This window comes from Thalassophryne amazonica, chromosome 12 (genome assembly GCF_902500255.1).
Source record: "Thalassophryne amazonica chromosome 12, fThaAma1.1, whole genome shotgun sequence".
In the NCBI taxonomy this organism is placed as follows: domain Eukaryota; kingdom Metazoa; phylum Chordata; class Actinopteri; order Batrachoidiformes; family Batrachoididae; genus Thalassophryne; species Thalassophryne amazonica.
This window is the reverse complement of record NC_047114.1, coordinates 9,670,652-9,742,740: the sequence shown is the minus strand read 5'-3', so window position 1 is coordinate 9,742,740 and position 72,089 is coordinate 9,670,652. Positions and strand designations below refer to the sequence as shown.

The following is a 72,089-nucleotide window of genomic DNA, read 5'->3' as shown; positions in this document are numbered from 1 at the left end:
TCCCTTGTCAACCACCGCTGCTTGTCTGTCTGGCATTTGGAGTCGCACACGACCTTTGCCCTGTCATTCTCAGCAACCTTTCTTGGCGTCTCCCATTGGGACTTCTAATCCGTATGCAGCACAGATGTTTCTGAACATGATTCACAACACGTGGTTGGGCCTCTCAGTAATGCATCTTGCTACTATGTGCTGGACTGTCTCTGGGGCACATTTGCACAACCTGCAACTTGGCTCCTGTCAGCTATGGTAGACTCCTGCCTCTATGGATTTCATGCTTAGGACTTGTTGTGCTGCCATGATCAGAGCCTCTGTGCTGTCCTTTAGGCTGGCATTTTCTAGCCACTGGTAGGTCTTCTTGATGTCAGCCACTTCCTCTGTCTGTATCAAATCAATTTTATTTATATAGCGCCAAATCACAAACAGTTACCCCAAGGCGCTTTATATTGTAAGGCAAAAGCCATACAATAAGATAGTCTGTAGATAGTACATCCCATGGAGGGTCTTGGTCTTCCATGATATCTCCTCCTCCTGTTCTTCATCACCATCTGTCTTCAGCTGCCTGAGGCATTCTTGTAGCAGATGATCTCAGGGGGCCATCTTTCTGATGTATTCATGGAAGATCCTTCTCTCATCCTAGATTGTGGCTCTGGCACTCTAATCTTCGCCCTCCCTCCTTGCATTGCTCATAGAGCCTCAGGGTACTGGAAACCTCTGTGCATTGTGAGGAGTTTTCATGTCTTGATGTCAGTGGCATCTATCTCCTCCTGTGGCCAACTTATTATCCCAGCTAGGTATCCAAGGACTGGTAGGGCTTATGTATTGATGGCTTGGATCTTATTCCTACCATTGAACTGGCTTCTCAGCACCTGTCTTATCTTCTGGAGGTATTTGGCTATGGCTGACCTTTTTGCATCTTCATTATGGTTACCATTGGCTTGTGGGACTCCCAGGCACTTGGTAGCTGTCCTGCATACAGGTATTGTCAATTCCACCCCCTCAGTCCAGATCACTTTCCCTCTCTTTGCCACATTTATCCAGTCCGAATGACATCCGATATCCTCACTATAGATCCTGGTGAGGTGGATCAGTGAGTCAATGTGTTCCGCACTCTTGGCATGCAGCTTCCATGTACTGGAGATGGCTGATGGTTGCTCCATTCCTGAATCGGCTGTAGCCCAGTGACGTGCGGTGAGGTTGATGGCTGGTGACGCACTGACTTCATTACAATAAGATTTACAGACATATGAACCCCACAGAGTAGCTTATTCACCTTTTGATTGGTAGCAGTTAACGAGTTCTCTTTAAAATCTCATCTCAGCATTCTTTACATATACAAACTGCAGTACATGGACTTACCTTTACTTGTAAATAACGTCCATGTACTGCTCCTTCTGAACAAAAGCATCGATGACTTGTTTGTAGATGTTTCCTTATCTTCCTTCAGTTTCCAAAGTCTGTCTCAGTAGAGATCACTGCCAGGGAGGAAAGTTGTCCATCATTCCTGTTTCGACTGCATGTTTTCAGCCTTTTCTGGCTCTGAATGTGAGTGGTCGACCACTCGTGTTTGAGGAGACTTCTTTATAAATTCATTAGGCCACAATATCCCATCTGAGTCCAGACATTGTCACAAGTTGAGAAAATGAGGCAGAAACAGGCTGGACATCCACACAGCCAGACTTTATGTGTGTCCCACTCCGTTTGAAAAGAGTGGGTCTTCTGTCCCGCAGTCTGAAAAACCTTTTAGCTCCAGTGTTGGTCTTCCTTTAAGTCAGGGGTTTTCAGAGTGTGGGAGAGTGAGCCCCCGTCAGAGAACAAATGAATAGCTGCCCCCCAGCAACACAAACAATTTCAACATCTTCATGTGTTTAAGGAACTATCTGCGCATTTACACATTTTATAGCCTTTGTAAACGTTTTTAAAAACCTATTCTTTCACACATTTTACACCCTTTTCAAAAATTTAGATTTCTGTTCTTCAATTTCTGTGTTTTGTGATTTTAAATTTAAACATTTGTGTTTTTAAACGTCTTTGGCATAACTAACATTTTAACATAAATAATAAGGGATGGGTATTGCTAAGATTTTATTGTTATCGATTCCGCTTATTGAGCGGATTCCCTTATCAATACCTCCCGTGAATTTTCTGTGTACTAAAAGTAGGTTTTACAGGTTTTCTATGTCAGCAACATTTTATTGAGTCTTAAAGTAAATAAATATGAAATTGGTCACTGGATCCTTGATCTCTGGACAAATAAAAAACAAAATCTGTAGTTTTTCCTCAAAAGCATTTCCTTTCAGACATTAATGGCACAACTAACTCCATACCTTTGAGCTGAGCTCTTACAGCTGGGTGGAGTTCACTGATCTGAGGTTTTTGCTCACCTCATGCTCCTGGAGCGAGAGAGGTGAGGTGCTGGAACCAAGGGGACGGCAGTGGGTGAAGGTGTGTGGTGGTAGTCTTGAACTAGGCAAAGAATCCCTTGTATCTTTATGTGTCTTTATGTTCCTTTTGTAGGAGTCCTTAGCTTGTTTGATAGAAGAACACAACCTTTTTTGCTGTTAATTATGTATTTTTTTAATGTTACTGTCTTAATGTATTTATAAATTGTTTGTTCTTGTTATCATATACACACTATTATTTATATGTCATGGACATGAACGAGTGAAGCGCTTCAGCATCTCACCGTGTCATTTAGGTCCTTCAGACTTTTGAGTAAATGCTTCAAGGGAGCATTAGCGTCGCTAAAACCCGTTCAGCTTCTGGGGGGGGGGGATTTCAAAACATCAAATCTAGACTTGCATCTCAGATGTACTTTCTGGCAAATTGTAGCTTTAAGAAAATTTCCTCTACACCACTTCATCAGGAAGCTGTATTTTATATTTTTAATTAATTTGATTTCAGTTTAAGGAAGATAGCTTTAGATTTATCTATCTACAGTTGTGTCACTGATGTGTCAGACAGCAAAATTAAGAGGTTATTTAAAAATAAATCCTTAGAGCAAAATTAAGAGGTTACACAGGTTTGATACAGAACAGGGGAGGATTAAATTACCTGACTTTTTCAGCCTGAGCGTCTTCATGTTATATCTCATGAATCAACAGCTGCCTGCTCGAATCACTGGAGAAACATATATATATATATATATATATATATATATATATATATATATATGGCAATTAAAGGAGAAATGCTGATTTTTATAACCTGGATCTCATTTCTGGCATAAAATATGGTTGTTTACTCGTGACAAAACTTTCATGTCATTAGGTGTCCCTGAATCAAAATTGTTCTACTAAGGTGGATAACGTTTTGTGGTACACAGCGCACACTACTGTACTGGAAAAATGCAGCTCTTTTCAACCAGACATGGTGCTGTGGCATGTCAATCATCTGTGTCCAGTCAGATGACAGGGGAGTCCAGTGCAACCCTGGCCTCCGCTCTAGTTCCACCCATGCCAGGAAGTGTTCAACATTTGACATTTCCTGTTTCAATGTGAACTTGCCACTGTATTTCCGTGAGATTCCATGAGATCTTGTCTGTCAATCTAGGAAGTGTTTGAGATTTCCTGTTTCACTATGGACTCAGTTTGGCACTTCCTGTTTAGAACTCCCTGTACCATGAGTGAGCTTCATGTCACTTAGCTGGTATTATTATTATATATTTTTTAACTTCTATTTTGCCATTTGATTTTTAAATGGACTACAATGGATATAAGTGTTTTCACTTTCTTGTGTCAATGTATTTTTAACGTATTTACAATTATATTATGTACTTACATTGAACTTACTAAAAATCACACATGCATGTACTCACTTTTAATATAAAAATGATTTACCACCGCTTGTTGGGATGGTGTGTGAGTCCAGAATGTAATTACCAGTGTTAGCTAATATCCATAGTTTCTCCAGTCCTATTAGGCCTGTCAATGTTCTGTTTTGGCAGTGTTCATCCTTGACCCAAAATACATAAACATACTAAACAGCAAATGTCAGTTGTCCTCAGTTTGTCCGTCATTGAAGTTATACACCCATGCATGCATTGAGAGGTTCTTGCCTTTTCTGCATTCTGCCATAAACAGGAGCTTCTGATTTTAGACAGACGGGGCAGAAGACATCAAATGCAATGCACATTTCACTCATGGTACCAGCAACATGACACTTAACTGAATAAACCAACTGAACTACATAAACACCTAAATCAATGACTAACATTGTTAAACTACCATGAACCACAATAACATAAAACCTCAAAACCCAGAACTCCCATGGTGCATTGCAGCACAACAGCCATTGTTTACTGGTTTACTAAAATTGTCCTAGCAATTTTTTTGTTTTCACAGCATTCATCCTTGACCAAAAATACATAAGCATACCAAACAGCAAATATCAGCTTTCCCCGGTTTCTCCATGATCAAAGCCAAACACACACAGGGGCCACTTGGCTATTACAGTATAGATGTAAGTATGCATGGGTGTGTGTATAATATCTGCAATAATAAAAGTATTTGTTATTGCACCCCATTTTTATCGGCGGTGCTGGCATTTCTGTGCCGTGCTCCTGTGCTGCCTTTCGGCCGAAAGTGCACTCATTACCGCGGGAGACAAAGTGGCCAACTGGTGAAGCTGAAGCACTGTTTGGCTTGCTATTTGACTTCTGGATGAGCTGTGCACTGTTAAGGTTTGATTGCAGAGTTCAACTGCAACCAAAAAATGCAGGCAGCATGGACACAAAGGTCAACCAAGGTGATTTATTGTGACATAGTTCCAAAAAGGTGCAAAAGGTGTTTAAGAGCCCCAAAATATTCCATACATACAGTGCAGCAAAAATACAACAAAGGCTGCAAAGTGAAAAATCAAAAACCAGAGCCAGAAATGCAAAAAGTCAAAAACTGGAGATAACACCAGAAACAGTACTTACACATAAGGATATACAGGAACCTTGGAAGGAGCTTACACAGGAGACATACAATGAACCAGCAACGACTGACAAACAAGGAAGTGCTTAAATAACCAAACTGATTAAGGAACAGGTGTGTTGAATCAGGGGGAGGAGGAGGAGCAAGTGCACAGGAGGAGTTGACTGAACAAAATGGAGGATGGTGAGTGATGGGTCAAAGGTCATGTGATAACTAATTAAAGGTGATCAGAACTAAACAGAATCTGCAGGTGAGTAGAACATAAAATACAGAAAAGCTAAACCGGGAGCAAAGGTGCACATAAAGTAACTACAGAAAGTGTGAAAATAAAATGATTCACAAAATCATACCAAAAAGCAAAGGTGCACTTAAGGTAACTGCAGAAAACTGAGAAAATAAGAAAACAAGCACTTTAACAAAATCACAGTGAAAACTAAGCAACAACCAGAATGAAGTACATAACTAAACTAGAGAGGAACTCAAACCAGTGAGGGAGTGTAACAGAAAACTAAGACAGGACATGAGAACAGCACACAAAACCATTGCAAATAAACACTTAAAATGCACTAACAGGGGCAAATCCCAGCAGTGCACAGAATTCTTGTGGGATTTGTCCTGCCCTGGCACCTTGTGGATCTGATTAAAGGCTCTGAGGACTGTTGGCCCGGCCGCCCACGTCTTTGCCGGATTGATGTGCACCAGCGGCGCTCTCGGAACTTGGGCTTGCTTTGCCGTGTTCCAAACAGTCAGACTGTCATCCCCACTGAGGTCCTTACCCTGAACATCAGATCACTGTCCTCGAAATCTTTGTTGATTAATGATTTAATCATGGATCATAATTTAGATATGATTGCCTTATGTGAAACTTGGCTCAAACCCACAACTCTCCTTCCTCTGAATGAGGCCTGCCCACCAGCATACACATTTCGTCACGTGTCCCATGGTGTGAAGCAAGGCGGGGGTATTGCTTTTATTTACAAATCTGGGTTTTCTTTATTAGCTGTTGGGGGTCACAAATATAATTCGTTTGAGCATCTGACTCTCCGTTATGCCCGTGATGCTAAGTACTATCAGGGTCATAAAACTGGAGCTCAGCTATGTTATTTTGTCACTGTTTATAGGCCCCCTGGCCCATATTCTGACTTCTTAGATGAATTTGGTGCGTTCATCTCTAGTTTGTCAACTAGTGCAGATAACATTTTGATTATTGGTGACTTTAACATTCATATACATAAGACTTCTGATCCCCTTAGCAAATCATTTATGCAAATTGTGGATGCTGTAGGATTCCAGCAATGCATTCAGGACACACATTAGTGTGGTTCTTACACGTGGGTTTGCTGTCACAAATATCGACATCTTGCCTCTCGCATCTATAGTCTCAGACCATTCACTTATCAGGTTTACATTTACGCTGCCGCGTTTAGTGGAACAACAACCTTGTCTACTACTGTGGGTCGTATTAAACCCTCAACTATGACTGAACTTGAGGCCAGACTACCAGCTTTAGCTTCTGGAGAATGCTAAATCAGTAGACAGCCTTGCGGATCATAGCGCTTAAAACTACAATTGATAAGATTGCGCCTCCTCTTTTGGGGCCACATTCTCCCAAGGCACAGTTACCTTGGTTCAGTGATTATTTCCGTGACCTCAGGCAGAAGGCAAGAGGTTTGGAACGGAAAGGGCGTTGTTCCAAATTAGAGGTGTTCCGCCTTGTGTGGCGGGATGCTATTTTAGATTATAGGCATGCACTACTGGCCACTGAATTCTCAAGATACTTATCAATTATTAATGTCTTTGACTCTGTCTTTGATCCCGTCTTTCATATATATATGTGTGATTTCACTTAATATTACTTTTCTAGTTAATCACTGAACTGCTCACACGGTGAAATGACATTTTGCTTGCATGAGAAGTGTGAGAGCGTAAGCCTTGTTTTTGCTAAGCACAGATGTACATTTTAATTAACAAGTCGGCCTTGAACAGAGAATGATGCAGCCTGTACACTAGCCCAAGATTGGCGCTGTTTTCTTTCATATTATGAGAAGACTTATATCTGTCTGAGAACAGACCGTGAGACTGGAGATGGAGAGCCATAACAATTTTCATATCGATGTGAGAATAGGCTGTGAGATGCCACTATGTTTTGTATATTGTCTTCTGCAAGATGTCTGTATGCAACTTTGTTTCAGTAAATTCAGGAGGCGAGTGGGCAGGCACTTCAGAGCTGTCTGACGAGCAGTGATGAGCGTCATGCCCACTGGATCTCCCTGATCAGGAAAGAAATTCAGCGTTTCTCGCGTGGTCATTCTCTGTAATAATTTGAGCTGTCTCTTTTACCAGGTTTAACCCTGACAGCCACAAAGTGGACCTATTGCTCTGATTTGATCAGTAAAAACAAACATAACTCAAAGTTCTTGTTTGACACGGTAGCATTTCTTATTCACGGGCAGCCACCTGTTAGTCGTTCTCCCTTTTCAGTGCAGAATTTCTTGGATTATTTCAAGAAGAAAATAGAAGATATTAGGCTGAGCATATCTCAGCAGGCCTCAGCCCAGCCATTAAAACCTGCTATGGAGGTTGGCGCTACCATTGAGGTATTCCCTAGATTTACAGAATTTAATAGTATTTCATTAGGCATGCTGACGAAACTTGTAGCATCTGCAAAAAGCACAACCTGTTTATTTGATCCCATACCAACAAAACTGTTTAAGGACCTGTGGTCCACTCTTGGGCCGACTGTGCTTGAAATGATCAATCTGTCATTAACCTCTGGATCTGTTCTGAAATGTTATAAATCTGCAGTGATTAAACCATTGCTTGAGAAATCTAATCTTGACCCTAGTGTATTGAAAAATTACAGGCCGATATCAAATCTATCATTTTGTTCCAAAATTTTAGAAAAGGTGGTTTCACGGCAGCTTGTAGACCACCTCACTGAGAATGATCTTTTTGAGCCGCTGCAGTCTGCTTTTAGGAAATATCACTCCACAGAGACAGCGCTCACTAAAGTAGTGAATGATCTTCTGCAAGCAATGGACTCAGACACCACTATGGTTTTGGTGTTGTTAGATCTCAGTGCTGTGTTTGATACCGTGGATCATCATATTTTGCTCGATAGGTTGGAGAATCTTTTTGGGATTACTGGAAGTGCCCTTGCGTGGTTGACGTTATATCTGTCCAGTCATTCTCAATGTGTCTTGTATAATGGCACTACCTCTGACCTTGGTGATATGAGATTTGGGGTTCCTCAGGGATCCGTTTTAGGCCCCTTGCTTTTCTCCCTGTATGTAGCACCCCTTGGGTGTATACTGCAGAGTTTTGGGATTGCCTTTCATTGTTATGCTGATGATACTCAGTTGCACATGTCGATAACTGTGGAAAATCTCACTCTCATAAAATCCCTAGAGGACTGTCTTCTATCAGTGAGAAGTTGGATGTCTAGTAACTTCCTACTTTTAAACTTTAATAAGACTGAAATGATGGTTCTTGGTCCAGCGAGACATTGGCATCAGTTTGACCAGCTGGTGCTCGACTTGGGTTCGTGTGTCATACATCATACGGACAAAATGAGGAACCCTGGGGTAATTTTTGATCCCACGTTGTCATTTGACCTCCACATCAGGGGTTACTACGACTGCTTTTTTCCATCTGCAAAATATAGCGAGGATCCGCCCCATCCTGTCTATGGCTGATGTTGAGACCCTGATTCATGCTTTTGTTTCGTCTAGACTAGATTACTGTAATGTTCTATTTTCAGGGTTACCGCAGTCCAACATCAGGGGTCTTCACCTGGTTCAAAACGCTGCTGCTAGACTTCTGACATGTAGCAGAAGGTCTGAACATATTACACCCATTTTGGCATCCTTGCACTGGCTCCCTGTCTCTGTGAGAGCAGATTTTAAGGTTTTGTTATTGACTTATAAGGTTGTTCATGGACTGGCGCCATCTTATCTGGCTGATCTGGTTGAACTTTACGTGGCGGCCTGGGCTTTGCGGTCGCAGGATGCGGGACTTCTCTGTGTTCCCAGGGTGAAGAAGAAGTCAGCAGGTCAAAGAGCCTTTTCGCGTCATGCACCCACCCTGTGGAACAGTTCCTGCGACTGTGAGGCAGTCAGAGTCCGTGGACATTTTTAAGTCAAGACTGAAAACCTATTTTTATTCTCTTTCTTGTGAATAGTTTTGTTTTTTTTTTTTAATCTGTTTTATTCTTTTACTTCTGTTTTTAATCATGTATTTGAAATTTGTTTTTATTAATTTTTAATTATTTATTTAAATTTTATGTAGAATTGTTTCATGTAAGGCGCCTTGAGACGGCTTTGCTGTGATTTAGCACATTATAAGCTAATTCAATTGAAACTGAATTAAATTGAAATTAAATTTTCATATTTTATCAGAATTTTCAAAGGACATCATAAAATGTTTATGTGCAGATTTGAGCTGGGCACTGGCCTCTTCATGGGATGGGGTGGAGCTGGTTTACTGATCCTGGGTGGAGGTTTACTCTGCTGTGCCTGCAAAAGAGTGTCACCTAAAGGCAAGAAAAGGTAAGTGCATGTGAAGCTAATACTTACTTTTTTGTTCTCAGTCTAACTTTTTTTTTCATCTATGTTATTCATTTGGCAGTGGTTACTATGGAAACCCACCACAGAAGATCTACACCTCAACAGCCAAGTCAGACCCGGGTTCAGGCAGAGCCTACGTCTAAACACCAACACGCCTGTTTTGATCCCGCTGGAGGACATGATTTTTACTGTCTCTGATCCATGAACATTCACTAAATATGTCAAACGTCTAATGTAACAAACACGCGTCAGTGTCACCATGTCACACAGCTTAAAGCGTGTGCCACATACATGTATCCACCAGGGGGCAGGTTAGAGCCGAGCAACACCTGGCAAAAACAATAACAGCGTTATGTTGTTGATCTCAGTTTTGATTTTTGGACATATTTGTCTTTAGTGTTTTTCAAGAGTTTGTGCCATTTTTGTTTTGTTATTCTCACGTCAATCATCCAGTCCCTCTCTTTAGCCCCGCCCATTTGCACAAGGGTCTAATCCTATTTGTGGGCTGAGTCAGTGGTGAACGCTCAGCGAACGCTGCGTTACGGAAGCGCATTGTTTTCACTGGATTAAAAAAGCACATTAGATGCCTTATCTCTTTTCACTCGTTTTTTCACTCATTTCTTGTAATTACAAGATAAAATGAAAAAAAAGAAAAAGTTCTTGTCACATGTAATTTCTTGCTAATCAGTGGGCAATAATGGTGATACCACAGTGAATCTGCTATCCTTCTTGGTTTGAGACACTGGGAAATGCTGATGTTTCTTAAACATGAGGGTGGTATTAATATTAGTATGTCAGCACTGCGCAGTCTGGATGTCGCTCTCTTTCTGCAGGAGCATTTGAACCAATACAGGATGCTTCATGGATACAAATTCAAGTATTTGAAAATGTATCCAGGCTGGTTTAATAGTGTCTCAGAGAGCTGCTAAAAATCCTACATCCTCAGGGAGTACAGCTGAGGAACCAAAACAGTGGTCAATGTGGCACCTTCCCTGATCTCATAATTACAAGATCTTTTCTTATAATTATGAGGTGTCTAATTTTTTTTAAACCAGTGAATGCAATGGACTTTTGTACTTTGTTATGTTCAACATTAATTATAAAAATTCGAATAGTAACTGAACCATGAACTGTTAACAGTTAACACATCCTCATGGCATGATGAAGACACACACACACACAGTATCCTCTTTTTTGGAGTTAAAATCTTGTAATTATTTTTTTTGGGGGGGGGGGGTGTTGGTGTGGTGTTTGGGGGAGGTGCTAAAAAGGCAAGAAATAAACAATGTGAGAATTTTTTTTATTATTTGAATAAAGTTTGTATTGACATAAAAAGGCTTTTACGTAAAAATTCTTAATGCTTACATAATGTTCTCAAACACAACTCGCACAACGAGAAATGTCGCAGTCTGTTTACAATCAATAAATTTTAGTGCGCCAGATTGATAGAAAAAAGAAAGTTTGTCTTACTTGTGTGATATCACACACACACACACACACCTGTCTGCTACCTGCAGAACACTGCCACCTGCTGGACATGCCTGGGCTTGTTGCAGGCAATAATATCATAATTGTATGCACATGATGAAAATTAGGAGCAGGTGTGGTCGATGTTACATGTAGGTTAAATTAACGTGTTATTTTCATTTGCAAAGCCTGGGTCTTGTGACCACCACAGCATAGGTTTGGTGCCTATGTCTGGTGGCCACAAAAGCCTAGGTCTGGTGGCTACCAGAGCATAAGATTGGTGTCTACAGAGCCTGGGCTTGGTGGTTATGGAGCCTAGGTCTGGTGGCCACTGTTGCTTATCTCAAATATTAAAATCTATCTCTCTCTCTCTCTCTCTCTCTCTCTCTCTCTCTCTCTCTCTCTCTCTCTCTGCTGAGTGATCACGTTTCTTCATTCTTGCATGTGCAGCCTCGGTAATCTGCACAGGCAGCAGTAATCCAACTGCACCGTTTAGCTGCTGACAGGCAGAACAACGGATCACCTCGACCTGGATTAAGGCGCTGCACAACCTTCAGCCTGCAGCTGCACAGAATGCTGGAGGTCGAAGGTCTGCGTGCACGCTGCCTACTCCAGCAAAAACGGACTTGAGGTCCACAAATCCTGAAGTGATGATAACACGCTCGGATGCACGCAGGATCTTAAAAAAGATAAATCTTTTCTTTTTATTAACAATTTGAATTTAAAACTACCAAATTTGCCTGTTGCTTAAGGGTCAAAGGTAAAGTTTGCATTGCAGGGACAAACCTACGTAGATTTTGTCTGTTGGGTTGGTGTGTGTGTGTGTGTGTGTGTGTGTGTGTGTGTGTGTGTGTGTGTGTGTGTGTGTGTGTTTCTCTCTCTCTCTCTCTCTCTCTAATCCGGCCCGGTTGTGCTGACTTGGGGAAACCAGTTTTAATCCTCTCAGACATCTGTCTGGTTATCGTGTCTGGACCGTAGGCGTGGTGGTCAAAATGGTTTAGCGCTAAGGGCTGGTCAAAGTTCATATCCGAGGTCATCTGATTGGCTGAAGAGGCGGATGGGAGGTAGTGATGGACAGCAGGTGTTTACTTATAGAGCTCCTTCAGCTGCCGCCCAGCTCTTCCTCCTCCTCTTCATCACCATCATCGTCACGTCTGCAGCTCAGGTCAGTGACACAAACACAAATAACTGAAATCATTTATTTAAATGCTGCAAATCAGTGAGCAATAAAAGCAACCTGATGTTAGGATGCAGAAAACTTAATAATAAAAAAAATCCTCCATTTTTTTTAAATGTGTTAAAAATGTGTCTGGATGACTGTATTATGTCACATCAAATCAAACATTAGAAAATGATTTATTTAGCTTTATTTTTGTGTATTTTAGTTTTTAAGTCAAATTATAATTACTAAAGGCAGTCACGAAGAGTTAACATTATCCTAAAAACAAAAAACACCAAACGGCTAATTATCACAGTTTAGTTCAGTATAATTACCTGTATTAATTTGGTTAATGAAAAAATGTAGCTAAGTTTGAAATTTCTAAAAGTATAGCTTTTATATTGCACTGAATTATTTTAAAAAGGACGTGATCGGCTGGATTATAGCTGATGAATTTACTGTCTGCCTTAAAACTAGGATGACACTCACAGGAGGGTCGTTAAAAAGCTTTGTGACATAATAAGGAAGGTTGTGGACAGCTGATGTCACAAACGGTTAAGAGGAAACATTTTGAGGCAGGTTCACTCACAAGCACGAGGGTCATTTCTCCATGAATCCATCTCTGTTTTCTGAGAGATTTAGTTCCTCTGTGGTTCTCAAGAACAGTGCGATCAATTCCTGAACCAACAGAATAAAATCATTGTCTGAGGACTGTGAGCGTGCGAAGGGTCAAAAGCAGCAATGAAATATTAATTATGGCGAGACTCCCCAGAGGTTAAATGGCTATGTTGCTTTCCGTAGCTGGCAAGCAATTCGCCCTATTGAGGGTTCAAATCCCACTAAATCTCGCAAGATCTCAGGGAGGTGGCTTTCACTGTGAGATGTATATTATTTAGGGAATAACCCTGTTGTGTCTGATGATTTGCAGACATTCATGCTGGTTATACGGTCGCAAATTGAGCTTTAAAACACATCGCCAGTGCGACATATGCACGGTTTATTTTTCTGTAGGTAATTCGGTTGGCGAGGCTTACCATGAGGCAGCATTGCTCCAACAGCGATCGGGGCGTGGAGTAATCCATCAAATGTGAAATGGTAATTTTGTATCAGAATCCACATCAATACTTTCATATGGTAGCTTAAATTCACCCATTTCGGTGGTGGCGGCGGCGGTACGCGATTTACCTCACTAATAGCTGAGCTCACTATTAGCTATTAGCTAATAGCTAATAGTGCTAACAGTTCGAACAGCTAGCAGCGCGCGGCCAGTATTCTGTCAAATTGTGCATGTTGTCGCATAAATCGACAGTTCTGCGTCCTGACAACACTGTGCATGCGTGCGCAGTTGCAGGAATGATATTCGACAGGAATGACATCTCGTCAGAACACCGGTCAAGGCGCGGAGTAATACATCCAAATTTGAAACAGTCAAATATTTTGCCACCATTCCCCCGATATTACACGGTCTGACATCTCACATGATTAACCAATCAGATTTGTGTAAAAATGTAATTTGATTAGAATATATATATTATATGATATGTATTTTATTATATTATTATAATGGTTTCACAGCTAAGGAGAGTTAAACGGCTACTGATTCACTTTGTATGAATAATTATGCTGTCGCTGTGACATCAGTTGTGACTGGAAAACAGATGACTGGATACAAACAGAATGAGTTCATGTTTTCACTGACAGACACGTGAGCAAGATTTAGGTGGATTAGAAGCTCAGCAGCACTGAGTCTGTTCAAATCGATTGGTTGTTTTAAATCAACAAAAGCAGGAAGGTCGATGCAAGTCCATACGCCATCACGTGGTCTCATTTCAAAAACTAGAAGCACTCAGAGAGTGCAAACCTCTGCCAAGGCCATGGGGTCACTGACGCCATAACATCTACACGCCGTGGAATCATTGAACCTAAAAAAGTCTAACAATGATGTTTGCTCAGTAGTAAAAAAAAGTTTCATCTGCTGTGACTGGATAGCATGTATCCTTAGCGCTTGGCATCACAGTTTATTGCAACTTGCACCTTTCCCAGAAGCTACTGTCATCTGAGCACTGATATTGATATTGCATGTGCTTATAGACAAAAACAAATAAGAGACAAAATTCAATTTATTATTCAACTAAACTGCAAATATATGAATTTTTTAACATTTATGAAACACTTCTCTAAACAAGGCCATAGGGTCACTGACCCTAAAGAGATTCCCTCCTTGGCACAGTGATCTATTCAACAATTCAGTGTCACAAACAAAACTATGATACATACACTTTTCTTTCCTTTATATTTGACATCCTTGAACATGAAAACATACCACTAGAACTTGGAATCACTTTTATGTCTTTATTAGTTCAAAAGTTATTGTATAAAAACGATTTTTCGGTAATGGCAGTTTTCTTCTGGAGCTACACTCAACAAAAATATAAACGCAACACTTTTGGTTTTGCTCCCATTTTGTATGAGATGAACTCAAAGATCTAAAACTTTTTCCACATACACAATATCACCATTTCCCTCAAATATTGTTCACAAACCAGTCTAAGTCTGTGATAGTGAGCACTTCTCCTTTGCTGAGATAATCCATCCCACCTCACAGGTGTACCATATCAAGATGCTGATTAGACACCATGATTAGTGCACAGGTGTGCCTTAGACTGCCCACAATAAAAGCCACTCTGAAAGGTGCAGTTTTATCACACAGCACAATGCCACAGATGTCGCAAGATTTGAGGGAGCGTGTAATTGGCATGCTGACAGCAGGAATGTCAACCAGAGCTGTTGTTCGTGTATTGAATGTTCATTTCTTTACCATAAGCCGTCTCCAAAGGCATTTCAGAGAATTTGGCAGTACATCCAACCAGCCTCACAACCACAGACCACGTGTAACCACACCAGCCCAGGACCTCCACATCCAGCATGTTCACCTCCAAGATCGTCTGAGACCAGCCACTGGGACAGCTGCTGAAACAATCGGTTTGCAGAACCAAAGAATTTCTGCACAATGTGTCAGAAACCGTCTCAGGGAAGCTCATCTGCATGCTCGTGGTCCTCATCGGGGTCTCGACCTGACTCCAGTTCGTCGTCGTAACCGACTTGAGTGGGGAAATGCTCACATTCGCTGGCGTTTGGCACGTTGGAGAGATGTTCTCTTCACAGATGATGCGAAGGAGATGTGTTGCACTGCATGAGGCATATGGTGGTCACACCAGATACTGACTGGTATCCCCCCCCCCAATAAAACAAAACTGCACCTTTCAGAGTGGCCTTTATTGTGGGCAGTCTAAGGCACACCTGTGCACTAATCATGGTGTCTAATCAGCATCTTGATATGGCACACCTGTGAGGTGGGATGGATTATCTCAGCAAAGGAGAAGTGCTCACTATCACAGATTTCGACTGGTTTGTGAACAATATTTGAGGGAAATGGTGATATTGTGTATGTGGAAAAAGTTTTAGATCTTTGAGTTCATCTCATACAAAATGGGAGCAAAACCAAAAGTGTTGCGTTTATATTTTTGTTGAGTATAGCTCCATAACATTTGAAGCTACATCAAATCTGATGACACCTTACTGAATCAGTACAGATTCAGCTACAATTTGGTGTTAGTTGTGCATCTCTAGCTTCATTTGTCACCTCACACTGACACATTTTCTATTTTCCCTATATTTTTTGCATATTCTGGATCACCAGATCCAGAATCCAGATCCGATCATCACCAAACTTTGTTGTTTGATAGAACATTTGACTATGTTACACCCTAATTTTTTTCAAGCCTTTCTGCCTTGTTTTTGTGGAGTTAGAAACTAGAATGTCAAAATTCCCCCTATCCCGCAATGGTGAAGAATCCTTTAAAAAAATTCCTGGATCTGGATCGTGATCCGGATCACCACTAAAATTTAATCACTTTTTTCTCTTGTCATTTCCAAAGAACTCCACAAAATTTCATCAAAATCCGTTGAAAACTTTTTGAGTTATCCTGCTGACAAACAGACAGACAAACAAACAAACGCGACCGAAAACATAACCTCCTTGCCGGAGGTAATAATTAAAAACATAAAACTAATGCAGGGAAGGTCAATATAAGTCCACACATCTTCAAGTGATGCCATTAAAAATAAATGAAGGATACAAACTATACTGATTTAATGCAGAACAAATAATTTCCAGGCAAGGTAAAATTTTTACAACATTAAAATCATTAAATTTTCTGAAGTCCTGCTTTAAAACAAAACAAAGTAAACAAGAAAATTCAAAACAAACATGTTCTTTTACATGATGGTCTGTATTTTTCTGACACTGTTTATTTTGCAAATTAATGATAGAGACTGTTTGTTTTGTTCTGTTTTCTAACAGGAACTGCTGAGTCAGCGCGTTCTCTCTGCACCAACATGAGCTCAAAAAATGTTGTTTACAAGAAGATGTGCAAGGACAAGTCGGTGAGCGCGGACACGTTAGCTTCATGCTGCGATTTTCTGTCCACAGCCTCCTGATGATTCATAAAACATCTCAGTGTGTCACAAACATTGAAAGATAAATGTCTCATGAATCAACGGCACTGATTCATAATGCTAACTCTACTGCTAACCGCTACCAGCTGGACCCCACAGTTATTTGCTGCTGAAGCTTGAGTTTTGCAGTTTGTCCCTCCAACTGCATTTAATTTGGTAAAGCTCCCTCTGCGGTCTGATCCGGTGGAGGTCAACTCAAAGTCGTGACAGCACAGCTTACAGGTGACGTTGTCGCTGTTTGTTTCACTGGCTCTTTACAGTTAAAAAACTGAACTGTCTGGAGTTGAAAACCAGGATTTATCTTCCCAAACTCTTGCTGACCAAGAAAAGGAATTTGGGAACTTAGGCAGTGTTTGTCAAATAAGGAGTTCCTTTTAATCGCCTAATTTATCTGCAAACTCAGGATGGGTTTTTCTGATTTCATCTCTAGGAGCAGATTTTAGTTTTCTATCAGTCTGAGCAGGATAAGGAGTTGGACTGTGTAGACTTGGGTTTGATTCCTGGTCACAGTACCTGTCTGAGTCCTTGGACAAGACAACTTCAGCTATATTGTCCCAGGCCACCAGTGGTGTCAAAAGTACACACATTTGTTACTTAAGTAGAAGTACAGATACGTATGTCTTTGGATGTGGGAGAAAACCGGCGCGCCCGGAGGAAACCCATGCAAACACGGGGAGAACATGCAAACTCCCAGTGGTGTCAAAAGTACACACATTTGTTACTTAAGTAGAAGTATAGATACTGCAGTTTAAAAACACTCTGGTAAAAGTTGAAGTATCAACTTGACCTCTTTACTCAAGTAAAAGTGAAAAAGTATGTGCCCCAAAACCTACTTAAAGTATAAAAGTATAAAGTAACCTTTAAAAAAAAAAAAGGTAGATGCCACTATATGAATTGAAAGCTTAATTTAAAAACTGATTCATTCTACATGTGGCCCAAGACCCAAAACCCAAAATTACCCCCCAACACCACCTGCACGAAAATGTTTCAATTCTAGAAGCTGTGAAATGCAATCTGGGACTATTCCAGACAATAAACTGCAGTGAGTGCAGCATCCATTTAGTGAGAAAAAAAAAAACTACTTTCCTTATTCAAATTCATTCCAGTAGTATTCTGCTCTTACTAGGATGCAGCAGTTTTCTAGTTTGGCAGATAGTTCTGGAGGAAATCACTGAAGAAATTAACACATTGAAAATATGGTTTGACCGAAACAAACTGTCATTAAACTTAAATAAAACAGGGATGAAATGGAGGTGTAAGAGTCACTAGTGTTCACAGGAAACACTTATTTATTTCTGTATTTATTTATGTATGTTCATTGTTAGTTGCTTTTATATTTTATTTTCTGTTGTGTTTCTATTCAGGTTCTTTTTGTCTCTTTCTCTGAAATTGTATATAATAATCATTAGATTATTAACATATAAACAAAAATAAATTTAAGAAATATTACAATTTGAAAACAAATGCACCCGAACGTGAAGACAGCTGGAACTGCTTCATGCTAACTTTTAACATTGAAAATGCCATAGACATGCTAACGCGTTAGCGTCGCTCCCGTTTTTAAGTTATAAAATACATCTATCAACTGTTTCAGAAGACCATAACAGGTCGGTTTAACATAGAAAAGGTAAATAATACTCACAGAAGTATGCTCTTTAGGGTTTTAGCGTGGGAAAATTAAGTGAAAGAAAGAAAGAATAAATGAAACAATAGGTCGAAGCATTGCTTCAATCTGCGAACCACTGCTTTGACTGGTTCAAAATCCATTCCTTTATCTTCATTGATCCATTTTTCTGATATAGCAAATATGTTAAATATTTTTTTAAATTGACTTCAATATTCTTTAATGTTGTTAAAGTTTGCATACAGACTTCTGCTGTTGAAATGGATTATTGATAATTTGTTATCCGTTTTAATGATCCGATTAAACTGTTCATCTGTATAATAGCAACAACTGTCATTTATATTTGAGAAGAAATTATTGTCCGGGTCTATATTATGCTCCAAGTCCAGTACATTGTGGTCTGTGTATTTAAATGTTCTCAGTTCTAGTTTTCCATGATCAGCAATCCTGTGAGTTATATCCTTCTTGTCTCCAGATGTAGATGATGTAGTAGATGAATAGGTTCCTCTGGTCTGTGTCATGGTGTTGTGATGTGTTTGTGTCCTCATACCTTATTGGTTGTATTTGTCCAGTTCCTTGATGTTCCTGATTACCATAACCTTCTCTTGTTCTGGTGTTCCGTTCAATTTGATGAATGTTTTGCAGTTGGATGTCCATGTCTGTTGAATTTTTCCCTGCATTTTTAAGAAACAAGCTTTCCTGACGATGTCTGCGTTTCTTTTGGTCAGATGTTCATTGATGAATACGTTTGTTCCTTTGAGTTTCCGTCCCTGTTTTAACAATGCCATTTTATGTTTTCTGTTGACAAACCTCATTATAACTGCTCACTTGTCTCCATCCTCTCTCCTGGGCAGGGGGTGGCACGCTTCAATGTTATTACAGTCCATTTGAATACCTTTAGATTGCAGGAAGTCAGCCACCTGTTGTTCCACTGAGCTGGCCTCCTGCTCACTGGCCTCCCCTCCGCTTTCTTCTGACACCGCCCGTGTGTAGGATCAAGGTTTAATATGAATTCCTGTAATAATAACATCGTTCATCCTTGTGTACTGTTCCAACTCCGCAACACGGTTCTCCAGGTGCACCAGACGCCGGTCTTTCTTGGCATTCTGGATCCGGAGAGCCTTCACTTCTTCCACCAGCTCCATAATGGATTTCTGCTGCATTTTAACAACAGAGATTTCCTCAGACAAACAGTCCAGGGACTTCTTGATATCGTCTCCCTCCTCCGCCGTCAGTCCCTTCTTCGGACCCATGGTCAGATAAATCCGCGCTGGCACCTCGGGCTCACCTGAAGCCAGCTCAGTGGAACAACAGGTGGCTGACTTCCTGCAATCTAAAGGTATTCAGATGGACTGTAATAACATTGAAGCGTGCCACCCCCTGCCCAGGAGAGAGGATGGAGACAAGTGAGCAGTTATAATGAGGTTTGTCAACAGAAAACATAAAATGGCATTGTTAAAACAGGGACGGAAACTCAAAGGAACAAACGTATTCATCAATGAACATCTGACCAAAAGAAACGCAGACATCGTCAGGAAAGCTTGTTTCTTAAAAATGCAGGGAAAAATTCAACAGACATGGACATCCAACTGCAAAACATTCATCAAATTGAACGGAACACCAGAACAAGAGAAGGTTATGGTAATCAGGAACATCAAGGAACTGGACAAATACAACCAATAAGGTATGAGGACACAAACACATCACAACACCATGACACAGACCAGAGGAACCTATTCATCTACTACATCATCTACATCTGGAGACAAGAAGGATATAACTCACAGGATTGCTGATCATGGAAAACTAGAACTGAGAACATTTAAATACACAGACCACAATGTACTGGACTTGGAGCATAATATAGACCCGGACAATAATTTCTTCTCAAATATAAATGACAGTTGTTGCTATTATACAGATGAACAGTTTAATCGGATCATTAAAACGGATAACAAATTATCAATAATCCATTTCAACAGCAGAAGTCTGTATGCAAACTTTAACAACATTAAAGAATATTGAAGTCAATTTAAAAAAATATTTAACATATTTGCTATATCAGAAACATGGATCAATGAAGATAAAGGAATGGATTTTGAACCAGTCAAAGCAGTGGTTCGCAGATTGAAGCAATGCTTCGACCTATTGTTTCATTTATTCTTTCTTTCTTTCACTTAATTTCCCCCCGCTAAAACCCTAAAGAGCATACTTCTGTGAGTATTATTTACCTTTTCTATGTTAAACCGACCTGTTATGGTCTTCTGAAACAGTTGATAGATGTATTTTATAACTTAAAAACGGGAGCGACGCTAACGCTTTAGCATGTCTATGGCATTTTCAATGTTAAAAGTTAGCATGAAGCAGTTCTAGCTGTCTTCACGTTCGGGTGCATTTGTTTTCAAATTGTAATATTTCTTAAATTTATTTTTGTTTATATGTTAATAATCTAATGATTATTATATACAATTTCAGAGAAAGAGACAAAAAGAACCTGAATAGAAACACAACAGAAAATAAAATATAAAAGCAACTAACAATGAACATACATAAATAAATACAGAAATAAATAAGTGTTTCCTGTGAACACTAGTGACTCTTACACCTCCATTTCATCCCTGTTTTATTTAAGTTTAATGACAGTTTGTTTCGGTCAAACCATATTTTCAATTTGTTAATTTCTTCAGTGATTTCCTCCAGAACTATCTGCCAAACTAGAAAACTGCTGCATCCTAGTAAGAGCAGAATACTACTGGAATGAATTTGAATAAGGAAAGTAGTTTTTTTTTTCTCACTAAATGGATGCTGCACTCACTGCAGTTTATTGTCTGGAATAGTCCCAGATTGCATTTCACAGCTTCTAGAATTGAAACATTTTCGTGCAGGTGGTGTTGGGGGGTAATTTTGGGTTTTGGGTCTTGGGCCACATGTAGAATGAATCAGTTTTTAAATTAAGCTTTCAATTCATATAGTGGCATCTACCTTTTTTTTTTTAAAGGTTACTTTATACTTTTATACTTTAAGTAGGTTTTGGAGCACATACTTTTTCACTTTTACTTGAGTAAAGAGGTCAAGTTGATACTTCAACTTTTACCAGAGTGTTTTAAACTGCAGTATCTGTACTTCTACTTAAGTAACAAATGTGTGTACTTTTGACACCACTGGGAGTTTGCATGTTCTCCCCGTGTTTGCATGGGTTTCCTCCGGGTGCGCCGGTTTTCTCCCACATCCAAAGACATACAGGTTAGGTGGATCTTTAAATTGTCCGTGTCTGTGTTTGTTTGTCTGTTTGTGGCCCTGCGACAGACTGGCATTCTGTCCTGGGTGTACCCCGCCTTGCAGGGTACTCCAGCCCCCCACGACCCTTAAATGGACTAAGTGGTAGAAGGTGAATAAATGACCCAATGGACTGGTGTCACTTCCAGATCGAGCTGTAGATTCTCATCTATTGCTAATCGTGTTAGTGGCTCCACATCAATGTTCTGATTTTCATAGAGAAAGAGTTGTTTTTTGTGGGGATTTTGGAGCTCATTAAAAACAAAATAAAAGTGTATTCTTCTAGTATTGCCTGCCATCGTAGTGCCACAGTTAACCTCCTCACATGAACAAAGGAATGTTTTTAGAGGAACTGCTGGTATTATTCCATGGTGGTGCTGTTTTCTTGCAGAGATAAATCTTTGATATTCGACCTCCTCACATTTGGCAGAGTTTTGATGGGCTGTGGCTCACTGGAATGATCAATCTGCAGCATAAATCTCAGGCTTTTTTGGTTTGATCTTTGACGGTGTCTTTGTAGCAGCGCTTTTTATTATTTTGTTGCTGTTGTTTTTTTTGTTTTTTTTAATCTCCTTTGGTTTTTCTTGCCACATGCAAGTTCCACATACACAAAGTGTCTGGGCATATGGTGGTCATCCATGCAGATGACATGTCCAACACAGCACAGTTGGACCTTGTTGTCGGGTTCGATGCTGGTGGAGTCAGCAGAACTTCAAGGGTGGTGATGTAATTGTGTCCTGTCTGAGCAGTCTGTGACCAAGAGTCCCCACTGCTGCTTTTCTGATTCAAACATCTAAAAACACATACAGTATAACAGTGTTTCATCAGCATAAGTATATACGTTCTACTGATGACATCACCCTCCAAACACCACGGCGACTCAGAAATGTTCCTGTGAGACATCATAGGTAGATTTTTTTTGTGTATCATGTGACCAGAACCAGAACCCATATAAGATTTTCTTACAAATATCATTTAAAATTTGCAAATGATGTATTTCTGGGTTGGACTCATTACCCTGTGGTTCGGACATGTAGGGTATTGTAATCGGTGTGTGTGTGTGTGTGTGTGTGTGTGTGTGTGTGTGTGTGTGTTTGTGTAAATAGCACAACTTAAAAAAACAATGGCTGGACAGATATTCACAAAACGTGGCGGGAATATTACTTTTCAGGGGATCGGATAAAGATCAAGGTTGAGGTCAACAAAAACATGGTGCAAAAAAACCCTAACAAACATATTTCTGCTCTATCTCCCCAAACAATAGTTGTAAATGTAAATGTTGTAAAGTTTGTATTGATCAGCAGAATATTTGTGATTGATAAACTATTGGACATGGATCTATCCCAACATGCAGGGTTTGCATCAACCTCCTGATGCTTTTCATTTTGACGTTCTAGTTTTGTTTTTCCTCTCTTTAGGTTGCAGTCTACATGGGGAAAAGAGACTTTGTTGACCGTGTTGACTCTGTAGATCCAGTGGGTGAGTTTGTCCACAGTAACCCACCAACAGATAAATGTCACTAGGAAACAAAACAACAACAATTTTCCAGCCTGTCCATGTGAAGTGGCAGGTTGTTTGGTCTCTTCTCTGAGTTCCAGAAGTTGAAAGACAGACAGGCACAATGGTTTTCTGACCTAGTCAGTGGACACATAACGTTCGGCCTTTGAACCCATCATAGTCCATCAGCCAGTCATCAATCTTGACCTAATCTGTACCACCTAAAGGAAGAAACGACACTTACAATCCAGCCTCAGTGTATCATGGCCTACACAAAAATGTATGATAGCCACCCAGGTAGGGGTCAATGAAGAATTACACAGAAAAATGCTCCAATCATGTTGAAAACTATATCACATTACTTGTCTGATCATACCGATTCCAAAAAGGTATAGTTTGGAGTATCTATGACGGAATGTTCCGGAGTTATGGGGTAAAAATAGCAAAAATGGTGACAAAGATCAGTGTCAGTTTGTACAGGGGTCAAAAGTTAAAGTTGCGTCAATTTCAGTAAAAAATGTTGCAAATTATTGGTTGAAATAAAATAATTAATAAATTGAATAGTTTTGACTGTTGAATGTTTGGTCTCCAAAGTAAAGGTCAAACAAGGTCAACATCCATTGGATTCTATGACATGTGAAATCAAATCAAATCAGTTTTATTTATATAGCGCCAAATCACAACAACAGTTGCCCCAAGGCGCTTTATATTGTAAGGCAAAAGCCATACAATAATCACAGAAAAACCCCAACGGTCAAACCGACCCCCTATGAGCAAGCACTTGGCGACAGTGGGAAGGAAAAACTCCCTTTTAACAGGAAGAAACCTCCAGCAGAACCAGCCTCAGGGAGGGGCAGTCTTCTGCTGGGACTGGTTGGGGCTGAGGGAGAGAACCAGGAAAAAGACATGCTGTGGAGGGGAGCAGAGATCGATCACTAATGATTAAATGCAGAGTGGTGCATACAGAGCAAAAAGAGAAAGAAATACTCAGTGCATCATGGGAACCCCCCAGCAGTCTAAGTCTATAGCAGCATAACTAAGGGATGGTTCAGGGTCACCTGATCCAGCCCTAACTATAAGCTTTAGCAAAAAGGAAAGTTTTAAGCCTAATCTTAAAAGTAGAGAGGGTGTCTGTCTCCCTGATCTGAATTGGGAGCTGGTTCCACAGGAGAGGAGCCTGAAAGCTGAAGGCTCTGCCTCCCATTCTACTCTTACAAACCCTAGGAACTACAAGTAAGCCTGCAGTCTGAGAGCGAAGCGCTCTATTGGGGTGATATGGTACTATGAGGTCCCTAAGATAAGATGGGACCTGATTATTCAAAACCTTATAAGTAAGAAGAAGAATTTTAAATTCTATTCTAGAATTAACAGGAAGCCAATGAAGAGAGGCCAATATGTGAAATATGCTCTCTCCTTCTAGTCCCTGTCAGTACTCTAGCTGCAGCATTTTGAATTAACTGAAGGCTTTCAGGGAACTTTTAGGACAACCTGATAATAATGAATTACAATAGTCCAGCCTAGAGGAAATAAATACATGAATTAGTTTTTCAGCATCACTCTGAGACAAGACCTTTCTAATTTTAGAGATATTGCGCAAATGTAAAAAAGCAGTCCTACATATTTGTTTAATATGCGCATTGAATGACATATCCTGATCAAAAATGACTCCAAGATTTCTCACAGTATTACTAGAGGTCAGGGTAATGCCATCCAGAGTAAGGATCTGGTTAGACACCATGTTTCTAAGATTTGTGGGGCCAAGTACAATAACTTCAGTTTTATCTGAATTTAAAAGCAGGAAATTAGAGGTCATCCATGTCTTTATGTCTGTAAGACAATCCTGCAGTTTAACTAATTGGTGTGACATGTGACATATGTTACCCTGTAATATGGAAACTAAGCATGACAGATGGTGCAAACTATTCCTTATTAGAACCCTATTAACCCAAATAATAATTTGCATCATTTTTTATTGAAATTGGAGCAACTTAAAATTTTGACCCCTGTACAAACTGAACTTGACCTTTGTCACCATTTTTGCTGTTTTTACCCCATAACTCAAGAACATTCCATCATAGATAGTCCAATCTACCTTTTTAGAATCGTTATGATCAGACAAGCAATGTGATATAGTTTTCAACATGATTGATGATTTTTAAACTTTGACCTCTGTGTAATTCTTCATTGACCCCTACCTGGCTACAGCTACCACCCTGGGATGGGTATCATACATTTTTGTGTAGCCCATGGTACACTGAGGCTGGATTCTAAGTGTCGTTTCATCCCCTTAAGTGGTACCGAAAACCTGCTTGGCCCATGGACTATCACTAATCTTTTTGAAAAGATTAAACCAAACTAATTGCTGACATTTCTGAAAAGCTTTAATGTTATTGCTGTTGGAAGCTCATAGTAACTAATCTTCAGAGCTGAAAGTCTCCTCGTGGATCCGACACATAAAAGATTTAGAATTTTATCATTTTTAATTTTAACTTCATCAACACTTCATGTGTCAGTCCTGTTTGTGTTTGAGAGCATTTGTAAATAGGGTAATGGTAATGTTAAGAGAATTACAATGACAGTAAAATGTGTCCGTATTGTAGCTCAGTTACAAAATTGCTTTATTGTAATTCCATTAATGCAGAATTGCCCAAACCTAATTTGTTCATCCTGTTTACTAAAATGTTTATTGACCCAAAAAGATCAAGTTCTTTTATAAGCATGTTGAGCTTTGACATTTGTTCACCACTAGATGGCGTAGTCCTGGTTGATCATGAGGCTCTGCAGGGACGGAAAGGTCAGTATCGAGTTCTGTGCCGGATGTTTTGGCTGCAGCACTGATTTATGCTGGAAACACATTTTATACAAATAACTATTGTGACTATTAACACAGCTTTGCGATTTGTTGCTTATGATATCAACAAGTTCAAACTCAAGCTAACGTCCTTTTTAAGTCTATATATTGGTTTGTGTTTGTTACCCAGACAAAGTTGGACCAGTCTGTAATCTTCTGACATATTTAAGGATAAAATCTATGAAAATGACATTTAACAAAATTTAGCCAATTGTTGCACTGATGTCTTTTCTGCCCTCTAGTGTTTGTCACCCTCTCCTGCACCTTTCGATATGGCAGAGATGACATGGATGTGATGGGAATTGCATTCCGTAGGGAACTGTACCTGTCGACCCGCCAGGTGTTCCCGCCTCTGCAAGACAGAGAGAGGGGAGTCCACACCAGAACCCAGGCCAAACTGCTGCGCAAGCTGGGAGACAATGCCTACCCGTTCTTCTTCGAGGTGAGACACCATCATCTGGTACAACATAAACAATGAATCCTTACTAGGAAAAATCTTCTACCTGAACTTTATCATGAACAAGTTGAAATTGCAATTTTCTGTGACCATATCAGGCCATAGAACCGCAGGTAACCTCAGTGATTTCTACACCAGCTGCTGCATATCACATGATGGACCATTTGTATTTCATTGATATTTAAAGGTGCCAGCTAATGCTTGAGCCTATTCTATTCTGTTCTCCTGTCCATATCTCCCTTTACCTTCACGTTATAGAAACTGGAGATAAGCTCTGGTCCTATTGGCCACTTTAATGATTTAGTTACAGCACTTATCTTAAAGTTGTGTTGACACTGAAACTCAAGTTAAACCCACCAAGATGCACACACAAAGTATTGGCAGGAAATATAGTCCATAACATGAGTCGGTCATACATTTGCCACAATATCTCCAAGGTTCATGGCTCGTGAATTGTCCCACTAGTGGGAACAATCACCATAGCAATGTAACCTGATTGTTTTACAACAATAGTTTTGGTCAATAGCACCTCAGTCATCAGAAAACCCTCATGTCTGTCTCTGTCCATTGTGATGAACCTGTTCTCCACCTCCATCTGGTGCACCTGGGTAGTCTTTTGGCTTAAGACAGTCCAGACCTTAAGTCATCTTTTCATCTTCAATTCTGCTGTCCAGATTTTCACCATTGCAACCAAAGGCATCCCAGCAGTGTGGTTTGTGAGGAAGTGAACAATAATCTGAACATTTAATATTAAATACACTGGACAGTTTAAAACATTATTAAGCAAGGTTACAAGGGCCAGACCTGCACCACATGTAGGCAAGTCAGACCACATCTCTCTGCAACTCATCCCTGCATATACCTCCTGCGGAAATTCACCCCCCACCACCTTTAAGATGGTGAAAACACAGCCAGATGGTGCTTCTCAGCAGCTCCAGGATGACTTCAACAGGACCGACTAGGACATCTTTGAGGATGAGGACCTGGATGCGTTTACAGGACACTGTACTGAGTTTCCATTAAGAACTGTGCAGATACGGTCACATTGGGGAACACATCTGAGTCTACCCTAATCAGAAAACCCTGGATGACCAGGGAGGTGAAGCAGCTGCTGAAGGAGGAGAAACATCTCCTTCAAAGCTGGTGACAGGGCTCTCTACAACATAGCCTGCACCAACCTGAAGCGAGGAATCAGGAAGGAGAAGGAGGATTTCAGGAGGAGGATCACCGACCACTTGGACAGCAACAACAGCAGGCAGGCATGGATAGTGGTCCAGCACCTCACCCAATACAAACTTAGATCTGAGCTGCTGAAGGTGACGCCACATTGGTAGAAGAGTTAAATCTGTTCTTTGCTGTGAGACTGTGCCACCAGGAGCAGCCACATTGTTGCCAGTGTCCGGAAGCAACTTCACAGTGGGGGAGCATGAGTTGAGGTGCATGCTTAGGGGCGTCAACCCACGCAAAGCAACAAGCCCCGATGACAACTCCAGACTGGTGCTGAAAGACCTGTGCAGACCAGCTTGCTGGGATTTTCACCAAATAATCTCAACATAGTCTGCTGTCCCATCATGCCTCAAGACCTCCACCAAAGTCCCCCCACCCAAGAAATCCCTCATAACCAGCCTCAATGACTACCGGCCTGTTGGACTCACACCGGTGGTGATGAAGTGTTTTGAAAAACTGGTTAGAAGTCATATCGTGTCATTTATAACCCTGACTTTAGGCCCAAACCAATTTGCTTACAAGGCCAACAGGTCAACAGAGGATGGCGTGACCGCCGCCCTCCACACAAATCTGACCCACCTGGAGCAACAGGGTAACTACGCCCGTCTTCTCTTCGTAGATTATAGCTCAGCATTCAACACCATCCTCCCTCATGGCTTCGTGAGGAAACTGCTGAACCTCGGTCTACCTCATTCCACAATGGTCTTGGAATTAAAGACGTTCTGTCAGATTGCGCACAGAGAGTCAGGACTGGCCTTCACATATCCACAGCTCTTCACATTCAGCACTGGTTCCCCTCAGGCTGCATGCTGAGCCTACCGCTCTTCCACCCTCTACACCTCTGACTGCACCCCAATCTACACCAGCAACACCTTCATTAAGTATGCTGATGACACCACAGGGGTCGGCTGTATCACTGGAGGAGATGAGCTCGCCTACCAGTACGAGGTGAAACAGCTGACAGTGTGGTGTAGAGAAAATAACCTGTTCCTGAACACATCCAAAACCAAGGAGCTAATCATAGATTTCAGCAGAAACAAAACAGACTTTCAGCCCATTATCACCAGGGGACCTGTGTGGAAAGGTGCAGGACTTTCTTTCCTGGGAGTCCACATAGAGGAGAAACTGACCTGGGACAGGAACAACCTACCATATCTCATGGCATATCATGAATCTATTGGTTCGTGATATTCTCACAAAAAGCACCACATTTCCATAATGGGAGCACAAATTTATTTTAATACATTCCGTGACAGCTGAGCCAGTGCCATCCTGAAGGACTCATCCCACCCTGGACACTCTCTGTTTGAGCTACTGTCATCAGGCAGACAGTACAGGGCAGTTTCTATCTGCTGTTAGAGCTTTGAATGTCACTGGAACCAAACAGCCAGGTCACAGGCCACACTTGAAATGAGTCCAGTATTTGCTTTTGTGCAATATCCACTGCCACTGAAATAGTTTTGCACATACTTTTTTTAATATGTAATCTCTTTTTTGCTACTACATTCTTATTGTTTTTTTCTTTTTTAAATTTGCGCTCTGGACATAACTTTTTCGTTCTGTTAAATTTTATGTTTATTTTATTTTCAAGTCATGCATGTGGTTTAATCAGGTTTATATTCACAGTCTAGAGGTGGGCAGATCGATCCTAATATCGATAATATCGATACCAACGCTGGTATTGATACTGAACGATCCTCGTGTAAAAAGATCCATACTCAAGCTTTTTTCTCTCCCACACGCACTGACTGCTGCGCACGCCGATTCATCAAAGTCTACTCTCTGTCTGTAAGAGTAGCGCTGTGCTGTGTCACACAACATGGAGCAGCGCACCCTTGTATTGTGGTTTGTCAGCCCTCTACCTCAGGAGATTTCGTTTTAAGTTGTGTTGAGTGATATTTTTTTAAACAAAAATGTTGATTGTGATAATAAAGTATTTTGTTGTCATGTACAATGTTGGTGAAATTCTATCCTAGGTCTTTTGGATCCTTTGGATCTATGAAACTTAAATATGAAAAAGTATCGGCATTGATATCGATATCGGCGATACTGGGCCTCTATTTACTTGATATCGGATCAATACTAAAATTCCCGGTATCACCCACCTCTAATTCACACTGAAAGACTTGCACCTTACCTTTCGTTGTACTTGTTACAATGACAATAAATAATCTGTAATGTGTAACTTTCTCAAATACTTTCTCCCTCCAGCATTCAAACTGTGGAATCAAAAATCAAACCCATTATGACCTGAAACCAAACATCATCCAGCTCATCTGGAGCCACTCATTCAGAGTTCTGCTCAAACCTTTTGAGTTGATCCTCGTAGGTAAACGGACACTTTCACTGATGACTGCTTTGTTTTGTTTTAGTTTCCTGACAACCTGCCTTGCTCAGTGGCATTTCAACCATCACCCATTGATGTTGGCAAGGTAAAAGCCCAATGGAGAAGTTAAACTATCCTCGTGGACTGACAAAGGACCACGTCACAGACTGGTGACAGTTGTTCTTTTCTTCTGTAGAAATGTGCTGTGGAGTTTGAGGTCAAAGCGTTCTGCGCCGAGAGTCAGGACGCCAAAGTACGCAAACGGTGAGCAGATGTACTCTCCCTTCAAAGGTGCTGCTGCTGCTTCTTATTCTTCTTCTACTTTTTATTCTTCTGTTTCTTCTTACCGTCGTAGAATCCAATGCACGCTGATCTTTTTGACCTTTACTTTGGAGACAAAACATTCAACACAATCAAAACTTTTCCATTTATTAATCCTATCCTGTTTGCCCTCTTCACCCATGATGCATCAAACACCACCATAAAGTTTGCAGACAACACAGCAGTCATAGGTTTGAGCTCCAACAACGATGATTCGACAAACAGCGATGAGGTGCAGAACCTGACAGTGTGATGTTCTAACCAACAATGTCATCCTGAACAGCAAAAAGACAAAGAAGACCACAGAGGTGGAGTGTTTACTTTTAATTTTCATGGGGGAAAACATTACTGGAGATCTCTTCTGGTCCTCATACGTCTACCATCACTGGGAAGGCACAACAGCAACTCTTCTTCCTGAGGAAGCTGAGGAGAGCTGGTTCGCCAAATAGCATTCTGGTAGACTTTAGGTGCACTGTTTGTGTTAGTGCAGGAATCCTTCAAATGGTGATACAAGTGCCAGATTTGGCACAAATTACTCATTTGAAAAAATGTACTGGCTACTTGAATTTTCAATAGGTGACCAGGTAGGAATCAATTGAAAAATTACACACATCAAAATTTAAAAATGCACCAGTCATATTGAAAACTGTGCCACATTATTTGTCTGAACATAAAGATTCCAAAAAGCTATAGTTTAGAATGTTATGAAGTTATGGGGTAAAAACAGAAAAAAACAATGACAAAGATCAATTTCAGTTTGTACAAGGGTCAAAAGATAAAGTTAGTTCAGTTTTGGAAAAAAGTGATGCAAATTATCAGTTGAGTTAATGGGATTTTAAAAAGGAATAGTTTGCACCATGTGTCATGCTTAGTTATCACGTTACAGGGTAACATATGTCACATGTCATAGAATTGGACGTCAACATTGTTTGACCTTTACTTTGGAACCCAAACCCTCAGCACAGTTAAAACTATTCCATCTAGTAATCCTATTAGCTCAGCCAATAATTTGCACCAGTTTTTACCAAAATTGGAGCAACTTTAACTTTCGATCCCTGTACAAACTGACATTGACCTTTGTCACCATTCTTGCTGTTTTTACCCCATAACTCCAAAACAGTCAGTCACAGATAGTCCAAACTATACCTTTTTAGAATCTTTATGCTCAGACAAATAATGTGTAAAAAATAAAAAATATTTTTTCCTTACCACTGTCACCCTTGCTTGCTCTAGGGGTTAGTAAGGTAACCTGATTTATGTGAAGCGCCTTGAGGCAGCTTTGTTCTGATTTGGCGCTATCCATCCATCCATTTTCTTACGCTGCCCCCGGTCAGGTCGCGGGGGCAGCAGCTCAAGCAAAGCTGCCCAGACTTCCCGATCCACACACACCTCCCCCAGCTCCTCCGGGGAACACCGAGGCGTTCCCAAGCCATGCTGAGAGACGTAGTCCCTCCAGCGTGTCCTGGGTCTTCCCAGGGGCCTCCTCCCGATGGGATGTGCCCGGAACACCTCTCCAGTGAGGCGTCCAGGGGGCATCCGGAAAAGATGTCCGAGCCACCTCAGCTGGCTCCTTTCAACGTGGAGGAGCAGCGGCTCGACTCTGAGCTCCTCCCGAGTGAACAAGCTCCTCACCCTATCTCAAGGGAGCACCCAGCCACCCTGCGGAGGAAACTCATCTCGGCCGCTTGTACTCGTGATCTTGTTCTTTCGGTCATGAGCCAAATCTCGTGACCATAGGTGAGGGTCGGAATGTAGATGGATTGGTAGGTTTGGCGCTATATAAATAAAATAAATAAATTAAAAAAAGCGGCGTCATTTTCAATATGATTGGAGCATTTTTAAATTTTGAGCCCTGTGTAATTCCTCAACTGGCCCATACCTGGCAGCCTGCTGAGTCTGTTTTTTTTTCAAAAGAGTAATGTCTAAGGAGTATTTGGTGCTTGCATCACCATTTGAAGGATTGTTTCAGTTATCTGCTGCACTATGTGGAGAGCATAATCACAGGCTACATCACAGTGTGGTTTGCCAGCTGCACCAAGAGGAACCAGAAGACTCAACAAACATCCGTCAAAACGACATGATTGGGATTGTTGGGATTCAACATTCTGCACCCGGGGATGTTTTCCAGGCCTGCTGTCGGGGAAGGGCCTTTAAAATCACCACAATCCACCTTTGTGTGACTGTGCACAGGAAATTTTACTGAGTAAAATTTACTCTGCTGGGATAACATTTAATCTCAGTCCAAATAGAGTGAATTATACTCTATCACAGAGCTAAATCACCTCAAAACAGTGTAAAATCAACTCTTATTGGAGTAAAACCACTTAAGTCCTCCATCTGGATTTGATGTGTTTTTTTTATGCACGGCGCTGATCCATCAGCGTGTGATGGATCACCAAGTGCTCACTTTGAAACGGTTGATATTTTCAAATATTGTGCACAGTCAGTGGCTGCATATGAGGGGTTCTTTCTGCCTACCGGTGTGGGCCCCGCCCAGCGCGTGACACCGTCGCAATTCCTTCTATTGAATAGATGGTGACGCAGACCTGAACGGTCCTCCGTCAGCCCCGCCTTCACTGTGCTCACGTCATCAGCCACGGTTCAGTCACCTCGTTTCTGCTTCAATATTGCACTCCAGTCATCATCTGTCTCAGTGACGATGTCTGAAGCTTTTGTACACCAAACCTGTCCACATAAATTCAGCATTATTCCATAATAACAGGACGGAGGAAGCGATCAGAATGGCACGGCTGGACAAGCTGCTAGGTGATACGTGTCACTGCGCACTGACAGTTTGATTCCTCTCCTCTTTGCTCACCAGGAGTGCAGTGAAGCTGTTGATTCGAAAGGTCCAGTTTGCCCCAGAGGGTGAGGGAACAGCGCCATCTGTTTGAAACCACCAGAGACTTTGTCATGTCAGACAACCACTGCAACGTCAAGGCCAGCCTGGACAAAGAGGCAAGCTGCCTCACATTTCCTACACTTTACGAGGTCTATTAGAAAAGTATCCGACCTTATTATTTTTTTCAAAAACCATATGGATTTGAATCACGTGTGATTACATCAGACATGCTTGAACCCTCGTGGGAATGCGAGAGTTTTTTCACGCCTGTCGGTTACGTCATTCGCCTGTGGGCAGTCTTTGAGTGAGGAGTCGCCCACCCTCTCGTCGATTTTTTCATTGTTTAGGAATGGCTCAGAGACTGCTGCTTTGTTTGATCAAAATTTTTTCAAAACTGTAAGGCACAACTGAGTGGACACCATTCGATAAATTCAGCTGGTTTTCGGTAAAAATTTTAACGGCTGATGAGAGATTTTGGTCTGGTAGTGTCGCCGTAAGGACGGCCCACAGTGCCTGACGGCGATCTGCGCTTCGAGGCGGCAGCGTCTTGCAGTTTCAAGTTGAAAACTTCCACATTTCAGGCTCTGTTGACCCAGTAAGTCGTCAGAGAACAGAGAACTTTCAGAAGAAGTCAGCATGAGGAGTTTATTCGGACATTCCATTGTTAACGGACATTTTGTAATGAAAGAACGTGCGGGCAGAATCGCATGTCGGGCCGGACCCGAACGCGGGGGGTCGCGACAGGAAAAACACCTCCGTTGGAAACCTTAATGGACAAGTTGGAACATGCCTAAGCTGTTAAACAATTTCTCAGTTACTCACTTGTTGAAAGCCATCAAAAGCCGCCTGAATTTTACAAATGGTTTTCAACACGGAGGTGTTTTTCCTGTCGCGGCGCACACAGATTCACCGAGTCGTCACAGAAATGACTCTGCAAATTTGCGTGCACGTCTTTCATTACAAAATGTCCTTAAACAGTGGAATGTCCGCATAAACTCCTCATGCCGGCCTCTTCTGAATCTTCTCTGTTCTCTCACGACGTCCTGGGTCAACAGAGCCTTAAATTAGGATGTTTTCAGCTTGAAACAGGCCGACGACGGCGCCTGGAAGCGCTGCAGGACGTCCCGCTCCGTGGGATGTCCTTACACCAACAGAAACACCCCATAATCTCTCATCAGCCGTTAAACTTTTCACCGAAAACCAGCTGAATTTCTCGAATAGTGTCCACTCGGATATTACTCACAGGTCCAGAAAAAAGTTTGATAAAGCAACGCGCGCCGTCTCGAGCAGCGTGTGAAACAAAGGAATTCAGCCGAGAGGGCGGGACCACATCTCACTCAAGGCCTGCCCACAGGGAAATGACATCACCGACACGCGTGAAAAAACTCACGCATGCGCACGAGGGTTCAAGCATGATTGGTGTAATCGCATGTCAATCAAATCCATATAGGTTTTTTTTTTATAAGATACCTCGTACATACAAACATGTCAGATTTTATTTCTGTCAAATAATTTGAGAAAGATGTCAGAATGTGTTACTTTTTTGTTTTACTTGTGCATGATGCCAAAATAATTATTATAACATTAAAAACAGTTCAGTCAGGATTTATCACAATGTGGCAAAGCCAGTTTCATCTAACTACCACAAGGTGGAAGAATAAGCTAAATAATTAAATCTATGTTTATTTACAATTCAGATGATTTAACTTTTAATTAAAGGTATAAATAAGTTACATTTTTTTGTGTGACCATGTGATAAATTGGTCAAGTGAAGAACAAACAACCATCTTGTGCAAATTTTATTTGTGTAAGGAATTTAGAACAGATTTGTTTGGATTTGTGGTAATTTATATACATTCTTAATAATTTCCCATTAATGCATGTAAATAGCTGCTGGTTTAGGTTCTACTTCTTGAAAAATGTCTATAACAACATGTAAATAAATTAATTCACAAATAATAACAGAATACACAAAATTCTGAAATACCTCAAATAATTTAAAAAATACTCCAAGGTTGAACACATATATTAACACATGTTATTTTGTTATTTTTTTAAGATGTGAGACAATGGTGGTCAGTTAGCACAAAGGAGTAAATACATAGGACAACCTGCTTTGTAAAACATGCTCACATTAACATGCTAACATGTCTGTGTAAAGGTTTTTGTTGTTAGCATGGCCTTTAATGTGGAGACAGAGATGGGGGAAAAGGCTAATGTCACCATACCAATGTTAGCAAACATAATTTTGTGCTGGATTCAGAAAAATGGGCATGACATTGACTACCGATCAAACATGCTAAATTATAGTTCAAAACATTCAATGCTGCTTAGCTCCAAGTTAAAAATGACTTCTATTAATTTAAGTTGCTGTCTATCCATCCATCCATTTCTATACCTACTTCCTCCAATTTAGGGGTCACAGGGGGGTGGAGATATCCCAGCAGTCATAGGCCCTGGACAGGATGCCGGTCTGTCGTAGGGACACATATGGGTCATTGTCTACATACAGAACTTTGTTATAATTAATACAAAAGAATGATTCCTGACTATCCCGATGGAAGAGCATGTTGTCTGTGAAGGCTGGTGGGTTGATTCCTGACACCTCCAAATTCCTGTCTGAACCGGTCCTGGTTCTAAACCCACTGTGAATGGTGTCTTTGTGTTTTGTCTTGTTTTTTCTTTTCAGATTTATTACCATGGCGAGCCCATCAAAGTTCACGTTAATGTCACCAACAGCTCCAGTAAACACGTCAAGAACATCATCCTGACTGGTAAGAACACGATAAAGAAACTGGAACAAATTAGCATTAACTTAAAAACGGCTTCAAACACATCAGGATAAATATGCAGAGTCTTATTCAGTCATCCCTCAGCAGAATCTTGATAAAATCTTCAGATTAGGCTTCAGAACCCATACCAGCGACAACGCGGCATTCTGACTCCTCTTAGTTACACTTTGGTCTCCTTCATTCCTGATGCAAACATCAGGCTCTGCAGCTGCTGCTGGTTTCTTCAACTCTTGTTTTTCTCATCCTCCTCAGTGGACCAGATCGCCACTGTGGTTTTGTACTCCAACGACAGCTACGTCAAAAGTGTGGACATAGAGGACTCTGGGTAATGAGCAGCACATGTCTTGCATATACACATCCAAGTGGGTACCTAATGTGGACACACCCACATAGGGCTAATGTGATTGTTGTAGGTGTGTCATGGCTTTAACAGACCAAGTGTTCTCTTGGTCTGCATGAGTCACAGTAATAAGCATTTGAATATGTGTTTAAAAAAAGTACAATGGCAGCCATTTTGAAGTTCACTATGGCCATATTTGTTTCGGAGAGAGAATCACTATAAAGAGTTTCTCATGTCTTAATAAATACATTTAGATACTTAACTGAACCGAACTGAGCGTAACTTTTTTAACCTTTCCAGGTGCAAAGATATGTTAAACCTCAAGTTTTTAATCTAAGTTTTGAAATCTTGGAGGCCATCTTGGATTTTGATAGTGCCGTAAGGGTTTTTTGGAGAACTGTGAACAACGTGACACATTTTTCTGTATATTTTCTGAAAATTTCAGCTTGTTCTGCAAAATTTCCGTTTTCTTTATGATGAAACTCTGAAACAGCAGTGACGGGGTGAGCATACAAACACGTTCACACAGAGATACAGGGTAGAGATCACTGGGGAGGAGCAAGCGAGGACTAAACCAACGAAGGTCAAAAACACAGTGGGGAGCAACATACTTACAAATGGTGATCAAAGTGGAGACAAACACACACGCTTAACTGTGGCAATCGACCAGCAAATGCACAGTGACAAAGGTGTGGCTTAAAGCAAACTGAACGAATTAGCAACAGGTGTGATAATCAAAAGGAAAGGAAACCATGGAGACATGTGAAAAATGCAAGGAGACAAAAAATCTGACAATACATGGAACTAAAACCTAACTGTGATGAGACCAAAAGACAAACAACCAAATACACATCAAGATATAAATGCAAAACAACCATGGAACTACAAGACAACATGATAAGTAATACACAAGTCAAACGTCAATCAAATAACAAACTGTGCAAAGAAACAAAAACCAAGTAGGACATAAAAATGGAATTAAAAATCGAATGAAGGGTAACTATGAATAACTACAACAAAAAGAACTAATGAGTAAAAAACACAAGAACATGAACGACTGTGAACAGGGAAGAGATAAGGACAAGTAGTGATGACAGAGGAGTACAAAGACCAGGACCACGGACAGATGAAACGACAGACAGACAACAGATGCAGGCAGGGACAGACACAAAAGACAGACCATGGACTGAACCCATGGACACGGAGGAGTGACAACAATGGAGCATCTCACACACACACACACACACACACACACACGTGAAACAGGGGAACATGCAACACACGCACACATAAAAGGTACATACAAGCAAAGACATAATTGGCAGGATATACCCACAACATTGACCTGTGTGTTAAGTAATCATTTATTAATGGTGTTCATGTTAGTTAAAACAGTAATAAGCATGATCTCAGTGAATTAATTATTGACCAGTGTGTTAAGTAATAATTTATTAATGGTGCTTACTATCTTTGTAAATAAATTAATAGTTTAGAATGAACACAATTAATAAGTGATACTAAACACATTAGTTAATGCTTAATTCACTTTTAATTAGGCTTATTATTATATATAACTATTGTTAATTAATGTACACTTATTGTAAAGTGTTACAAAGTGACTCATTATGAGTCCTTTGCACTTTGATCCTGACTTTGTGTTCAGATTATACACTGTGTAAATAGCAATGTGGAGCTGGACGTGTCCTATATGTGCACTGTGATTTTACACTGTGTGCTACAGATCATCAAGATAGGGCCCTAAATGTTGAGAGGAGGAGCTCTGCTGATCTGAGACATGTGCATGCTTTATGTCTCAGAGATTCAGTTTTCTCCCTGGAGCCACTTTGCAGAAAGTCTACAAGCTGCTGCCTTTGCTGGCCAACAACAGGGAGAGGCGGGGCATTGCGCTGGACGGCAAACTGAAGCACGAAGACACCAATCTGGCATCATCGAGCATGTGAGTGGTCAATCAGAGGACGTAACCCTCTGTCATATCATGTTACCAAATGACCTCAGAGGTCGAGGTACAACATATAACCGACCAATCAGCGATCAGCAGCCGTTAGTGTGTTGTGCCATGGTTTGACATTGTTTATGTAAAAATCTGATGATGTCAAAAGTATAAGCCCAATTCAAATGAAGTTGGGACGTTGCCGCGTTCACACCGGGCGCGACGCGAGCGACTGCAGCCACAGGTTGCCATGTAATCCCTATGTAAGGACGCGTTTTGGCGCCAAACCGCGCAGCGCGACGCGATGGAGGCGAGTGAAGCGATTTTGAGCGTTTTGCGCGTTTGTGGCGCGATATTGCGTCGCCTCACGTCGCGTTGCCCTCCTCCCCAAGTTCAAAAATCTTTTTCGTCTCGTCGCGCCGTGATGACTAATCAGGGACTGAATATGTAGTGACGTGGAGATGTCTGGAGTTTGACTGAAGATGTGAACATGTCCTGTATCTGGTAGCAGCCTGTGAGCAGGACTTATGTCTCTTTTGTCCTTTATTTCACAATTATGACAGAGTTGTTGGAGCGAACAGCAGCCCCACAGCAGTGGGGAGCGGAGTTTCGTTTTATTTTTATTTTACGTGCGCGCGCGCAAATCGTCCTGGAGATTATTTTACTCAGGGGCGTAGGTTTGCATATGGACCATAGGGACAAGTCACAACCAATATTTTGGGATGGCAAAATAGTCCCTACCAATATTTAGCATTTTTTTTATATATCAAAATCATTCACTATTTTTTTGCGAACTCGATACTATAATTTTAGTCGTCACGTTTTGTGTTTTCGATGTGCCAGAGTGACAGGGTTACTTACCCATGTTGCAATTTCATTGGCTCACGTTCTTCTCACATGGCCGTAAACAAAGCGCATCTCGTGGCAGGCAGTGCTTCATTTGTAAAGTGGGAGGTCCCAGAGCGCAGAGGATGGGTGGCTCCGGTGCAGTGTTGCCAGATGTACGATAATTATCGTATTTGTATGATAGTTTTGCCCTCTGTACGATCAATAATGGGAAAAAATCCAATATGTACGATAATTTCAGTTGGTTGCCCAAACACGCATCTCTCTCTGACACCCAAGAATCATTTTGCAGGCGTTGCACTCAGGCGGCATCAAAGACACACCACACACAGGGCTGCTGCAGGCTTTGGGCGACCGGGACAAAGTCATTTGAAAGCCCGCCCCTCTCTATACAAGTTCCCATCCTACTCTCTGCCGTGACAGGAAGATTCCCAGCCAACATCTTTTTTTTTTTCGAAACTTTATTTCAACAAATGCAATAACAAACGAACAAAACACAAGAGCAAAGAGATATACAAGGAAAAAAAAAAAAAAAGGTTCAAGTTCCTTATGGAGGTGTCAACATTTTTTCTGTGTTCAACAAAATCTGCACAAGTGGCATCGGATGACGACAGCGACCTCAAGGTTGAGTTCGACTCTTTCTAGTCTGGTAATTGACACGTTTGTGTCCCTTCACAGAAAAAAAAATCTTTCTAGTCTGGTAGTGCATTTGCTTGTGCATTTGTGTTCTTTCTGTGCCATAGTTTCCCCATTACTATAATTACTGTTTAAAAAATGTGACAAAATTCTTGTAAATTTAAAAAAAAAACAAACGCAAAAAATAGCTACGTTGTATGCGTTTTGTTGTGTACGATAATTTCTCCCAAAATACGCTAATTTTGAGGTTTGGTACGATAGTTCATATTTCATATCTGGCAACACTGCTCCGGTGCAGAAAAACAAGAAGGGCGGGGCTTGCGAACAATGCTGTGCGCCACACTTAAAATAAACTGCACACACCACACAAACACATCTTCACAAATGACACTAACCACCCTGCCTTTTCCTCAAAAATTACACATTTATGTTTGCTGTCTGTCTCTGTACTTTTCTGTCAGTTTTGCGCTCTTTTCATACTTTTCCCTCGTTTCAAAGTCACCGACGCACTTTACCATAATATATGCAACATATAGCACACTGTTGGAAAGCACGGATTCTTGGCTTGCTGTCAGTGTTGAAATTTTTCAGAGTGAGGGCTTACATGAGAACTTACGGTAATGAGAATCAGCGGCGCACTAGTGTGAAACTTCCGTGTTTTTCCTCTGCGTTATGACATCACAGGCTTACGTTTACCGTAATACACCATATATGTTATTGGAAATCCCTTTTTTTTTCTTTTTTTTTTTTTTGGCAAATTAGGTTGCCAGATACCTACAACTGCATTACTGATGAAGAGAATAGATTATACATCTTGGTTGCAAAAACTTTTTTTTTTTTTTTTTTAGCTCCACAAGTATATTTTTTGTTGTTGTCTTGTTCTCTCAGGTGTAGGCCTATAGAATAGATTCGTGATTTTGGGTGCAATTTTGTTATTTAAGCTATTTGTTTGTTTGCCTACACACTTAATATTGTAAATAAAGTGTTAAATTATTCAGCATTATGTCGTCATATGTTATGTATTATGCTGTACGTGTGCGTCTAATGGTATGAGTGGGTTAGGGGGTGGTGGTGGGCAGGGGGGGGGGGGGGGGGTATTGTCCCTACCAAAGCTGAGACCAAACCTACGCCCTTGATTTTACTTATTAACTACACACCTGTATAAAGCAAATGGTGACTGGTTTCTAAACACAATTATGACAGAGTTTTGGAGCGAGCAGCAGCCGTACTTGCAGCAGCGGGGAGCGGAGCTTTTTCCTTTTCTTTTTTTTTTTACGTGCACGCGCGAGCGAATCGTCTGTAGAGAATATTTTATTAATTAACTACACAGACGTGACTGGTTTCTAAACACAATTATGACAGAGTTTTTTGGGGGGAAAAGCCAGCTGCAGCAAACAGCGGAGTTTTGTTTTTGTTTTTTAATTGTTTACATGTGCGCGCGCGAACGGGACAGTTGATCCTCAAACTGGGTCCCGCAGCGGTGGAAGGACCGCTGAAAGCGGCCGTCACCCAGACACAGCTCCTGCAGCAAATAATGATACTCTCTGTATTGGGAGCTTTTCGCAACAACTCGCTCCGTGTGATCAAGGTCCGTCATGTTAACTTGACTGACAACCGGAACCAGCGAGCGGAATGGAAGCTCCTCCTATTTGATGACGCACCGGGGTGAATTTTCGCAGCGAAAGTCCACCCAAGCAGAGCGACACACCGGGCGAAGAAGGCGCGTCCGTCGCCTGGCGACCCACACAAATTTGTAGCATCTGATCGCGCCCGGTGTGAACACGGCATTATGTAAATAAAAACAGAATACATGATTGCAAATCCTCTTGCAACCTATATTCAATTGAATACACCACAAAGACAAGATATTTAATGTTCAAAACGATAGACTTTTTTGTTTTTGTGCAAATATTTGCTCATTTTGAAATGGATGCCTGCAACACATTTCAAAAAAGCTGGGACAGTGGTATGTTTACCACTGTGTTATATCACCTTATCAGGGCCCATGGTGTGGGGCAGACTGAATGCTGGACACAAATGCAGATTTACAGACTCAGAAGGTGGAATATCAAAAAGGCTTTATCTTGGAACACAGGCGAGAATACGGTACACAGGTGGTCAGTCAGCAATGCAGAAGTACAGGAAAGCACAAGGCAAAAAGGCGTGGTCAAACAGGCTGGGTCCAGAGGCACAGCAAGACAGTATAACACAGGCTGAGGCAAAAAGGCAAGGTCAAAAAGCAAGCAAGGTTGTAACTGGCAGAATACAATGATGAAGAACTACAAAAATACACAGGCTGGAACGAAGACAAGAAGTGCAACGAACGAGCAGTGAGGGAGAGAACCAGATGGGCTTAAATACAAGGTGTGGTGATTAAGGTAAGTGAGAACAGGTGTGTGGGAAAACAAAGATGAGAGAGGACAGGTGCAGAGAGTGCAGTAACACAAAGCATACAGACTCAAGAGGGAAGAAGTGGTGCAAGATAGTGCAGAGACAGAAACACAAAGCAGAGTGGAGAGGGGAGAGAGCAGGAGAAAAAAAGATAGACAGAAGGCATACAGAACTATAATCAAGACATTAAAGGCTGGGGCAGAAACTAAACTGGAACTCGCAATGTGGCAAAAGTATAACAGCTAATACAACTAATGGCTACACAGAAAAATGATAGAGCATAAAACCAGTAACAAAATAATATGCACAGAAAAGAGATAATCAGAACCAACCAAGATGAGACTAAACAAGTGACTAAAATAAAATGACCAGATAAATACAGCCAGAGACTGAAATCATGCTAAACAGAAAATCAAAGCTTAATGGCTCACAGATAAAAAAAAAAACAAAACAGCACATGAGCCCTGATCCAGGGCAAATCATGACAGTACCCCCCCCACACACACACACACAAAATGGCCGACCCAGACGGCCACAAGAAGCAAACCCAAAAACCAGATGACCATGGGCGGGCAGGAGGGGGCCAGGAGGCGGGTGCAGCCAAACAGGGGAACCGGAGGAAAGCAACAGAACCCCCCCCCCCCCCCCCCCCCAAAACAACAAGATCAAAACCCGAATGGCTGTCTAAGACAAATTAAACAAATTAAACAAATATTAAACAAATATGTAGGACTGCTTTTTTGCATTTATGCAATATCTCTAAAATCAGAAAGGTCTTGTCTCAGAGTGATGCTGAAAAACTAATTCATGCATTTATTTCCTCTAGGCTGGACTATTGTAATTCATTATTATCAGGTTGTCCTAAAAGTTCCCTAAAAAGCCTTCAGTTAATTCAAAATGCTGCAGCTAGAGTACTGACGGGGACTAGAAGGAGAGAGCATATCTCACCCATATTGGCCTCTCTTCATTGGCTTCCTGTTAATTCTAGAATAGAATTTAAAATTCTTCTTCTTACTTATAAGGTTTTGAATAATCAGGTCCCATCTTATCTTAGGGACCTCGTAGTACCATATCACCCCAATAGAGCGCTTCGCTCTCAGACTGCAGGCTTACTTGTAGTTCCTAGGGTTTGTAAGAGTAGAATGGGAGGCAGAGCCTTCAGCTTCAGGCTCCTCTCCTGTGGAACAGCTCCCAATTCAGATCAGGGAGACAGACACCCTCTCTACTTTTAAGATTAGGCTTAAAACTTTCCTTTTTGCTAAGCTTATAGTTAGGGCTGGATCAGGTGACCCTGAACCATCCCTTAGTTATGCTGCTATAGACGTAGACTGCTGGGGGTTCCCATGATGCACTGTTTCTTTCTCTTTTTGCTCTGTATGCACCACTCTGCATTTAATCATTAGTGATCGATCTCTGCTCCCCTCCACAGCATGTCTTTTTCCTGGTTCTCTCCCTCAGCCCCAACCAGTCCCAGCAGAAGACTGCCCCTCCCTGAGCCTGGTTCTGCTGGAGGTTTCTTCCTGTTAAAAGGGAGATTTTCCTTCCCACTGTAGCCAAGTGCTTGCTCACAGGGGGTCGTTTTGACCGTTGGGGTTTTACATAATTATTGTATAGCCTTGCCTTACAATATAAAGCGCCTTGGGGCAACTGTTTGTTGTGATTTGGCGCTATATAAAAAAATTGATTGATTGATTAAGAGATAACATATTACCAGAGGTCAAAGTAGAATCAGAACAAAGACCAGGTGACTCACCAGGGTAAAAAACTGAGGGTGTGGGGCCATTGCACGGTTGACATAAACCAGTCAGAGGATAAAGTCGGGCCCCAGGTCTACAATAGGCCACAGAGAAACCCGGAGGTCGGACGTGAGGGTAGCCAGGCCCAGCAAAAGTCAAATTAACAAACATCATGCAATATACAGTGGGCTGTGGCAGAGGCTAAAGACAACGCGGCAGTCAGTGACAATAGGAGAAGAATTGGGAAATGAAATTGTTGTGAAAGTGTAGTGACACGGACCCACAACAGGGGGCGCAAATGAACGGTCAATAGATGAGCCAAAAATTAACAATTTAATGTTGTGAAGGTGCACAACGAACATACAGACAATCTCAGAATATGATTACAGTCAATCCACAAAGGTGACGTGTGGGCAGGCTCGAGGATAGAAGACGTCTGTCCTGAGAAGAGCCGGAACCACACGATTTCCGCCGCCACCGAACCTGGTGAATACTGGAGCCGCCAAGTCCCGAATTCCCAGGTGATCACCGTCCCCGACTGTCGGATCTGGTACTGCTGGTGAGAACAAAGACAGTCAAGTGTGGGTGTGTGTACACCCAGTAACAACAACGGTGGGAATGCCACCTCCACCTCTAACACACACTCGTGCAGCTCCTGTCTCAAACACTTATCTGGCTGGGGTGTGAAGCGAATCCGTCGCTGATTACGCCAATCTCCCAGATAAGGCACTCCACAGGAAAACAGCTGTAAAACGAGTTCAGACTAAGACACAGTTAGTTTTAAGGCTGAGAATATTACCATCAACGAAGTACGATATCTCGGCAACGAGGTGGAGATGACGTCTGGTCTTTATGGAGTGAGATGATGTTGAGTAGATGGGTGACAGCTGTCAAGAGATAATGAGTGACAGCTGTCACCCCCGGCTGTGTCCGTGGCGGCAGCGCCCTCTCGTGCCTGAAGCCCGCACTTCAGGCAGGGCGCCCACTGGTGGTGGGCTAGCAGTACCTCCTCTTCTGGCGGCCCACATAACAGAAATGCCACAATTGATACTGGAGGGAACCAACAGCGAATAAATCTACAAAAGGATGGTGATGTAAGCAACTGAAAATATCACGAGGGATGAACTAGCTGCACTAAAGAATAGAAAAAATAATACAAACAAAATGAGATATGACCAGAGCCAGTGAAAACTAATAGACTGGCAAACAAATTAAATGGGTAACATAAGCATTTACCAAGAAAAAGCAGGAGGTGCAAAAATTGACAAGACCAACTTAGGGGCCAAAAATGGGAAAACATATAACAGAACTGCAAAAGGTGCTGACCGAGTGTGGATGGGTGAAAAAATTCCGCTTAAGTAAAGAATGTGAAAAAACACCAAAACATAACACTGCTAAGGCCATGGACAAAAATATACTTGAAAAAGGATAGCATGAGCCATTGAACTGCTTTCTAAGACAACGCAAAAGGAGAGAAAACCCACAAAACAAACATAGGTGGCGATCAAGTTTGGAATAATTTTCAGTGGGCTGCCTGAAGCCATAACGTGGGGAATGAACTTGCTTAGTCATTGAATACATTAAAGAAAACATTCGCCAAGATGGAACACTTTAAGAACTGTGGAAACTACATAGCACAAACGAATTAGCAAAAAACCTACACTGGGAACTTAACTGCTTGATGACAGAATGCAAACAATTCCAGTACCAACAAAATTGGGGCCAAAAACGTTGTTGTTGGTGCTGCCATCCTGGATTGTACAAAAATTCAAAATACAAGTCTTGAATCTTAAAGAAAACAGCAGCAGTGTCTTGGAGTGCCTGTCCATCCATTTCTGATGAAGAATCGCCTTCATAATCATCACTTTCATCATCCTCTATGTCCACCCAATCGGACTCACTGTCACACTGAGGTGGGATGGACGGCAGATGTAGTTCAGGTTGCCACACCCAGGCAGGAAGACTCCAAGCAGCAAACAAGCTGTCCAAATCTTCTAATTCTGGGAAGTAATCATATAACCAGTGGTTGGCTTCAACTAGGCTCCAGGCTTGGTCTAAAAAAAATCAAATTTCTTCTTCGGGGTGTGGCATGAATGGAAACAATTGAAGAACAAATTGATCTCATGAAAAATGTGGCTGGGTCGGGGTCCAAAACGGCCCAATTAAAGTCTGCTGTGTCCATGTCTGGGTCATTCGTTCTATTAAATCATGACACACCTTTCCTTCTAACAACATGTAATAAGCGTTTGGGAACTGAGGACACTAATTGTTGAAGCTTTGTCGGTGGAATTCTTTCCCATTCTTGCTTGATGTACGACTTCAGTTGTTCAACAGTCTGGGGTCTTCGTTGTTGTATTTTGTGCTTCATAATGTGCCAAACATTTTCAATGGGCGACAGGTCTGGACTGCAGGCAGGCCAGTCTAGTACCTGCACTCTTTACTATGAAGCCACACTGTTGTAACACGTGCAGAATGTGGCTTGGTTATTGTCTTGCTGAAATAAGCAGCGACGTCCATGAAAAAGATGTTGCTTCAATGGCAGCATGTGTTGCTCCAAAACCTGGATGTACCCTTTAGCATTGATGGTGCCATCACAGATGTGTAAGTTGCTCGTGCCATGGGCATCAGACCAAGCACACTTTTCCACTTTGCGTCTGTCCATTTCAAATGAGCTCAGGCCCAGTTTAACTGGGGAAATGAGCTCAGGCCCAGTGGCAACATTTCTGGATGTTGTTGATATGGCTTTCGCTTTGCATGGTAGAGTTTTAACTTGCACTTGAAGATGTAGCCACAAACTGTGTTAACTGACAATGGTTTTCTGAAGTGTTCATGAGCCCACGACACAATGATGTCGGCGTTTAATGCAGTGCCGCCTGAGGGATTGAAGGTCACAGGCGTTCAATGTTGGTTTTTGGTCTTGCCACTTACGTGTAGAAAGTTCTCCAGATTCTCTGAATCTTCTGATTATATTATGGACTGTAGATGATGGAATCCCTAAATTCCTTGCAACTGAACATTGAGAAACATTATTCTTTAACTGTTGAACTATTTTTCACGCAGTTCAATCCAATCCAATCCACTTTATTTATAAAGCACATTTTAAACAGACTCGAGTCTCCAAAGTGCTGCACAGCAAAAGCATAGACACGCAAAATAGTAATAATATCAATAATAACAGTACAATAGATAAGATAAAATAATACATAAATAAATAAAACCATGATAAAACAATAAATTTTAATAAAATAAGACACAAGGACCGTACAACTCACGCGGTGTAAAAAGCCAAGGAATAAAAGTGGGCCTTAAGACGGGACTTAAAACACTCCACAGTGGGAGCAGATCGGACGTGTAGGGGCAGAGCGTTCCAGAGTCTGGGACCAACCACGGAGAAGGCTCTGTCCCCTTGAGTTTTAAGTCTCGTCCTAGGGACCATGAGCTGGGACTGGCCATCGGACGTCAGAGCTCGTGTTGGAGTGTAAACCTGGAGGCAGTTGATGATATATTGCGGGGCCAGTCAACAAACAAAAGTATCTTAAAATCAATTCTGAAACATACAGGGAGCCAGTGCAGAGAAGCCAAAATTGGGGTAATGTGCTCACGCTTTCTGGCCCCTGTTAAAAGTCGAGCCGCTGAATTCTGGACTAACTGCAGTTGGGAAAGTGCGTTATGGCTAATACATCACAAAACAACAGTTGTTCACAAAGTGGTGATCCTCGCCCCATCTTTGCTTGTGAACGGCTGAGCCTTTTGGGGATGCTCCTTTTATACCCAATCATGACACACACCAGTTTCCAATTAATCTGTTCACCTGTGGAATGTTCCAGACAGGTGTTCTTTGAGCATTCATCAACTTTCCCAGTCTTTTGTTGCCCCTGTCCCAGCTTTTTTGAAATGTGTTGCAGGCATCCATTTCAAAATGAGCAAATATTTGCTCAAAAACAATAAAGTTTATCAGTTTGAACATTACATATCTTGTCTTTGTGGTGTATTCAATTGAATATAGGGGAAGAGGATTTGCAAATCATTGTATTCTGTTTTTATTTACATTTAGACAACATCCCAACTTCATTGAAATTGGGTTGTAAGTGTAAAAACTATATCATTAACAGTACATGTGACATGTATCAGCCGCTGGATAGGACCTTGCAAGTTACTGTAGTTTCCCAGTTAAAGCTGGTTCCAATCCATTTCCAGCTGGGAGGACTGGAACAATTGACAATGAAGAGTCTCGTCCAAGGACACGAAAGATGGCGTGAGCGGGAACAACCAGGTCTACGCATTCGTTGTTTCACAGTTGTGAATCTCGTGCCGTTTCGAAGCTCATGACTCACAGGAGAGGTCATTTCAGCAGAGTTCTGTTCAGGGCACAACGTAAACAACCTCATGAAGTGTGGACAATAAGACAACATCGGGGGCGCGGCAGAAGTCCATCACATGTGTGACACCTCCTCTAGATAACCCTCTCAACTTGGGAGAATGTGTCATCATCATAATCGCCCATGAACTCGCTGGATCAACGCCATCCACATCTGTTAGCCATTGTTTACATGCGCTATGAGATGCTGGAACTCTGCTGGTGCTGCGGTGCATTCTGGGAAGCGCAGTGGGGCCACCAGGAGGATTATGGGAAACGTTAAAGTAATTGGTGACCCGACTCTTTAACCACTGATCAACCTGCTGTAGAGATTAATCCTGAAGGAACCACCTTATCTACTTTAGTTCTAACACTGTGAGGACATCCAGCAGCAGTGGGAGGGGCTAAAACACGTTCACTTCCTGCAGAATTTAAAACATACAGCTGACAGTAATTAATGTTAAACTTCTTCAGCAAACAGCGACTTCCAACTGTGGCATAAAATCCTATCTTTTTTAAAAAGAAAAACGTTTTAGTTTTATTGATGTTCATGTTATTTTTCTGTTTCTTTCAGTGTGAAGGAAGGCGTGCTGAAGGAGGTTTTGGGAATCATGGTTTCATACAAAGTCACAGTGAAGTTCATCATCGGAGGGTCAGTCGCCTCATATAGGAGTGTTTTGATGTCCTATGACCTCCATTAGACATCACAAAACATTACAGCAGCAATGACAAACAGTGATTACTGAATTAAAAGTCAACATCTTTTTATTCAGGGATTATTTTACAAACTTCATTAGTGGATCAACAGGAAATCTCAGTTCAGATTTTCAAACATTTTGTTCCAACAGAAACTCAAGATCTTTTTTGCATTTCATTAACGTACAGCTCCATGCAGGAACCACAGTGACGTCAAAGAAAAATGGGAGGAGCCAAAACAAGAATTTTATTATCAAGTTTCAAACATCATTATCAAATTAAAATTGAATAAAAAAAACAGATGTGGTTGATTAATCAACCACATCTGTTAATTAATTAATTAATAATTATACTAATTAATTAATAAGCAAAATGAAAAATGATATGAAAAAAAAACTGATTTTTTTTATTTAAAAAATAATCCACAAAAAAGAAAGGATGTATTAGAAAAAGGGAAAGCTGGTCACATGTTCCATTAATCTGTGCTTATTTTCACATAGCATTTACAGCAGGTAAAAAATTGAACACATCACCATTTTCTCAGTAAATTATTTCTAAGATGCTACTGACAGGAAATTTTCACCAGATGTCAGTAACAACCCAAATAACCCACACATACAAAGAAACCAAATAACTACAGAAGTTAAGTGTAATAAGCTAAGTATAATAAAATGGAAAAATGCAGGGAAAAAGTATTGAACACTCTTACTGAAATTTATTGAATACTTCATACAAAATTCTTTGTTGGTAATGAAGCTGCAAGATGCCTCCTGTATGAAGAAAATAGTCACATGCATTGCTCAGGTGTGGTTTTGGTGTATTCTTCCATTCTTCCTGAAACCTATTGAAGGTTACCTTGGCTGTGTGTTTGGGGTCTTGCTCCCTCGTTTCATCACATCATCCTGGTAGATTTTTAATCAAGAATGTCTCTGTACATTTTTCCGTCCTTCCTTCATTTATATGACGTTTGCCAGTGCCGTATAATGAAAAAACAGCCCACAATGATGTTCCACCTCCAAACGTCACAGACATGGTGTTCATTACGACAAAATGATGTTCTTTCCATTTCCGCATTATGGTCCCAATAGTGCTCACTGGAACGTTCAGAAGTTCAGAAATTCTTCTGCAACCAATGCCTTCAGTATGTTTTGCAACAATAAGGTTGCAAAGATCTTGTGAGAGCTATTTGCTTTTACTCATCATGAGATGTTTCTTGTGTGACACCTTTGAGACAACTTTTTATAGGCCATCAGTTGGCACTGAACCAGCTGTTATTAATTTGCACTTACAAGGGGCAGGATTGCTTTGTAATTACTGATAAACTGAAAAGCTGGTGTCTTGGCTTTCCTTGTCTTTTTGCACCTCCCTTTCTTTTTAATTTACTTTTAATTAAGGCTTATTATTGTATTAACTAGTGTAATTTACATACACATATTGTGCACTATTCAATACATATTTTAACTGTGTCATTTCACATTATTACACATAATCTCTGGACATCTATGCTTTGGTTTCTTTGTATGTGTGGATTATTTGGGTTATTACCGACATCTAGTGAAAACGTCAGGTCAATAGCACCTTAGGAACATATTTACTGAGAAGAAATGTTGTGTGTTGGGGGGTGTGGCTGGATATTTTGGTGTTCTTTTCTTTTGTTTGCTCTCCAGGTGACATGAGAACTGATTTGTCTGTGGAGAAGGTGCTGGCTGAAGAATCCTTCACCCTCATCAACATCATGTGCAGCACCTGTGAATGGTGCTCACATGCAACCTTAAAGACTTTCAGCTGAAGCAGATAATTGGATGGCGTTCTGCATTTAAGTCATGTGTGATTCAAGCAGAACTGCCGGGAACTTGACCTTGTGATGTTCGTTTGTGAGACGCTGAGGACCGCGCCTGGGTTTGACACATCGAGCCCGTGAAGCAAGGAAGGGTGAGGGACACATGCTGTCAGCACACATCAAAGGTGATTAAGTGTTTGACTAATTGTTGATAGTAACTTGGTATTTTGTTACGCAGTATACTTGAATTGTGATGAGGATTGTGCAGCTCGCTTCTCACTGCTGTGGCGTGCGGACAAGTGGTCCTCCACCTGTTGTGAGAAGCTGCTCATTTGCATAAAGCTTAAATACAGACCTGCATGTGTTGCTGATAGTGTGTGTCTTTGAAGGATATTAGTTGTAACTGCTAACTTACCTCACCTCTTCTATGCTTCGCAGAGAGTCGGTTTGTCGTGTCCACCTGGGGGGTGTTTGGCGGTGGTAGTGGGTCCAGGAGTGCCGGGCTTCGATCCTTTTGGGCACTGGAGAGCGTGCCAGCCTTCACTCCACCAGAAGGACGCTATTTCTGTTTTACACTTTTATGCACCAGCGGGTGAAATAATATATTGTTTTTGGAGCCGCTTTTCTGGTTATTTTAGCGCTGGGTTCCGTCTGACGCAGGTCCGCTCCTCAACCCACGTCGACACATAACAGTAGTTCCCGGCCATTCCATAATGGACCCAGCGGCAGAGGCGGTTCCTTTTGCCGAAAAAGTTCCAGAACACTTGGAGAAAATATGGGAGCAATTACAGCATCTCGCAAACCAAATTAAACAAACAGACGTGTTGTGGCTGGCGTGCCTGGCTGGCTTTTGTTTGTCTTCTGTTTCTGTCTTTTGGTTTTCCTCCCAGGTGGTGCGCATTTGGGACTGAGTGGCTGTGTAGCTGAGTTTATCAGGACCTCACCCTGATCACCTGAGGCTGATCACGTGCAGCTCGTCAGGACTCACAGCTGTGGTGCATCTACACGGATTGGAACATGGTGGCATTTAAGTCTGGAGTGCACAGTGTGTGTTTGCCAGAGACTCGACCTTGTGACCAGACGGGTGAGATCATCGTCTTGAGAGCCATCTCATCATCAGTGGATGCAGAGAACGTCCAGGTTTGATGCATGGTCTGTGAAAGAGGAGAGGGTGAGGTCTCACGCTCGTCAGCACACTTCCTGAGGTACGTTGGGTTTTGTGACTAACATTTGTACAGTCAGTAATGTAGTGTCCCTCACACCTTATTATATTGAGCTGTTATGTTAGTCGTTTTAATCAGCTTCCACTGCAGTGAGTTTGTGAACAGAGTGTTTCATGCCTGCAGGGTGGGAAGCTGATTAGTAATTAAGCCAGGAAGTGTTTGCTGTTTGTACACCTTTGAGCGGTCTCTCTGTGTGTAGAGTGTGGACTCACATGATGATTTCTTCATTCACAGACTCGGTTTGTCGCGGCCACCTGGGGGGTGTCGGCGGGGTCCTTGGGTCCGAACTGGTTCTGGCTCCGGACCGTTAGCGCTGCTGGGAGCGCACCGCAATCCACCACGCCAGACCACGCACTTTTATATTTATCACATCACTGTTATGTTTATTAAACTCTGTTATCCTTTGTACCGTGCTCTGCTTATTTTATACTGGGTCCTTCAAACGCTGGTCGGTTCTCCGGACTGCGTCCGACACATAACAAGACGCCCGTGTTACGGAGCTTGCAGCGCAAGCCGTTCCGCTTCCTGCTGCTCCAGCTGCGGCACCATCGATACTAGTGCAGATAACTCCGTCACCCAGAGATTCGGCGTCCGAACCGATTGTTTGTCGTCCGGAGCCTTGTGCGGTGATGCAATGTTCTCTGGTTTCTGCTCAGTCAGGTTGGAGCGCCGCAGCTTTACGAGGAATGTTTGTAGATGGGTTAAATGAGTCATTAAAGACGAGCCGGCAGTCCGTGACGAGCCAAACGATTTAGATGAGCTAATATCGTTGGTGATTCGTCTAGATGATCGGAATGAAGGAGCGTGGACGCGAGAGAGGGCGGCCATCAGAGCGGGTTTTTTCGTCTCGGGGCTTTCCCCGACACAAATCTGGGCCGCCTCTTCTTCGCCCCACTGAGGCTCTTCCGACGGGACCTCTGGCTCCTCTTGCTGACGAGCCCATGCAGCTCGGACGAACGGAGATCACTGTATTGCCCCGACATATAAGCGTCAAGAAAAATAATGGTGACGTATCTCCAGGTGTTCAAAATAACACACATAAAAAAAAAAAAAAATCTAGTACGGGTTAATGTTTTGTTTTCTTTAAATAGGGGTTATAATTTGTTTGGGGAGTTAGAGGCGTGTCTGGTGGAGTGAATGTTAGGCGGATAGAAGCCCGTCTGGGCTCACTTAATTGTTAATTTTTTATGTGTTTTTAGGTATTTTCTGTTTGGGTTGTTGGGTCGTTTTATTTTGTTGTTTTTTATTTCCCTACATCCCTAACCCCAACCTCACTTGCCCCAAGACCGTTTGTCTTGTGGGTTGTGGGGTGGTGCAGGTTGGTCACGTTGAGTGTTCTCAGAAGACCTCTGCACCTGGGGGGGGGGTGTTAGGGGCGTTTTTCTTGGTTTGGTTAGGGCCCGGTTCCACTCCAGCCTCGGTGAGCCTTTGTACCGTTCGTCATTGGTGTTGCCGGGGTGTGGTGCAGCGGAGACATACCTCAGTCGGAGGGGTGGGCCGATCTGTTGCCGTTCGCCATTTCGGTAGTTCCACCCCTCCCGAGAGGCTGGGGTATGGTCGAGTTGGGGCACCGGACGTATTTCCAGTTCTCCGCTGCGCCTTGGGGTTGGGGCTGGGTTAGTTTTTCCTGTTCCCTTCTCCGGCTTAATGTTTTGAGCCGTTCGCCAAAATTGAGCCGCCGAGGGGCTCTGGGAGGGACCTGGGGTCTTTCGGGGTGCCGGGGAGGGTAACAGGGTTTATGGTTGTTTTATATCCCCCCGGGGTTGTTTTTGTGGTCCTCCGGGGGTTGAGTTTTGATTTTGTTCTGTTTCATTCCGGGTTCCACCTCCAGGGTTGATGGGACGGTCCTCTGGGGGGGAATTGGCTTGGGGCCAACTAGCCAAGTGTGGCCGAGTCTGGGGTTCAGGGTTGTGGGGAGGGTACCTCCTGGGGTTGATGGTACGGTCCTCTGGGGGGCGCCGTTTGCTCCATGTATACCTGGGGACCTGTGTGGGATTCTGGTTCTGGCTGGTCCTCGGAACTGGCGGTAAAGGCTCTCTGGGGGGGGTGGGCTCTGCAGGTCGTTCTGGGGGGGTTGTTTGTTATTTTTCTTTTATTGCATTTATGTTTGTATTGTGTTTGTGGGGTTGTGTTGGGTTTTTGCGTTTGGGTGTTTTTCTTTTCTTCCCGGGGTTTGATGGGACGGTCCCCTGGGGAGGTTTTGGGTGGGTTTTGTGTTTTTTCCTGTGTGTTGGATTGTACTGGGGAATGTTTTGGAGCCGCTTTTCTGGTTATTTTAGCACTGGGTTCCGTCTGACGCAGGTCCGCTCCTCAACCCGCGTCGACACATAACAAGAATGGTGACCTGTTCAATACTTATTTTACCCGCTGTATATACACTCAACAAAAATATAAACGCAACACTTTTGGTTTTGCTCCCATTTTGTATGAGATGAACTCAAAGATCTAAAACTTTTTCCACATACACATGATGAGGCAAATGGTGGTCACACCAGATACTGACAGGTATCCCCCCCCCCCCCCCCCCCCCCCCCCCCCCCCCCCCAATAAAACAAACTGCACCTTTCAGAGTGGGCCTTTTATTGTGGGCAGTCTAAGGCACACCTGTGCACTAATCATGGTGTCTAATCAGCATCTTGATATGGCACACCTGTGAGGTGGGATGGATTATCTCAGCAAAGGAGAAGTGCTCACTATCACAGATTTAGACTGGTTTGTGAACAATATTTGAGGGAAATGGTGATATTGTGTATGTGGAAAAAGTTTTAGATCTTTGAGTTCATCTCATATAAAATGGGAGCAAAACCAAACGTGTTGCGTTTATATTTTTGTTGAGTGTATTTAGCAGGTTTTTGTTGTTTTAAAGTTTTTGATACATACATACGTGGACAAAATTATTGGTACCCCTATATTTTATCTACACATATATGGTCAGAAATAAATGCAAAAAAGCAATTTTGTTTAATCAAAATGTTATTTGGCAACAAGAACAAAATGAAATGCATGAAGTGAAACAAAAACTTCCATCCATCCATCCATTTTCTTGCGCTTCATCCGAAGTCAGGTCACGGGGGCAGCAGCTCAAGCAAAGCCGCCCACACTTCCCGATCTACACACACCTCCCCCAGCAAATCCGGGGGAACCCAGAGGCGTTCCAAAGCCAGCTGTGAGACGTAGTCCCTCCAGCGTGTCCTGGGTCTTCCTCGGGGCCTCTTCCTGATGGGACGTGCCCGGAACACCTCTCCAGCGAGGCGTCCAGGGGGCATCCGAAAAAGATGCCCGAGCCACCTCAGCTGGCTCCTTTCGACGTGGAGGAGCAACGGCTCGACTCCAAGCTCCTCCTGAGTGACCGAGCTCCTCACCCTATCTCTAAGGGAGCTCCCAGCCACCCTGCGGAGGAAACTCATCTCGGCCGCTTGCCCTCGCGATCTTGTTCTTTTGGTCATGAGCCAAATCTCATGACCATAGGTGAGGGTCGGAACATAGATCGATCGGTAAATCGAGAGCTTTGCCCCCCTGCTCAGCTCTCTCTTCGCCACGACGGTCCAATACAGCGACCGCATGACTGCAGATGCTCCACCAATCCATCTGTCGATCTCACGCTCCATCCGTCCCTCTCTCAGGAACAAGACCCCGAGATACTTAAACTCCTCCACTTGAGGCAAGGACACTCCACCAACCTGAAGAGGACAAAGCACCTTTTTCCGGTTGAGAACCATGGCCTCGGATTTAGAGGTGCTGATTTTCATCCTGGACACTTCATACTCAGCTGCAAACCACTCCAGTGCATGCTGAAGGTCCTGATTTGAGAGCCAACAGAACCACATCGTCCACAAACAGCAGAGATGAGATTATGTGGTTCCCAAACCGAATCCCCTCTACACCCTGACTGCGCCTAGACATTCTGTCCATAAAGGTAATGAACAGAACTGGTGACAAAGGGCAGCCTTGGTGGAGGCCGACGTGCACTGGAAACAGGCTTGACTTAATACTGGCAATGCGAACCAAGCTCCTGCTGCGGTCATACAGGGACCGGATAGGCCTTAAGAAAGGACCCTGTACTCCTGGAGCACTCCCCACAGGGTACCTCGATGGACACGGTCGAATGCCTTCTCCAGATCCACAAAACACATGTGGACTGGTTGGGCGAACTCCCATGAACCCTCGAGCACCCGATGGAGGGTGTAGAGCTGGTGGAGTGTGCTGCGACCAGGATGAAAACCACACTGCCCCTCCTGAATCCAAGGTTTGACTATCGGTCGAATTCTCCTCTCCAGTACTCTGGAATAGACCTTACCTGGGAGGCTGAGGAGTGTGATCCCCCTGTAGTTGGAACACACCCTCTGGTCCCCCTTCTTAAACAGAGGGACCACCACCCCGTTCTGCCAATCCAGAGGCACTGTCCCCGACTGCCACACGATGTTGCAGAGATGTGTCAACCAAGACAGTTCCACAACATCGAGAGACTTAAGGTACTCCGGACGGATTTCATCCACCCCAGGAGCCTTGCCACCAAGGAGCTTTCTGACCACCTCGGTGACTTCAGCCTGGGTGATGGACGAGTCCATCTCTGAGTCCCCGGTCTCTGCTTCCTCTTCGGAAAATGTGACGATGGGATTGAGGAGATCCTTGAAGTATTCCTTCCACCGCCCAACAACATCCCCAGTCAGGGTCAACAGCTCCCCACCTGCACTGTAGACAGTGTTGGTGGAGAGCTGCTTCCGCCTCCAGAGGCGTCGGACGGTTTGCCAGAATTTCTTCGAGGCCGACCGATAGTCCTCCTCCATGGCCTCCCCGAACTCCTCCCAGACCCGAGTTTTTGCCTCTGTGACTGCACAGGCTGCAGCATGCTTGGCCTGCCGGTACCTGTCAGCTGCCTCTGGAGTCCCACCTGCCAACAGAGACAAGTAGGACTCCTTCTTCAGCTTGACGGCATCCCTTACTTCCGGTGTCCACCACTGGGTTCGGGGATTGCTGCCGCGACAGGCACCAGAGACCCTGCGACCACAGCTGCGAGCGGCCGCTTCGACAGTGGAGGTGGAGAACATGGTCCACTCGGACTCCATGTCTCCAACCTCCCCTGAGATCTGGAAGAAGCTCTCCCGGAGGTGGGAGTTGAAGACCTCGCTGACAGAGGGTTCTGACAGTCGTTCCCAGCAGACCCTGATGATACATTTGTGCGTGCCAGGTCTGACCGATCCAACTCACCACCAGGTGGTGATTGGTCGATAACTCAGCCCCTGTCTTCACCCAAGTGTCCGAAACATGTGGCCGAAGGTCAGATGATATGACTACAAAGGTGATCATCAACCTCCAGCTCGAACATGGTGTTCGTGATGGACAAACTGTGGCTAGTACAGAAGTCCAACAACTGAACACCACTTGGGTTCAGATCGGGGAGGTCGTGCTTCCCGATCACCCCCCTCCAGGTCTCACTGTCACTGCCCACGTGGGTGTTGAAGTCCACCAGGAGAACAATGGAGTCCCCAGTCGGAGCACTACCTAGTACCCCTCCCAGTGCTCTGACTTGGGGGTCGGCGCACTCTGCACTGTCGCTCGGCCCATAAGCCAAGACAACAGTGAGAGACCTGTCCCCAACCTGAAGGCGTAGGGACGCAACCTTCTCATTCACTTCAACACATGGTGACTGAGCTCGGGAGCAATAAGCAATGCTACCCCCACCCGCCGACTCTCCCCGTGAGCAACGCCAGAAAAGTGGAGCATCCAGCCCCTCTCCAGGAGTTGGGTACCAGAGCCCAAGCTGTGCATGGAGGTGAGCCCGACTATCTCTAGTCGGTACCTCTCAACCTCCCTCACAAGCTCAGGCTCCTTCCCCCCAGCGAGGTGACATTTCACGTCCCAACAGCCAGAGGCTGTGAGCGCGGACCAGGCCGCTGGGCCACCTGCGTTCGACCACCACCCGGTCCTCTCTGCACCCGACCCCCATGGCCCCCTCTGCAGGTGGTGAACCCACAGGAGGGCAGGCCCACATCGCTCTTTCGGGCTTGACGACCAGGCACTCGCGCGCAAGCCCCAACCCCAGGCCTAGCTCCAGGGTGGTGCCCCGTCTCCACCGTACCGGCCGACATCTTGGTCCTTGATATCGCACTGGTCATAGGAGCTTCTGAACTGCCGTTAATCTGACCCATCCCCTAGGACCTGTTTGCCATGGGAGACCCTACCAGGGGCACGAAGCCCCCAGCTCCTAGGATCATCTGGGTACGCAAACTCCCCCACCATGATAAGGTGGCAGTTCGAGGGGGAGTCCTGAACAAAACGTCCTGTCATAAAATGTATGCTGGACACAATTATTGTCACCCTTTGATGAATTTTCAGTAAATCATCACTTTTACAGCCAGTTTTCTTTAGACAAGTCAAGGGATGAGTCCATTAACATTTCCGAGTCAGTGAATGTGCCTTGGACTTTATTTACATCAATTACGAAGAAGTACAAACAGTATGGTACCCTATAGTAAATCTGTCTGGAGCAGATAGTTCTCAAAAACTAAGGGCCCATGCAAGATGAGTAAGGAAAGCCACCAAGACACCCAGACAACCCTGAAGAAGTGATAGGCTTCAGTGGCTGCGACTGGAGAAATTGTGCACAGTGCAGTTTTGAATTTTGCATCACCAGTTATACGGCTTCATGGTGTAGTGGCACAAAGAAGGATTTTCTTTAAAAAAAAGATGTGAAATTTCAACTACAGATTGCCAAAAAGTACACGAGACACGCAAGCCTCGATTTGGTCTGTTCTGTTGTGTGAAATCCTTCTCGGCTCCACTTCAGTATGAAGCTGTGAGAGGTGGTGGAACAGACAAAAGTTGCACTTATGCACAATTTCTCCAAGTCTATTTCTCAAATTCCCTCACGAGTCTACTTCTTGCAAAGTCACTCAGTTTTTGAGAAATGCCTCGCCCAGACAGAGTTACTATACAGTACCATACTGTTTGTATTTCTTAAAGATTTATGGAAATGAAGTCCAAGAATAACTCAGTGAACTGGAAATGTTCATGTGTCCATTGCCTGACTTGTCTAAAGAAACTGGCTGGAAAAACAATGATTTATTAAACTTTGACGAAAGCGTTTGTTTCGTTCATGTTGCCAAATAACTCTGGACATTTAAAAAAAAATTTCATTCAACAAAATTGCTTTGTTTGCATTTATTTCATCCTCTTCAATATCCAATATTTTTTATTTTAAAAAAGCATTTTATTTTATTCATTTATTTTTAATCATTTTAAAGAATCACTTTTTCTTGTTTCTTTTTTTCTTCACAGGATGATGGGGTCAAGGTGAGTTCATTTCAGCTTAAGAAAAATTAAAAGCTGATTGATCTGTCCTCTGAAAAATAGATGATAAAGTGTCATTTTAAAAACATTTCAATCATGGGGGAAAACTCGAGATAATGAAATGAGCTTTGCTGAAGGGAAACACTTAAGAAAAAAAATAATCTTTATGTTTTCAGTAAGCCTGATTCTTTGATTTTCACCAAACATGGTTACAAACTTGAAAGCAGTAATTTTTGATGGTAGAATGTAAAAAGAGTGGAATAAGATAGATTATCAAGTCTGTGTGTGTTTTGATTTGTGTTCCAGTGAAGTTGGCCTGGAGGTTCCCTTCAAACTGATGCATCCTAAACCTGATGCAGGTACACCAACGATTCATGTATTCACACAGGAATCATGCAAACACAACACACAGGTTTCATTTGTGGGTCTTCACAAGGTGAAAATTCTCCCTACTGCATACAGGTACTTTCTTACTGTGCACTGCTTGTTTTTGCTGAAATTTTCCAAGGTTTGCCAACCAATGTATTTCCAGCTTCAGAAAAAATAAACAGCAGCAACAACAACAACAAAAAATCGAATATGTCTAAATAAGATGGGATAAGCACAAACAAAGTAGTTGTCTGGACTCGAAGATGCATGGCACCGAATGTGGGAGGGCACAAAATGCAGACTCAAAGACAAGGTGTTATTAAGTAAAAAATAATCTTTATCCTTAACACAAGCAGGGGTATGGTACAGGCAGGCAGCGAAGCAGAGGTACAGATAAGGGCTAAGCAAAAATGTGGCCAACTAAACACATGGCTAAAGTCTTAAAGATAATAAACATAGCAAAGAACCTATAGATTACGGGCTGAAATGTAAAACAGAAAACAAAACATAAGATAACCATATAAGCTACGTGAAGAACAAAAGAGGACTGAAACAACTAAAGAATAAGAATCAGGAGAAAAACCAGAATGCATAACAAATGGAAATAACAATAACTAGACAGAAACAATGACTGAATAAAACACATGACTAAAATACGAAAAACAGAAAATACAAAAATAAACTGAAAACAAAACCAGAGGCTACAGAATACAGAGCAGAAAATAAATGATAAACTCAGAACAAAACTAATGACGAAAAATTCATATTGTGGAGAGGGGAAAAAAGAGAAGCGACCCCACCTAGGGGCCGAAACCTGACAGTAGTAATAAATACACACCCTGAAACAAAACCTCATCCCGCTGCTTTTACTTCTTGTCTGTGAGCCCAAAGCAACCATGCAGAACATCGTTTGAATTCGGACTTATTACCAAGTTTAAAGTATGGGACAGTAGAGCTCTCCACCTTACTTAAACAACAACATGAACTCCAACAGCTGCATCTCCAGGCCTTAATGCGCCCAACCTGTCAAGACAACAAACCCAGCACAGACGTTCTTTCCAGGGACAACATACCTTTGACATTTTCCATGGTACGGGCAACTCTCTGTAGGACAGCACACAAAAGGGGGACAAGGACTGTGGTACAAGAATGAGCTACACAACAACCTAAGGAAGACTGGCATACCAACTAACACCTGGGAAAATATGGCACAAAACTGAAATGCATAGAAAAATGCAGTTGACAAGGGTCAGAGTAGAGGAGGGTCTAAGAGAGGCTTACTGGGAACACAATCACAGGAGAGGTGAAAGATCCACCCATCAGCCTGACCACACTAAAATCTACACATGCAGGTTCTGTGGCCACTCCACACGTGGTCTTACTAGTCACTTGTGCAAACACGCCCCAGTAGCCCAAACAAACCCCAACATGGAGTAGTCATCTTCTACTAAGATCGACAGCAAGAGCGAGATGGTTCTGCTGTCTGGTGCTGCTCCCGTTCCACACAGCTTCCTATGGAAATAAAGTCGTTGTGTCCTTTGATACTTCCAAGTGCTACAAATTCCACATGAAGGCCAGTAAACGTCCAACAGCAATCATCATGTTTGTGTTGTTTGATTGTTTCATTTGTATGTCCACAGTCAATAAGCCTGTGACATCACTAGCATGAATGGTGGGTAGCAGTTTCAAGTCCTCTGTCCACATCACAGCTTTCTCGTTGAGACGGTGAACAGAGCAGCCCGCCTTTCTCACCAACTCTTTGTGGTCACACTTCTCCAAAATTGGATAAACTTGTACGGCTTTCTCTGTGAGACTCAGCGGCTCCTGGTGTAGTTTTCCACTGCAGGGAACATTACAGACAGTGAGACATGTTTCAGCTGTGGGACCGTCATGTTCCTGCCATCATATTCACACTCCTCCATGATGATAGACTTGGAGACAATGCATGTTAATTAACGGTAAACAAACACGAAAACAATTACAAAATAAAGTGCATTTGTCAAGTGCTACAAAGTGAAAATCATCACAGTTGCCAAAAGTGTGTTGATCTGCCAAACAAACTGGATGTTGATGATGAAATGCATTCTGGGTTAGTTTTTCCTGTATGTCGTATGGAGACTTCATCTTTATTTACAGGAAAACTCTGCATTATCTGCTGACTGTACAGAATCATGTTCATATTTGTTACTGTCACATTAAAATCATCAATCTAAAACTTCCTGTTCTTCTTTTCCTGCTTTGTCCTTTTTGAAATGACCGCTGACAGTGAAGGAGAGGTAAGACACAAAAAAAAACATGTCTGTCATTCAGACTGTCAATCGTCACTCCCCGATCTCCTCTTTACTCAAAGCTAAAGGATCAGGGGCCTCATGTACAAAACGTGCACATGCACAAAAACATGGCACACATTCGTCTCCATGCCATCGTTCAGATGTATCAAAAGTGAAATGACTGTGGAAATGTGCAGTGCATCACACAAAACTCCTGGCTGGCGTACACACATTTCTACAGCTATTGACGACACATAGAGGTGCTGCTGGGAACCATTAATAGTGTGAAAACAAGATGTCATCAGAGTGATGTGCACATCAGAGACACACTGATGAACAATTAACAAACACGCATGTTTGCAGTTATATGGGTGGATATAAAAGCATGCGCAGAGTGTTGTGTAAAATGGCACTAACAGTGGCTGTGTTGTTGGAAGACCTTGCAAATGGTGCAATCTGATATGAGCGAGTGTTCAGGGAACGTGAAGATTTACTTGCAAATGATGGTAATTGGCTCATAAGGCGATTTCGATAACCAAGGCCACTGTCACTGGAGTTGCGCACAGAACTGAGGCTGTCGCAGAGCGCAATACGGCGAGGAGCCAGGTTTCGGTCCTGACCACCTGGGCTTCCTGGCAACAGGGGCATTCCAGTGGGAGCTGGCTGATCGGTCAAGAGTGTGCCAGTCAACCTTGAGCAGAGCCATGCTGGCTGTGTGGAACACAATCATCTAAATGTCATCCAGGTACATCACATTCCAACATTAAAGCACAATTTGTAGCAAGAGCCGGTTTAGGCGCCATCACATGATTAATTTGTTTTCTTAATGGGAAACATTTTCATTCCATCAATATTCAAATCATATGTGATATGCAAAACTAGTTAAAATTGTGGCTAGATGGCCTGGTTCAACACATGACTCATTCATCCTGACGGACAGCCTGTTTGGGGCAGCCCAGTCGCATGCTTTTTTTAATGCTCCCATCATCAAATGAGTGATATTTCCGTGATGCGTTTTTTTAATTTTACTATTCTAACCCTAACCCGTTCTCCTAACCCTAAGCATAACCCCTCTAGAACACCCCCCCATGTCACCCCCATTTTGTGCCCCTGTCTGGCATGTGCGCGATGAGTAAATAGTTTATTCATGTAAATGTTCTGAATGAAAACTGCGTGGGCACAGCTGGGCATGTGCACATTCAAATATGTTTTTGTTATTATTATTTTGTTTCTTGATCGTGAAACTAGAGCTTCTTAACAGGCCCCCTGTGTTCAGTATTTGTCAGTAAACACGTGTGTAGTAATGTGATGACACTGTCGGTTGCGACACAGATCGCATTTTTTACTTCTGTGTGTGTGTGTGTGTGCGCTGTGTTGAGCCCACAGCGTTATGGCCTCACACACACACACTCTCTCACACACACACACACACACACTCGTTTGCCATTTCATGTTTATTTGACAGATAAACTAGCCTACGAGGTCTGTGATAAAAGTAAAGGACCTTATTATTTTTTTCAAAAACTATATGGATTTGAATCACGTGTGATTACCACAGACATGCTTGAACCCTCGTGGGCATGCAAGAGTTTTTTCACGCCTGTCGGTTACGTCATTCGCCTGTGGGCAGTCTTTGAGTGAGGAGTCGCCCACCCTCTCGTCGTTTTTTCATTGTTTAGGAATGGCTCAGAGACTGCTGCTTTGTTTGATCAAAATTTTTTCAAAACTGTAAGGCACAACTGAGTGGACACCATTCGATAAATTCAGCTGGTTTTCGGTAAAAATTTTAACGGCTGATGAGAGATTTTGGTCTGGTAGTGTCGCTTTAAGGACGGCCCACGGCGCCTGACGGCGATCTGCACTTCGAGGCGGCAGCGTCTCGCCGTTTCAAGTTGAAAACTTCCACATTTCAGGCTCTGTTGACCCAGTAAGTCATCAGAGAACAGAGAACTTGCAGAAGAAGTCGGCATGAGGAGTTTATTTGGACATTCCATTGTTAACGGACATTTTGTAATGAAAGAACGTGCGGGCAGAGTCGCATGTCGGGCCGGACCCGACCGCGGGGGGTCGCGACAGGAAAAACACCTCCGTTGGAAACCTTAATGGGCAAGTTGGAACATGCCCAAGCTGTTAATTTCTCAGTTACTCACTTGTTGAAAGCCATCAAAAGCCGCCAGAATTTTACAAATGGTTTTCAACACGGAGGTGTTTTTCCCGTTGTGGCGCACACAGATTCGCGGAGTTGTCACGGAAACGACTCAGCGAATTTGCGCGCACGTCTTCCATTACAAAATGTCCTTAAACAGTGGAATGTCCGCATAAAGTCCTCATGCAGGCCTCTTCTGAATCTTCTCTGTTCTCTCACGACGTCCTGGGTGAATTAAGCCTTAAATTAGAATGTTTTCAGGTCGAAACAGGCCGACGACGGTGCCTGGAAACGCTGCGCGACGTCCTGCTCTGTGGGAAGTCCTTACAGCGACAGAAACACCCCATAATCTCTCATCAGCCATTAAACTTTTCACCGAAAACCGGCTTAATTTCTCCAATAGTGTCGGATATTCCTCACAGGTCCAGAAAAAATGTTGATAAAGCAACGCGCGCCGTCCGCAGCGGCTATTCAGACAAAGAGATTCTGACGGGCGGGGTGGAGCACTCCTCACTCAAGGCCTGCCCACAGGCGAATGATGTCACCGACACGCGTGAAAAAACTCACGCATGCGCACGAGGGTTCAAGCATGTCTGACGTAAAAACATATGAATCAAATCCATTTATTTTTTTGAAAAAATTAAAAGGACCGCTTTTTTCATCACAGACCTCGTATTTACATGGATTTGCATATGTAAATAGGGGCGTAGAGAGGGAGGAGCATGGTGCATGTGCATGTGAGCTCAATTCCACATTCAGTGGGATGTACAAATGGAATGTGCGTTGATCCATGCCTTCGCACACTTTGATACATCTAAATATTTTTGTGCTTAGGCCAGTTTCTGGGTTTTGGAGTACACCAAGTCTTGGTACATGAGGCCCCTGATGATGTCAAACATTATCTGCTTCTTTGCCTCCTGCAAGCGTCTCCTCTCTCATTGCTTCCTGCTTGCATTGTCTGCCCCGCCTCCATTGCCGTGTCCACCTGCAGGCTACAATTGTCCTTCAGCTGAAACAATCGTCGCTCCCTGAGTTACTTTCAGCTCAGCTAAGGGCCCTGATGAGATCAAACCTTAGCTGTTACAGTTCCATAAACCCATCAGAGACTTGAAAGGACCTGGACTTCATGTTTCGATCTTCAGCGTGTTTCTCCACCGATCCAAGCAATGTTCTAAACTTCCAGACCAAACAAATTTTGATTCATCTTCTAAAAAACTTCCAACATGAGATTGCTGAGTGAAACACGATGTCGGCTGCAGGACGCGTCAGGCTAACGGTTGCTGTCTGTCTGCAGCGAGCTAGAGGAGGAGATGGTGTTCCAGGAGTTCAAACGCTCCTACCTGAAAGGAATGATCGGGGACGATGAGGACGAGGATGGCAACGTGTCCGGAGGTGATGACATGATTCCCAAAGAGAAATAAAGTCGAGGAGCAAACAAGGAAGAATCTGAGGAGTCACACTTTCAAAGGGAGAATATGAACCGTAACTATAATTTAGCATGTTTCAGTTTATAATTTGTCAAACCCAGTGATTTGTTCCACATTCACACGACGGTCCAACACAGAACCAAACAAAGGTGTCAACCACACCTTCCTAGAAAATGTATTCAAATTGTGTCCAATAAGAGCTTCGCTTTCTTTAAATTTACATAAACACAGTCTTCTGGGGGCAGCGTGTGTATTATATTCACCTCAACATTGTCAGGTTAGCTAGCAGCCTGGCTAGCCTAGCCAACCCGCTACAGAGACAGACAGAACAACTACAACGTGGACTCCCCACGTGACTGTGTGGCACCAACAAAAGCGGTGCTGCCATCACCGAACGGGCAAAGTTTATCCGTTTGCCATTACACTGTTTTTATTTACGCGGCTCCGTTGTGTTTGTGAGCCCATGTGCTGCCGTGGAAACGTCTGATAGCTAACTGTGTGTGTTACAGTTCCTTTCAACAACAACAACAACAACAACAAAAATCTCTCCACAAGGCAATATTTAAACATTTGTTTTGGTTTCTTTCTTTTTTATAAAAGAAATCAAGACAAACTGCAGCAGCGTGACCAGGAGCGTTGCCGGTTGTGATGGTAGCGTGCGATTTGTGATGCATGAATGCGAATGCTTTGACATGCTGAAAAGCTGCACAAATAAACACATTGTGTTATTCTCTTTTACATTATGCACCCACCTCTTCATTTTAAGATGTCGTATGCAACAATGATGCACTCATTTACAAAGTTTTTCATGCACGGACAGCATTATGAAAATTCAGTAAGGTATATCTTATATATTATATTCCAATTCTAAGGTGGAACTATGCTAGTATACTAAGGTATATCTAAAATCAATCAATTTTATTTATATAGCGCCAAATCACAACAAACAGTTGCCCCAAGGCGCTTTATATTGTAAGGCAAGGCCATACAATAATTACGGAAAAACCCCAACGGTCAAAATGACCCCCTGTGAGCAAGCACTTGGCGACAGTGGGAAGGAAAAACTCCCTTTTAACAGGAAGAAACCTCCAGCAGAACCAGGCTCAGGGAGGGGCAGTCTTCTGCTGGGACTGGTTGGGGCTGAGGGAGAGAACCAGGAAAAGACATGCTGTGGAGGGGAGCAGAGATCAATCACTAATGATTAAATGCAGAGTGGTGCATACAGAGCAAAAAGAGAAAGAAACACTCAGTGCATCATGGGAACCCCCCGGCAGTCTAAGTCTATAGCAGCATAACTAAGGGATGGTTCAGGGTCACCTGATCCAGCCCTAACTATAAGCTTTAGCAAAAAGGAAAGTTTTAAGCCTAATCTTAAAAGTAGAGAGGGTGTCTCTACTCTTCTCTAAAAAGGAAGAGTAAAATAGAAGATTAGAAAAGAGTAGAGTAGAGCCACTTAGGTGCCTGGTCTTGAGAACCAGGGATGGTAGATAAGCGGCTCAAGAAAAAAGTATATATGTTAATATATATGTTATGTTACTGTAACTCACTGAATGCTGTTAGAGGTGTTAGGGACTCCATCTCAAAGCTGTCCAAAGGTATTGTGTACTTTAACTGTCAGTTCAAGTAAACAAATATACTTTTATTCAAATGCTTTTGTAGGAAGCACCGTATGTTCCAGAGTATCATTTTTTAAACTAGTTTATTAATTCTGGCGACTTACACTCTGGTGTGACTTACATGTTGAAAAATCACACATTCATTAATAATAATTTCCCAGGAATCAAATGCACAAAAATCCCAAATTAAACAACTCCCAGTAATAATACAGAAAAAAAAAGGTCTGACGTACAGTCCGGAAATGATGGTACTATTCATTTATTTTCAAGATTTTAGTTAAATACATTTATGGACTGCTTGCTTCTTCATTGTGCAGCAGTCTGAGTTTACTTGGTTCACAAACACTTTCAGACCCATTTAGTGATGGCAGGCAGCACGTGGATTAGTGGTTAGCACTGTTGCCTCACAGCAAAAGGTCATGGGATCGATTCCCACCTATGGCCTTTCTGTGTGGAGTTTGCATGTTCTCCCCATGTTTGCGTGGATTGGAAACTTTAAATTATCTGTAGGTTTGAATGTGTTTGTCTGTTTGTGGCCCTGAGACAGACTGGTGTCTTGTCCAGGGTGTATGTACCCGCCTCGAACTGTGACTGCTGGGATAGGCTCCAGCCCTCTGTGGTATAGAAAGTCAGCACTCTAGTTCTTCTATCAGGCTCTACAGTTTGGCGGACATGAAAAAACAAAAAACATTCAGCAAGCATGAAAAAGAGCTTGTTGATATTATATGTGAGCAAATCAGCCAAAATGTGTTTAAGTTTTCTCCTGTGCTGTTCACACTTTATACTCTGGAGCAGCATGATTTTATAGAAATTAAGTAGATTTTTGTTTCTTAGCTTGTTATTTCGCAGTGATGCAAATTTGTCAAATTTTACCAAAACTGAATTTAACATGAGCTATTTGCACAAATGACAAATGTATCACTTCGTCTCAACACCATGAATTGTAGCAAATTAAATTCAAAATGTATTGAAATGGGGAATTTCACAGTTACAATTCTAATATTACCATAGCAACAGCAGCTCAGGTAACAGATTTTAGATGAGATGCTCTCTTTCTAAATTAATTTTACACTGTTAGACTTTGCATTATAGCTTGTAAATTAATGATAATAAGGGTCAGTGTTAGACGGACTATGAATGAAACAATTTATTGTGTAACATTGAACTTCTTGTTAACATGTAAAACTGCTGGAACATTGCTGTGATTAAATGACTTAATTATGGAGGGCAGTTTTTAGTATATTTCTGTTTTTATTTATAGATAATTGCTGGCCATCTTAAAGAAGCTTCTTTACTGTTTGTTTATTTTCCATAATTTCAAATTGATACAAATTTTAATTTAAAATATGTCAACAAACACAAATTATGAACTATTTCTGTCACTGAAATCTGTCAACAAATTCAAACATTTAACTTAAAAAAAATAAAAGTCACATAACATTTGATTGCTTTGATTGGCAGAAAACAAAATGAAAGTTTAATCAATTTGAAGAAAAAAAAATTTTTTTTGTCTGTTTTTTGTGTTTTGTTTTGTCTCCTTCTGATAAATATTCTCCAGAACATTTGTCCATAAACCAAAAGTTGTAGGTTTGAATTCATCAGATTATTTTATTTGTTGTCAGTGACTAAGTGGATCTGGGATTTGATTGGCTGTTGAAACATCAGTTTAGTCCATGTGTTTTGCTGGTTGTATTGTAAAGTAAATTACATTTATTTATTTTTTGTTTGCTTTGCTTGCACACTTGTTGATCTTTATGCACAGTTTGAACATTAAAAGCTGTCTAAGCCAATTTTGTGTTGCTGCAGTTTGTTGGGTCGATCAAATAAAATCAAATCAAATCAATTTTATTTATATAGCGCCAAATCACAACAACAGTTGCCCCAAGGCGCTTTATATTGTAAGGCAAAAGCCAAACAATAATTATAGAAAAACCCCAACGGTCAAAACGACCCCCTATGAGCAAGCACTTGGCGACAGTGGGAAGGAAAAACTCCCTTTTAACAGGAAGAAACCTCCAGCAGAACCAGGCTCAGGGAGGGGCAGTCTTCTGCTGGGACTGGTTGGGTGTGAGGGGAGAGAATCAGGAAAAAGACATGCTGTGGAAGGGAGCAGAGATCAATCACTAATGATTAAATGCAGAGTTGTGCATACAGAGCAAAAAGAGAAAGAAACACTCAGTGCATCATGGGAACCCCCCAGCAGTCTAAGTCTACGAGGTCTCTTAGATAATAAACCGACCCTTTTATTTTTTTTTTTAACTATATGGATTTGAATGACATGCGATTACACCAATCATGCTTGAACCCTCGTGCGCATGCGTGAGTTTTTTCACGCGTGTCGGTGACGTCATTTCCCTGTGGGCAGGCCTTGAGTGAGATGTGGTCCCGCCCTCTCGGCTGAATTCCTTTGTTTCACACGTTGCTCGAGACGGCGCGCGTTGCTTTATCAAAATTTTTTCTGGACCTGTGAGGAATATCCGAGTGGACACTATTCGAGAAATTAAGCTGGTTTTCTGTGAAAAGTTTAACGGCTGATGAGAGATTATGGGGTGTTTCTGTCGGTGTAAGGACTTCCCACGGAGCGGGACGTCCTGCAGCGCTTCCAGGCGCTGTCGTCGGCCTGTTTCGACCTGAAATCATCCTAATTTAAGGCTTAATTCACCCAGGACATCGTGAGAGAACAGAGAAGATTCAGAAGAGGCCGGCATGAGGAATTTATGCAGACATTCCACTGTTTAAGGACATTTTTTTAATGAAAGACGTACGCGCAAATTCGCCGAGTCGTTTCCGTGACGACTCGGCAAATCTGTGTGCGCCGCGACAGGAAAAACACCTCCGTGTTGAAAACCATTTGTAGAATTCAGGCGGCTTTTAATGGCTTTCAACAAGTGAGTAACTGAGAAATTGTTTAACAGCTTGGGCATGTTCCAACTTGCCCATTAAGGTTTCCAACGGAGGTGTTTTTCCTGTCGCGACCCCCCGCGGACGGGTCCGGCCCGACATGCGACTCTGCCCGCACGTTCTTTCATTACAAAATGACCGTTAACAATGGAATGTCCGAATAAACTCCTCATGCCGACTTCTTCTGAAAGTTCTCTGTTCTCTGACGACTTACTGCGTCAACAGAGCCTGAAATGTGGAAATTTTCAACTTGAAACGGCGAGACACTGCCGCCTCGAAGCGCAGATCGCCGTCAGGCGCCGTGGACTGTCCTTAAAGCGACACTACCAGACCAAAATCTCTCATCAGCCGTTAAAATTTTTACCGAAAACCAGCTGAATTTATTGAATGGTGTCCACTCAGTTGTGCCTTACAGTTTTGAAAAAATTTTTATCAAACAAAGCAACAGTCTCTGAGCCATTCCTAAACAATGAAAAAAATCGACGAGCGGGTGGACGACTCCTCACTCAAAGACTGCCCACAGACGAATGACGTAACCGACAGGCGTGAAAAAACTCTTGCATGCCCACGAGGGTTCAAGCATGTCTGATGTAATCACACGTGATTCAAATCCATATGGTTTTTGAAAAAATAATAAGGTCGGATACTTTTCTAATAGACCTCGTATAGCAGCATAACTAAGGGATGGTTCAGGGTTCACCTGAACCATCACCTGATGGTTCACCTGATCCAGCCCTAACTATAAGCTTTAGCAAAAAGGAAAGTTTTAAGCCTAATCTTAAAAGTAGAGAGGGTGTCTGTCTCCCCTGATCTGAATTGGGAGCCTGAAAGCTGAAGGCTCTGCCTCCCATTCTACTCTTAAAAACCCTAGGCACTACAAGTAAGCCTGCAGTCTGAGAGCGAAGCGCTCTATTGGGGTGATATGGTACTATGAGGTCCCTAAGATAAGATGGGACCTGATTATTCAAAACCTTATAAGTAAGAAGAAGAATTTTAAATTCTATTCTAGAATTAACAGGAAGCCAATGAAGAGAGGCCAATATGGGTGAAATATGCTCTCCTAGTCCCCATCAGTACTCTAGTTGCAACATTTTGAATTAACTGAAGGCTTTTCAGGGATCTTTTAGGACAACCTGATAATAATGAATTACAATAGTCCAGCCTAGAGGAAATAAATGCATGAATTAGTTTCTCAGCATCACTCTGAGACAAGACCTTTCTAATTTTAGAGATATTGTGCAAATGTAAAAAAGCAGTCCTACATATTTGCTTAATATGCGCAATGAAGGACATATCCTGATCAAAAATGACTCCAAGATTTCTCACAGTATTACTAGAGGTCAGGGTAATGCCATCCAGAGTAAGGATCTGGTTAGACACCATGTTTCTAAGATTTGTGGGGCCAAGTACAATAACTTCAGTTTTATCTGAATTTAAAAGCAGGAAATTAGAGGTCATCCATGTCTTTATGTCTGTAAGACATTCCTGCAGTTTAACTAATTGGTGTGTGTCCTCTGGCTTCATGGATAGATAAAGCTGGGTATCATCTGCATAACAATGAAAATTTAAGCAATGCTTTCTAATAATACTGCCTAAGGGAAGCATGTATAAAGTGAATAAAATTGGTCCTAGCACAGAACCTTGTGGAACTCCATAATTAACCTTAGTCTATGAAGAAGACCCCCCATTTACATGAACAAATTGTAATCTATTAGATAAATATGATTCAAACCACCGCAGCGCAGTGCCTTTAATACCTATGGCATGCTCTAATCTCTGTAATAAAATTTTATGGTCAACAGTATCAAAAGCAGCACTGAGGTCTAATAGGACAAGCACAGAGATGAGTCCACTGTCTGAGGCCATAAGAAGATCATTTGTAACCTTCACTAATGCTGTTTCTGTACTATGATGAATTCTGAAACCTGACTGAAATTCTTCAAATAGACCATTCCTCTGCAGATGATCAGTTAGCTGTTTTACAACTACCCTTTCAAGAATTTTTGAGAGAAAAGGAAGGTTGGTCGATGATCGTGATGAGTTTACTGATCTTCTGTATCAGTGAAGAGCTTTGAAAATGTGTAAAAATTCTTGTCATCTGTAAAATCCCTGCACCTCCACGCACTTGAACCTAAAGGGTGCAATCTATCTCTTATCAAAAGATTTGATTGTTTTGGCAACAACATTCCAGAAATCACATAAATTACTAAAACAATTATAATCCACACAATTTATGAGCACTGATTCTCATACTTATGTTAGTTTGCCCAGTTAGC

General features: G+C 42.4%; 2 protein-coding genes across 2 annotated transcripts in view; both read left to right on the top strand.

Annotated features, from left to right (window-relative positions):
* Positions 1-9,698, top strand: part of cldn15la (claudin 15-like a) — a 26,015-nt gene extending 16,317 nt beyond the window's left edge. Inside the window, exons 4-5 of the mRNA XM_034183702.1 lie at positions 9,350-9,463; positions 9,543-9,698. Coding sequence (XP_034039593.1) covers positions 9,350-9,463; positions 9,543-9,624 — 196 coding nt within the window. The 3' untranslated portion in view covers positions 9,625-9,698. The remainder of the gene's footprint in view (positions 1-9,349; positions 9,464-9,542) is intronic.
* Positions 9,699-12,069: 2,371 nt separating this feature from the next.
* Positions 12,070-65,627, top strand: saga (S-antigen; retina and pineal gland (arrestin) a). Its single transcript, XM_034183703.1, is given in 17 exon segments — positions 12,070-12,113; positions 16,471-16,553; positions 22,944-23,004; positions 25,772-25,816; positions 26,116-26,315; positions 29,930-29,989; positions 30,080-30,147; positions 33,026-33,095; positions 33,097-33,162; positions 35,736-35,820; positions 36,091-36,163; positions 37,998-38,135; positions 48,670-48,747; positions 59,073-59,087; positions 59,391-59,443; positions 61,720-61,729; positions 65,164-65,627. Coding segments are annotated over 16 exon segments (1,197 nt in total). The 5' UTR covers positions 12,070-12,113; positions 16,471-16,505; the 3' UTR covers positions 65,291-65,627.
* Positions 65,628-72,089: the final 6,462 nt, after the last annotated feature.